The sequence below is a fragment of the Varanus komodoensis genome, unplaced genomic scaffold (assembly GCF_004798865.1).
Source record: "Varanus komodoensis strain SLA01 unplaced genomic scaffold, ASM479886v1 scaffold16, whole genome shotgun sequence".
NCBI classification, from domain to species: domain Eukaryota; kingdom Metazoa; phylum Chordata; class Lepidosauria; order Squamata; family Varanidae; genus Varanus; species Varanus komodoensis.
The window spans coordinates 1893114-1958822 of record NW_025335468.1 but is presented as its reverse complement, the minus strand read 5'-3'; the positions used below and the strand labels follow the sequence as shown (position 1 = coordinate 1958822).

The 65709-nt window shown below is 43.5% G+C and overlaps 2 protein-coding genes across 2 annotated transcripts in view; one reads left to right on the top strand and one right to left on the bottom strand.

The window, feature by feature from the left end:
* Positions 1-22088: 22088 nt before the first annotated feature.
* LOC123021260 (inner centromere protein) lies at positions 22089-46235 on the bottom strand. The gene is made up of 17 exons (XM_044425890.1): positions 46108-46235; positions 45210-45314; positions 42272-43011; positions 38770-38818; positions 38404-38437; positions 37693-37750; positions 35809-35860; positions 34769-34883; positions 34563-34685; positions 31476-31585; positions 31274-31394; positions 30288-30407; positions 29750-29922; positions 29418-29532; positions 25568-25660; positions 24503-24653; positions 22089-22329 (listed from the first exon to the last, which is right to left on the bottom strand). The coding sequence occupies exons 1-17, from the start codon at positions 46233-46235 to the stop codon at positions 22124-22126; spliced, it is 2493 nt and encodes an 830-aa protein (XP_044281825.1). The 3' UTR covers positions 22089-22123.
* A 6793-nt stretch (positions 46236-53028) lies between these two features.
* LOC123021341 (inner centromere protein-like) overlaps positions 53029-65709 on the top strand; it is a 23705-nt gene continuing 11024 nt past the window's right edge. The window contains 9 exon segments of the mRNA XM_044426041.1: positions 53029-53108; positions 53725-53865; positions 54438-54551; positions 56787-57508; positions 59566-59690; positions 62842-62950; positions 63431-63521; positions 64831-64966; positions 65053-65163. Coding sequence (XP_044281976.1) covers positions 53729-53865; positions 54438-54551; positions 56787-57508; positions 59566-59690; positions 62842-62950; positions 63431-63521; positions 64831-64966; positions 65053-65163 — 1545 coding nt within the window. The 5' untranslated portion in view covers positions 53029-53108; positions 53725-53728.

The following is a 65709-nucleotide window of genomic DNA, read 5'->3' as shown; positions in this document are numbered from 1 at the left end:
ACCGATCTATAGATTAACAAAAAAGACAGCTTTCTCAAGATATGCAGATGTTCACCTGCCATTAATTCCATAAGTAGGAAGCCCCTTTGCAAGATTCCTCTCAATAGTATTTAGGTGTTTCAGGTAGAGATAGGCATACTTTTTGAAAAGAAATTACAAAAATTTGTGAATGTCTTCATGAGTGGGACATAAGAAGCTTGGTATTTTCAAAAGTTAAATATGCAAGAATGTAGAAGTGACAGATTTGTCTTTTCTAGCCTAGGAGTTGATGTCCACAAGGTTGCCACCAAATATGGCATCACCACAGCACATCCCCCTCTATCAATCAGTTCAAGTTGTGATGTTATTATGCAGTTCCCCAAGCCTGCTTCCTTCCTGCTTCTGACAGGAGCAGGGAAAAACGCATTGTTTTGTTTAATTTTATTGTGAAGATTTCAGAGTGGGCCTTCAGTATAACTATCTCAGGGACTTGTCAGTGAGATAACAAAATACAAAATGCCATGTCGAAAGCAGGGGTCAACAGACATTGGCATGAAACAATGCATGAAGATGGAAAGTTAAATGGCCGGGGAAAATCAACAGTTCCTATGCCTCACAATCTCCATGAACATGTGCTTCTTATCCTCTCGTACAAATGTATCCCCGGACTGTTCAAACCACAGCTCAAAGGAAGCCCTGCATTGATGAGGCAACACAGCAGGAACCAGGTGCAGCAAGGGTCAGGCTGTTGTATGGTGAGATTTTACGGACGAGACCAGAGACTGGTTGGAATTATCGAGAGAGATTTATTTTTACCTGCCGGCAGGGACCATGCACTTGTGAGAGTGTGGTAGCAGGCAGAGGAGAGACATTTGATTTTTTATACTCTTTTACACTTATGCTTGAATGACAGCGAACAATAGGGGAACAACAGAGAAACAATAGGGGAGAGCACATTTTGCACATTTATCATGCAAAAGCAAGCAAGCGTGGGTACAAGGGCATAACGTCTGCGGTGATACTGGTAATGCTGGAGCGTAGCCTGCTTTGTCGTCAGCTTTGCATAGCGTGCACATCCGTGTTCGTGTACTTGTTCTCATGCGAACAGGACACCCTGATACTCGTGATGAGCTATGCCCTGGCTACGTGCTACTCGTGATGAGCCATGCCCTGGCTACGTGCTTGATTATGAGGGGGGTTACAACAAGGCAAGGCACAGAGCTGAACCATACCACAGCTAAGCAGGAAGTTTTGTGTGGCTGAGGTGTGGCAGGCTCTGGGTCAGGAAGACCTGATGCAACTTCCAAAGGGCTTGCTCTTATATCCCTCCCCCCCGCCCCCCCGGGGTTTCAAGCAGACACACATCAGGAGACTGAGAGCTCCAGCAGGGCCTGGGGCTGATGGTGTGAATACTGAGATGCGCTTCTGGTTCTGGCCACCAGAAGGAGCCCCAGAGCAGCTGAGATCCTGACAGAATTAGAACTTCATCACATTGCTGAAACTTTGTTTTGATACTAAAGTTATCACTTTTAGGGCAGGATATGAGAGGGCTAATGAATACCCCCACAAATATACACACAAGCACCTGCCATTCTTTTCAGACTTTTTTCTTACACTTGTCCACAATTATTCTGCGTTTATATACATGTGGTAAAGAAATAGAGGGCAGATGTCCAGCTATGCGATCCTATGCTTCCCATTTGTGCTGAAATCTTTTATGATCGTAAACTCTGGGAAACTGGGCTGTGCTTGGGGAGACAAGCTGGAGTTCCTGAGAGAGCACCTGCATTGTGTCCAAAAGATCCCAGCTTCTCTCCCAGGCCCTGCTAGGAAAAGACCCACTCCCACCATCTGAACCTGCGGAAGGGAGTCTTGACAGTCCAGGGCTGCCTAGACCAATAGTCCATCTGAGAACATGGCAACTTTCTTTCCTTCCTTGTGGAGAAGCAGAATCCTCTTGCTTTCCAGAGTGAAGTTTTAGCACACACACCAGCAACCTGTGGCATGCTGTGTCCCGCCCACATGTTCTCACCTGGAGAAGGAAGGCTCACTCTTTCCCCACTCTTCATGCCACCACTTATGGTTCTGTCAACAGTTGTGATGCAGATATCCCTTTTCCTCACCGCTGTTTTGCCCAGAAAGCCCAAGAAGTTGTCCACCTCTGCCTTAGTGCCTGCATGGAAATGTGGGCTGTGTGGACATAGAACGGCAGTGGTGTGCCATTGCTGACCTCCCCGCAGTTTCACTGGTGCCTTTGCTTGCCCAGTAGGTGGGTAAGGAATCAAGGAATGCTCCCTCAAGAGCATCTGGGGCTTTGAGGGTAGACCTCAGAGGGAGAGAGAAATAAGCCAGGCTTGATGGAGCAGAACAGTGCAGAGCAAGGAATGAGCTGGGGATGACTTCATAGCTGGCCTTTAGACAACAGGGGCTTTGTGCTGTTGGTGGAATGCTAACCTGCTAACACAAGGCGCAGTGCAGGAGGAAAATATCAAGGCAACAAGGAGCCAGTCAAACTGCGCTAAAGTTAGGGCTTCTCTGCATGAGGCATAGAACGCAGCATTTGACTGATGCATCTTCGATTTTCTTTGCAGAAAATTAAAGTGTCCTCCTCACAAGGTTTTTTCTTTTTCTTTTCTTTTTCCAGGTGTATTCCTCGAGGGTTGAGATGAACCCTTTTGGAATTGGTTCCTCTCGCTTTCACAGACTTCCTCTCATTCAAGGCCTGGTCTTGCAAGAGGAAGCCCACAAACACTTGTGGGCCCCTGGTTGCACAACCAGAAACTTTGTATTTCAGGTGCAGCCACCAAAGAGAGGCTGCAAGATACAGAAGAGGGACTCACTGTCCAAGATGCCACCCCAGTGACCAATTTCCTCCCTGCCCGGGTACTGTTTGTGCAGCATGTTGGGCTCTGTTCCCTGTGAGTGCCCCATGAATGCTGGAAGTGCTCAGCAGGCACTCGGAGTCCGGACCACTACAAAGCAGACCGCTGTCCAGGAAGCTGAGCCCAGGGAATCCAATGGCACAGGATTCCTTGCACATCCCTAGTTCCCTCTGCATCTCTGAAGGCTCCCTTGCACAATGCAGTGGCAATGTGGTATTGAGCAGAACTGTGAAATTATGCTATGCCTTTGTAGAGAATAATGACAGCATCTAGGAAATTACTGACTTTCCTCCTCCTCATAAAACCCTGCAAAAATGACTGGAAGCATTGGAAGAGAGGGGAGAGGTCCCCATAAGTGAAGGATTATGAATCCACAATAAATGCCCTGAAGCTGTTGCTAGGATGCAGTCTTCCTCAAAAGGTGGTTAGGCCTGTTCAAGTGTCCATTTTGTCTTCCATGGTCGGGTGGAGGTGGGAAGCATTTCTTTATTGAGAGAACAGCATGCTAATGGGGGAAAAGGACTTACATATTCCAGATCTTGAAGAAGAGGCTATCATTTAAAAAAGCAATAATACTTGAAGTAAAGGATCTGACATATTTCTTCAAGAATAAGATCATCAGAAAGGGAACCACAATCAATCAAAGCCTTAAATGATCAGACTGGATTTCTCATATCATCAGCATTGCAGAAGTTATGGTACCTCCTTGCAACTGGCCAGGATATTTTCCTGTAACAGAGATTACCAATAAACAAAGAAACTTGTATTATCTTATTAAACGTAAAAGTCTCAATAAAAGTATAAGCTGCATGCATAGGCCTTGCCTAGAAACACTGGAGGCTCCATGGACTCCAGTCTGCAACCACCCACACCTGCTGTGCCCAGAGGTCCAGGCAGGTCAAGAGTGCAGAGCACCCTTTACAATCTTTACAATTCTTACAGTTCAGAGATGGTCTTGGGGCCTGCTCCCAGTGCTGGGTGGGGCTGAAGGAACATGATCCCAAATGCCACCACATTGTAGCTGAAAGCATTTACTACCAGTAACTTAGAATGAGGAAAAGCTGCACAAAAGCTGAGCAAACACTCCCTGATTATTCGTCTGAGGAAAATGGGTGAGTCTGAGGACGACTGTGTGACCATGCAGAGAACATGAAGGACCAGGCTGGGAGTGGCAGGTGGGCCAAATTTGGCCCTGGCCACAGATCCACATAGGCTCAGGTCCATGGAGGTGAGTGAAAGGTGACTTTTCCTATCAGATTTTGTGTGTTAAACACTATTGGAAAAGTGCAGTTTTTGCAATCTGGCAGCCTTTCCTGGAGAAAGACAACTAAGGCTTACTTTGTTGGCTTTTACATACTTGATGGGTATGGTATTCTTCTGGGTTATTAATGGATTGAGACATGCAATTTGGAATCTTTTGCTATTCTAGCATATAAGTGGTTGCTTCAGAAAGTTGGAGGAGGGTTGCCTGAACCCAGTCACCAGGTCAGAACCATGTGGTACACCATGTGGTAACTGCATGAAAACCATGCAGCACATTTTAGCATTATATGTGCACACAGCCCTGGGCATTTGGTCGGTCATGGTGGTTTCAAGCCTGCTAGTTGAAAACGAATCTTATGAGGAACCCCTTTGCATCCTCTGAGGAACAGGCCTGCTGAGTTTCAGGAAACCAGAACAGACATGATGGTTGTCTCTAGCCACCTGACAGTTTACCAAGCTTCTGGCAGATCAAGCCTGTTCTCTGTTGCTGCCAAGGGCAGAACTAGAGCCAGTGGGTGGAAGGGGCAAGGAAGTGGATTTCAGTTAAACCCCACAGTAAGCTCCTAATGGTAAGGGCTCTACAACCCGGGAGAGAGCAGTCTCCCCCTTGATTGATTAGATGACCAATGAAGTCCCACCCCTTCCCAGTTTCTGTGATTCTATTATTCTAAATCCCCAAGTAGCGAAAAGAACATGTGAATTTACCCTGAGCTTGCCCTAGACTATGATTGACGCATGAGGGTATATGGTTTTGAAAAGAATTACCATCAGTTTGTGTTGTGCTTTTTGGTATGACTGTGGAAGTTCAAGCATGCATTTTTTCAGCATGGAAGTAGACTCACATCTCTGGAGTGGTTGCATATTCTGCAATCTCATCCATGTACTCATCAAATGGTGCAAAAACAAAGTCGGTCGCAAGCTTATCAACTTTATGGCAAATTGCTCTAGCAGTTGCTAGAATGCAATGGTTTGAAATAAGAGGTTAGCAGCTGCATATCCATATACATAAGTGCTGTGGCAAAATAGTGTTCATGTTCCTGAAATACTGAGTGAGAACAACCGAAATTACCATGAGCTGAATGGGATAGACCACCTTTTCTAAGCTCAATATACCCTGGCCCCAGACAGCTGTAAGGTACCTGATGGGTAAGGCTGAAGATGGTACAAACTGTGTACACACAACACACACACATGCATGCACATGCACACACACACACACACACACACACACACACACACACACGTGGAGAGAGAGAGAGAAACCTTATTGCAATCCCCACTGTTACCAGTAGGAGTCCTATCAAAACCTTCCTCTGAGTGTCTCCAGAACACTCTGCCCCCTTTCCTTGGACACTCATTCCTTGCAGATTTTCTAGCTTCGGCACTGGGAGTGGGAGCCCATTCTAAAAACTGTAATATGCTTCTTACACTTTAATTAGTGGCAATAAGGACTTCAAGCTAAAATATACTGGTATGTTTTAGTTATTTTGGCCTGGCCCTGTTACCTTGGGTGTCAACCCACTACTGCAATGCAGCCCTTGAAAGCTTCCTCAAATAGAATTTAGCCCTGAACTGACAGAGGTTGGACACACATGGGCGTATCCTAGAATGGTTTTGATGGTTGGAATGTGTTTAGAATGGGAAGAAACGTTGAGCTGTGCAGAAAAATCTACTCTAGGAAAGGTTTTTCAAAAATACATTACTTTCAAAGGTATTTTACAACTATATTAGGGTTAGGGGTCAGCACCAGGGTAGGGTTAGGGTTAGAAAAAGGGGGTGTCCTGGCATCATTTTGATGGTTGGAATGTGTTTAGAATGGGAAGAAACGTTGAGCTGTGCAGAAAAAGCTACTCTAGGATGGCTGTTTCCAAAATACATTACTTTCAATGGTATTTTGCAACTGTAGTAGGGTTAGGGGTCAGCGTCGGGGTACTTTTAGGGTTAGAAAAATCCGAATTCCGGGCATCGTTTTGAAGGTTAGAATGTGTTCAGAATGGACAGAAATGTTGAGCTGTGCAGAAAAATCTTAACAAAGGCTTTTCTTTAAATACATTATTTTCAATGGTATTTTAAAACTGTATTAGGGTTAGGAGTCAGCAACAAGGTAGGGTTAGTGTAAGAAAAAACATGTGTTCTGGAATAATTTTGATGGTTTGAATGTGCTTAGAAAGGGAAGAAACGTTGAGCTGTGCAGAAAAAGCTACTCTAGGAAGGCTGTTTCAAAATTAGATTACTTTCAATGGTATTTTACAGCTGTATTAGGGTTAGGGGTGTGCACCAGGGTAGGGTTAGGGTTAGAAAAAGGGGGTGCCCTGGCACGGTTTTGATGGTTGAAATATTTTTAGAATGGGAAGAAATGTTGAGCTGTGCAGAAAAAGCTACTCCAGGAAGGATTTCTCAAAAATAAATTACTTTCAAAGGTATTTTGCAACTGTATTAGGGTAAGGGGTGTGTACCAGGGTAGAGTTAAGGTTAGAAAAATCTGGATTCCGGGCATGGTTTTTTTGGGTGGAATGAGTTCAGAATGGACAGAAATGTTGAGCTTAGCAGAAAAATTTTCTCAAGGAAGGCTTTTCCAAAATTCCATTACTTTCAATGGTATTTTAAAACTGTATTAGGGTCTGGGGTCTGCACCAGGGTAGGGTTAGGGTCAGAAAAAGTGGGTGTCCTTGCATGGTTTTGATGGTTGGAATTTGTTTTGAATGGACAGAAATGTTGAGCTGTGCACAAAAACTACTCAGTTAAGTCTTTTTCCAAAATACGTTACTTTCAATGGTATTTTGCAATTGTATTAGGGTTCGGGCTGTGTACCAGGGTAGGGTTAGGGTTAGAAAAAGTGGGTGCCATGGCATGGTTTAAATGGTTGGAATGTTTTTAGAATCAGAAGAAACGTTGAGCTGTGCAGAAAAAGCTACTCTAGGAAGGCTTCTTCCAAAATACGTTACTTTCAATGGTATTTTACAGCTGTATCAGGGTTAGGGGTCAGCACCAGGATAGGGTTAGGGTTAGAAAAAGGGGGTGTCCTGGCATGGTTCTGAAGGTTGGAACTTGTTTAGAATCGACAGAAGTGCTGAGCTGTGCAGAAAAAGCTACTCTACGAAGGTTTTTCAAAAATACATTAATTTCAATATTAGTTTACAATTACATTAGGGTTAGGGGTCTGCACCCGCACATTGTTAGGGTTAGCAAAATATGGATTCCTGGCATGGTTTTGAAGGTTGGAATGTGTTCAGAATGGAGAGAAATGTTGAGCGGTGCAGAATAATCTTCTCAATGAAGGCTTTTTCATACACACTTTACTTTCAATGGTATTTAGAACTGCATTAGGTTTAGGGGTCAGCACCAGGGTAGGATTAGGGTTAGAAAACGGGGGTTCCCTGGCATGGTTTTAATGGTTGGAATGTGTTTGGAATGGACAGAAATGTTGAGCTGTGCAGAAAAATCTTCCCATGGAAGGCTTTTCTTTAAATACATTATTTTCAATGGTATTTTAAAACTGTATTAGGGTTAGGGGTCAGCAACAAGGTAGAGTTAGTGTCAGAAAAACCATGTGTTCTGGAATAATTTTGATGGTTGGAATGTGTTTAGAATGGGAAGAAATGTTGTGCTGTGCAGATAAAGCTACTCAAGGAATGCTTTTTCAAAATCCCCCCCTTTTAATGGTATTTTTCAACAGTATTAGGGTTAGGGATGTGCACCAGGGTAGGGATAGGGTTATTAAAATGAGGTGTCCCGGCATGGTTTTGATGGTTGGAATGTGTTTAGAGTGGGCAGTCATGTTGAGCTGTGCAGAAAGACCAACTCAAGGAAGGCTTTTGCAATATCGCCCCTTCCAGTGGTAGTTTAGCCCTATATTATGGTTCGGAGCGTGCTGCAGTGTAGAGCCAGGCTAGTGGTGGCGAACCTATGGCTCACGTCCCACAGCAGGAAGGCATAGTCCTCCTATTCGACATACGAACCAAGTTGCCCCTGCATTGCCCCAGTAGCTGAGTATCGGATAACAGCGCACAGAGGGCCCATGAACCTTCCCGGAAAGAGTAGTGGTTCAAGGCAATGATGTCATGAGCTGCGACTCAGTAACCGCGACTCGTCCGTGCTTTCATCTGGCCAGTCAGTGCGCTGCCAAGGAGATACACACACACTTGCTTGGACTGGCTGTGAGGTGTTTTTTCTAAACTAAACCTCAGTTTTCAGGTTTCATGGCAGTGTTGGCACTTTGTGGTCAATAAGTGGGTTTGGGGTTGCAGTTTGGGCACTCGGTCTCTAAAGGTTTGCCGTCAATGTTCTAGGTTTTAGTAACCACTAAAATCACTAGGGATCTGTGAGTAACCCTTTTTCCGGGTGGGAATCCACAGGTTTCCTTCACTAGGCTCCCTGGACCAGGGTGGATATCAAGATTTTTTAAAATTAAAAATCAGATTTTAAAAAATAAAATGCTGAGTAAAGAAAAATGTAAAGATAGTTTTGTATGTATGATACACTATACTCCAAAGGTTATTCATCATGGAATAAAGATTACTTTTTAATTATGTAGCATGATGCTGTGTATTCAGCAATGTTTACATTTTTTGGTAAATGAATTCCATTAATCCATTCACAATGGCATGTTCTTCCAGAGATGTTTATAGGATTATTGACCTATTTTTCTGTCTAGAAGATATTGTCATTGACGCTTGGTTTTACAGTACTCAAAACTATGAATTTGGGTCTGCAGAGATCACATGTCTCTTTTTTACTGCAAAAATGTTATAAATTAAACACACTTAATCCCATTGTTCCTTTGCAAATCTGTGTATGCAGAATCAACCCCTTACCTCTTAATCACCAAGTTTCAAAAAATTCTACAAATAAAAGAAGATTGTTTGGAGAGGAATAGAACTGCACAAGAAGCGAAGTGTGAAGAGGGATGGGCAAGCAGCAAAAATCAAAGCAAAACCTTTTTAGCTGAATATTTCACAAGTCTTTGGAACTTTTTGTGTATAGCCTGAAGTATATCATATTATTCTTTCCTTGGATGAGAAAACCTATAATGGCTGCAGGCCATAAAAGAGATCCAAGAGATTTTGGAATATTTTAATTAAGTTTCTCTACCTATGGGTAAAGCAGACATGTGTATAAATTATGTGGAAAACCATGATTCAAATCTAGTCTTACTGACTAGTGATTTAAATCATGTTTTAAACTGTGACTTGATTTAAATCAAATCCACCCTGCCCTGGACTCTGCTCTGTTTTGTCTCAGTCATGAGTTCAAGTCCATGGCAAGCACACCCAGCATTCATGCAGGCCAATGTGACCCTGGGCGAGCGGCATCCATCGTCCACATCACACGCAGCAGACTTTGAGCTGGTGCACATTGTGGGGGATAAACGGAAAGCTAGCTAGAGAACTGCATGGATTAAACAAAAAGGCTAATAAATGAACCTCAAAAAGTGTACAAGCATAGGGAAGAAAGCTTTAGAAGATTTCCCTATAAGGTATCTAGGTATCATGAACGCAAGGGACAGATTCTGTGAAGCCTCATCTCAACCCCAGTAACCACTTCTAGGTTTGATCTCTCACTTAACCCAAGCTGATATAACGCCCAGTGGTAACCAAATAACTAGAGAGCTGCTTGAAAAGAACAGCAAGAATGTCTTGCCTCTCTAGCCAAGCAAGTGGAACAATAGGTGCTTCAAAGTGCCTAAGCAGTTGGGAACAGTTGTCAGGGGCAATGTCCTGAAGTCTAACCAATGCTGGCAGTGTCCATGGACATCTTTCTTGGCATCCAACAAGCTACCCATTTCTCCAGTTTTCTTTGAAACTCAAAGGTTTCCAAGCATCCAATTTGACATGTGAAACACAGCAGCTTCTGAGCATTCACTGCAAGTGACAGGAGTCCACCATCCAGTTCAGATCCTGAGATTCCAAATCCTCGGTGCATGCATATGCATGTGTACCTAGACTCTTAGTGACTCTCAAAGAGGAACTGAAGCACTGGGCTGTGTGCATGAGAAGAAATACCAGCAATCCACTGAGTGCCTTTCGAAATGGCTCTGAGAGGGAAAATACACATTTCTTCACAGCAAGAGAACTTTTGGTGAATAGAGAGTGATTTTCTCCATATAGGTAGCACATTTGTCATCAAGAATGTGGTGAGTACTCTACAAAGAGGCCAAGCCTCAAGAGCAGGAACTGGAATACATCTGAAATAAGATGTCAGCAGCAGCATGCATAGATCCAGGCCTGCCTTTATCTAGTATCTTTTTTCTTTGCTGAGATTTTGAAAGTTAAAAGCTGCATTGTCACTAACAAGCTTTGTAGAGATTAAAATTACACAGCAAAACAGAATGTCACAAACTTTACACCTGCACCAGGTTCTCAAACCATTGCAGGTATCCTTGCATGCCCCTGTTCCTTGTCCCCTTCACTTCCTCCACGGGAAGAATGATGAGAAGCTTTCTGGTTAAAGTAGGGCTGAGAAAACTGTGGCCCTTGAGAAGTTGGACAACAACTCTCACAGTGCCAGCAAGCATGGTCAATTGAGAGTAATGATAGGAATTGCAGTCCAACAATATCTGGAGGCCAGGTTTTCTAGTTCTGGGATAAAGCCCCAGCAAGGCAATCCACTGCATGTTTACTCAGAAGTAAATTTCACTGAGAAACAAAAGGCTGAAATTGCAAAGAAAGAGAAATAACTTCTCAAGGCATCGGGAAAAGAAAGTCGAAGAAGAACTGAGGGAATGGATGGGAGTGCCTCCTACATATACTGAACACGTCAGTGGGGAGGGGTTTCCACCAAAACACTCTCAGCTATGAAATCATTCTGACAACAGGCCTCATGCAGGCACAAAGCCCATATGTGTGAATGCGCAAATGGCCATGACAAAGAAAGGTGGATTCCTTACCTGTGACTGTCGGTCTGTGTGCTGCCAGCCTCACTCCCCTCAGTGCTCCTGCAGTGTCCCCAGGACTGGCTAGAAGACTGAGGGGGGAAGAGATGAGGCAGTGCCTGAAGACCCCTGTCAGCTTTCAGCAAGATCCAAATCTGTGCAATGTGTGAAGCAAAGGTCTGCAGAGAACTACTAGAAGAAAAGTCCGCAGATTACATTTTACAACAGCAAGTACTGAGAGAAGAGGCAAGAGGCTGGTTTGTGCTGTGAGCTAGAAAATGGCTGCCTGAGTTCACAGCTCTGTTCTCCAACATACTCGTAGGAATGTATTTATATAACACAGTCTCTTGATAATTTTGAACCATTTCTACTCCCAGACTGAGGGAGTGAAATGTCTGCTCTAAATCAAAATCTGGAGATTTATCTACGTTTTTTTAGACCAAGATAACACTATTTATCTTAGGCCTGCCTGTAAGGAGAGGAAGTGAAACACTGAGTCAGGTATGACTTGTGCGGTTTCTACTCAAACAGCGGATACCATGGGAGAGGGTTTGCAGCTGCAGAAACATGGTGAGTCATGATCTCAATAAAACCAACATTAGGGGAGACTTTGAAAGATTTAATGAGTACCTTGGAAGGGAAGGTTGCTTCCCTGGTAACAAAACTAGATGAAGCCTCAAAGACTGCCTCTAAAGCTATGGACCTGGGCATTGTTCATGATAAAGCTATGACTAAACTTAGAGAAGAAAACATGGAAATTTAGAACAAGAAGGAGCAAATTGAGAACAGAATGAGCAGATCTAATTTGTGTATATGACAGGTAAAAAAAAAGCATGGAAGGCAGAGATATTTACTCCCTTTTAAGTGAATGGTTCAGATCCCTAATGCTGGGCTTAGTAATTGAAAGTGGATGATATTGAATATGCATATCAAGCTATATTGACAAAGTTTTGGGAACCAGCCCAGACTAGGGACATTATTCTCTGATTTGCCTGGTTTAGGAAAAAGGAGGAAGTTATTCAAGGGTTTTGCTGCTTAAGAATAATTAGCTATTATGAAAATCAGCTGGTTATAGTACTGATGGCCAATGGTCCATGTTCTGGTGTGTGTATACCCAAAAGACACAGCAGGGAAAGCTTTTCTTTTAAAAGATTTATTCTGGATAGTAATCGGCTGCCAATGAATCGTTCCACCCTGGACAAACCTCATTTATCAATAAAGGATTACATATAATACAGTTAACATTTTCTAATAGATTACAGAAGTAAAAAGTTACAATAGTGTGATCTTTCCTGCCTGCATACCAAAGCAGAAAGAAGATGCTCCAAAGGAGGGGTGGAAGGTGGAGTGGCATTCCTGGGAAGAGGAGGAGGATGGGATGGATTGGTGTGAATTGGCCTTGTTTGAGATCCTGTTATCTGTCAAGTGTCAGCTAGCTGTGTCTGGAATGGCACCTAGTTAGTGTCAGCTACACTTCAAGGATGTACAGATGCTGATTTCTAGAGAAAATGATTTTTTTCTGTCCCAGTTATACATTAATATTTGCATGATTATGCACGTGTAAGTTAGACCTATAGATTTGTGCATCAATGCTGCAAGATCTTTCCCCCAAGACTTTGCACAAAAAAAAAGAATTGTGCCCATATACCAGCAAATTGCAGGAAGCAGAAGTTTGATATTGATGGGCTTTCCATTTCAACTGAAAACAGTTTAATAAAAAATAAACCTAATTAAAAACAAAACAAACTACCATCATCTTTAACAGATGAGCAAATTAATTCAGTCTTAAAACTCATCAAAAGCCAGATGGAGCAATGCAGTTATTGAAGCCTGATTGAGGAAAGGCAATGATGGAGCCAATTGGAGAAGAATTCCACAGTTGGGTTGCTGACACAGAAAATATCCTGTTCAATGGACTGGCCAACCAAGCCTCTCTTTGTTAATGAGACATTCAAGAGCGTCCTTGAAGAAGATTGTTGCTTACAGTGAACTTGTCTGAGGAGATAAGAATCAGGACCAGAAAACAACTTAGAAGCCTTTGCAATGGGTACAACTGGAGTGGTATCATCTACAAAGCAGTCAGACAAAAAGCCACTTGGCTGCCCACATTTTGCACCAGCTGCAGCTTTCTAACACTCTTCAAGGGCAACCCCACATGGAGCACATTGCAGTGATCTAAATGGGAGATGGTTAACATTTGGCCAATTTGGTCAAATCCATCTTGGTCAGGAGGGTGCACAACAGGCACACCAGACAAAGTTATGACTGGCTGTAGCAGCAATTAACCTTCCAGGAGCAATGCTGGTTCCAGAAGCTCTGTACCTCATTTAGAGGGAGTACAACCCCACTGAGGACAGGCTATACAGGAATACATGGTGTATATCCACACCAGGTTTAACATTTGTGGACATGAATCAAAGAAGATATGTTTTTATGTGGGCTTACAATCTCCACAATCTCTTGTGGAATAAAGGGAGACAGCAGAGCATGGGCAGGGAAAATGAGGCAGGAGTAAGCAAGGAACCATTTGGTATCAGCACATGTCATGACATAATTATTTCATATTCTGGGCTAAAGCAGGAGGTTCGGGGGCTCAGTGCAGCAAAGCAGTTCACAAGAGAGCCCCTATCAGCAACTTACTTGCTCCAACAAGCTTTTGAGACCAGCTTAAGTCCAGAAGCCTTGCCTCAGATTCCATGACTTCCTGGAAAGTGAAGGCCCTAAAGCAGAGGTAGACAACTTTCAGGCAGTGGGACCCAATTCTCCACACGCAGAGCCTAGCAGGGGCCATGCACTTGCCATCCTTAAAACTCTGACAGACTGATATGGGACAATGTGTTCTTTTAGGTAGTCTTGTAGCAAGTTCCACAGGTCTAAGTAAAAACCAGAACTTTGGCTTGTTCCTGGAAACAGACCAATAAGTCAGTGAAATAGTTGTAACAAAGGAGTTTTGTGCTTCATGAAAGCAACCCTGGCCAACTGAAAAGTAAAAGAGTATAATGGGACATGCAGAGGCTGAATATATACTTATCAGACATGTATCAATTCTGGCATCCAAACTGCATGAATCTGAGTGGATTGATTTGATTTGATTTGATTTGATTTGTACCCAACCTTCTACCAAGAAAAAAATGACACAAGCAATCACAAACAAAACTTGGTAAAAACAGTAATAAACAAATACATTGAAACAAATCAAAATTACAACAGAGTGCTCACCACCCAAGCCATCTCTCCATGCCACATGTTAATCAAGACTTTCACAAAATAATTTGCCAAGGTGACAGGAGTAAACCCCCAGAGGTCACCAGAAAACCATCCAGCTTCCTGAATTGGGCCATCTCCATCAGCCCCTGACAGCTGTGGAGGCTTTGAGTTTCAACCCCACCAGGTCTATTCTATCCATGAGAAGAGAGCTACAGAGTTCCTCCACTATCACGCCACCCAACAGATATAAGGTGTGTGCTGCTCAGTGAGTGAGGCTGGATGCTCATCGGGGCAGACGCATGGTCGCTGTAGAGGTCCTGGAATCCCGAGCCATTCCCAACAGAGCAGGACAGACCCTGCATTACTTGTATATTGAAATACTCAGCACCAGAACAAGGCAAAAGGACTCCAAGCCACCTCAGCCAGCCAGCTCAGAGAGACTAATGGGCAGCAATGTAGGTGATGCACCAACAGAAGCCCCATTCTGTCCTGAGCAGCCATCTTCAGATACATACACTCAGAACAAAAGGATCACAGCATGGGACACCTGGTTAGGGGAATAAAATCATGATGGAGCACCACAGTTCTGCCTTCCCCACCCCCACCCAGGCCTTGCATGTAGCAACCCAGGCAGTCCAGGTGGGGAGAACCAAGAGAGTGGACTCTCCCTTCTCGTCCAAACAGGTCTTTGTGATGCAGGCTAGCTACAGATAAGTACAGTATAAGGATCAAGTTCAGCTGAGAACAGATTATTTGCTTTGCTTGCAAAACATTTTGTTATCTTACATTGGTACTTAAAAGGAACAAGTGGGCCTAAATTCTTTGGGCTGCTTCATTCTCCTGGGAAAGGGAACACAGTTATATTTACATTTTCCCATCTTGAGGACCACTCCTCAGGTAGATATGACTTGCACCACACTTCTGAGGGATTTATGCAATCTGGCATAGACTCAACTGGGTGGAGCAGAACCAGCAGCTTCATGTATATATTTAAGTTTGGTCTGTCAGGTTCCAAAGAAGTCTGTTGCCTGTTGTCTTCTGGCACTCAGTAGTCAATCACCTCCGCCATGAAACTGAGAAGTGGCCTTCTGCTGGTCATCCTCATGATGTGCTGCTATTCAGGTGAGCTGCGTGACACATTCTTCAAACAAAAGTTGCTTTCAGAACTCACGGAGCCATGTGGAGCATGTATACACTTTTCCTTATAAAAGGGTTCCACAACTTGGCAACTTATTAATAGACTTGATTTTTGTTACATGTCTAAGATATTTAAGTCTTTGGAATCTGCAGCACAGATTAGAATGAAATAATGTTATGAAGAATTAATTTCATGAGCTACTCCACTCCAGCCTGATGTATTGATATGCAGTTCCCAGCATCCCCTGCCAGCATAGCCATGAACTACACCAAGACAAAAATATCCTGCCAAAGTGACATTTGAAACTTCTCTCTGATTGCAGAGAGTTAAGCAAATGCTTAATTTTCCCATTTAAATCAATGTGCATACCTTTGTTGGATCATGATATGCCCATTGCTTCTGAAACATGGGCACTGAGCAAACTATATCAAATGATTTATCAATTAGGAGGGCTTTTAATTTGAGATAAGCATATATGAGTATTTAAATGGGATGTTGTTTTTAACTTGTGTTTCTACTGTTGCTTTTATTTATAAGAGGGTTCTTCAAAAAGCTTCCACACTTTTATATTTTATAAATATATTTTATGTTTTTTGCTGCTGGCATTAAAAAGTGCTGGAGAAAATGCATTGCAAAGGAAGGTGACTATGTAGAAAAGTGATGTAATTTGTTTTTGAAATTCTTAATAAATAGAATTTTTAAAAGTGTGGAAACTTTTTGAAGTCCCCTTGTAGTTGGCTTTTATGGAGTTGCCAGAAATGAAGTTTTGAAAAAATTGCATTTGCCTAGAGCTTGTTAAGCTAGACCAAGTATTAATTTTTCATCTAAAAGTGCACAAATCTATGCCCCCTGGATCTCACATCCATGTCTTTGGTTAGCATAGGGCGCTCCTTTTCTTGCATAGGAACCACAAGTACCTGGGGGCAGAGATGATTGGCACTGTCTTCTTGGGCAGCATAAGTCTCTGTCTGGGCCAAAGTTCCCTTTCCTTTTCCATGTGTAGCATCACATGGATGGGTTCCCAAGTGTTCATTTCTTTTTCCCTTTTATTTTGCTCCTTTCTTCTGTTCTTCATTGTTCTCTTTATTCTTGCAATTCTCTGTTTGTATTTACCATTCATAATTTCCCACTTCAAGTTTGTATACTTTTGCAGTGGAGCCTCTGCTTTTCCCACATGTTGTTTAACCTACTCAAAACCTGTTCACTCTCTAACTGCACGTCGGGTTCTCTTAACCCAAAACTCAGCACCAGACAAATTGGTTATGCCTGTGCGTGTGCAAGTGCCGATTTCTTATTCCAGACATTTATCTTTCAGTTGCTCCTGCTGATTCTTGCCGTCTTTCCTTCAGTATTTTTTCCGACTTGCTTTCTGCCTCACATGAACATGTCATGAATGTGACTGCTCCTTTTACAACCACCTCAAGTATGATACGAGCTATGTCCAGCCTGAAGCACTGTATAGATAATCATGCAGAAGACATTTCCCAAATCTATGTAAGTATTTGATTTGGTGAGGGAGGGTGAAGAGCATTTGCCCAATTGGAGGACAATTCCAAGTGAATTTGCCCACATAAACTCATTACAGCAAGACAGGACTGGTATGACTGAGCAGCTAGCACAGAAAAATCACCTCACACCAAAGGCATGTTTCATTGCTCCTCTGCAAACTGAGGGAGTATTCACACATGCGTGTTTATCACGTCATGATTTTAGCATCAAGCAGTGGCATGCAGGTGTGATTAAACAATCCAAAAGCAAAACCACAGATGAAACTTCCTTATCTTCTCATGCTGTCCCAGCAAAGAAGACTTGTACTGAAGGCAGTTCACACATTCAGCTGTGATTCCTTCAGAGTTCAGTAACTGAGTAAAAATGAGTGCAATTCATGCACATGTGAAATCACAGGGGGGATATCTTTTGCTGAATGATGTGCTGAAACTCCCACAAGATATACTTGAGGAAAGGGGTCACAAGGAGTGGCATATTATTTAAAGGATGCATGATGGAACCAAGGCTCCTCCCATCTTTGTTAAGGTTACAAAGTAGAGGCTGGCCTGTGACAAAGTGAACCTGCTCTCCCCCCATGCCAGTTTTTCATAACAAAGACATCCAGAACGTGTGGCTTCACTGTGGCAGGTATAATAGTTTCTGACAGAATAAAATCCATCATGTTATAAGACCAGACACTATCCTGCCCATACCCCCATGAGGACATACTTCAGAGGCAGCAAGATGGGTGCAGATTTAGAAGGCCACCTAGTCCAAGAACATTGAGGAGAAAGGTCATCTTCACCTGCATGAACCACATTGTGTGCGTGCGTTGGTAGCAGCAGTATAGGGTGAAACATCTCATGCACTGACAAGGAATAAGTACATCTGGTCCCAAGATGAGACCAATCTGGACTGGATTCATGCACAGAGTTTTTGCTGTGGCATATGATGGATTTTTTCTCAACTATGTTTTATCCAACCCTCCTATGTACAAGCACAGGACCACACATACTTATTTATTGGTAATCTCTTTTCCAGAATAATATCCAGGCAAAATGTGCAGAGGCGCTCCAACCAGTAGAGGGATTGTTGCCAGTAGAGGGATTGTTGCCGGCAGACGGATTGTTGCCGGCAGAGGGACTGTTGCCGGCAGAGGGACTGCTGCCTCTTCCAGGGAATCCATGATGAGCGTTGAAGCTGTTGATTGGTCATGAACGTGATTCCATTTTGCTGAGCTTCATTCTGCAGAAATTTATTAAATCATTCGCTTCAAGATTTATCCCTTTAAAATGATTCTCTTTAAAAAGATTATGAATTTCCAGTTTCTTCTTTTCAGTTCACTAAATGTTAATAAAGAATAGCAGGTCATGGGTTTTCATGTTTTATTTTTATTGAGAGGTATGTTGGCTGAATCAATGCATTCTATTCATATTTTACTCTCCTGCTAACCACCCGGAGTTACAGAAAACATCAGAACTAGATAAACTCTCTTTGTTTCTGTAAGGTTTTGTCCACACCAGCACACCACCACTCTGCTCAGTTATATTAGCATGATTCAGTTTGTCTCTTGTTCATAATAAAAATAAAAATTAATTGGATTACTGGGATAAATATAAATTAATGGTAAGGTGAGAAATGACTTCTGCTTTCCTTGAGACCAGCTCCTATGCAAGGCTGTAATCCTGTGTACTCTTGCTTGGAAGTAAGTCCCACTGAACAATGGGTCCAGATTTAGACCTATTGAAATAAATGGGGCTTAAGTTAGTCATGTCTTGCCCTGTTAATTTCAATGACAGGGTTTACATTACATGCTAAGCTACTGTGGCTTCAAAGGCACAGTGGTTTAGCATGTTGACTGAACCCAGCATGTTGTAGAGGTTTGTAATCATCCTTGGGTTTGATGTGCCATCTGAACCTGGACAAACAAAAAGTTCAGCTGTAGCCCAACACCCTACAGACCCACCTGACAAGACAGGCAGAAGGACTTACTACTCTGGCCAAGTGGCTCTGGGCAAGTGCCTCAGACAGCCTTGCCAAAGTGCCCAGGCAGTGCATGGCGTGGCTGTCAGAGGCTCCCTACGCCAGCGGAAAGGGTGCAGGACAAGCCGCGTTCTGATCGGCCTGCTCTAGGATGGCGTTTGAGCAGGCTGGTGCACAGCAGCACGGCCAGTTGCTGCCAGCCCTGGCAGAGAGGAGCTCTTTGCGAGGAGTACTCCACTGCCAGAACTGGGCTGCCAGGCAGCATGGCAGCAGAAGCCATGTCCTTCTTGGTCTCCTCTTTCTGCTGCCCACCAGGCCTACCCCAGCAGAGAGGATTGGCAAATGGGACTAGTGTGGGCAGTACATGGCAAATACCAGTGGCATTGTGCCATCTCTGCCAGCCAGGCCATGAGGGAATATCTGCTTGGCCTTGTCATGCATGCAGCAATGATGGACAGGAGCACTGTGAGTGGAGAGGAAGGCTCCTTAGAAGCTGGAGTGAAGGTGCCCTGCTCTTGTTCATCATCACCGCACACATGTGGCAATGACAAACTGGAACAGGGCCACTGGGGCTTTTCTGCTAGTGGTGGGACCTCAGCCCTCCCAGTGTCTCCTGGGATACCTACAGGAAGACCAAGGAGGTGGCGCTGAAGCCACAGTGTGCCCAGTCATCTGGCCCTGGAGCAAATAAGCCTCACTATGTGGTTTGTTCCGCAGTATGTGCACCCTCAGTGGAACTATTCTAACCATGACAAAGTTGGCATCCACCCAGATGAATTGTTTTGAGTAAATATGCCTAAGATCTGGCCATATAATAGAAAATGTTGGCTGGGTTTGCACAATACAATCTTTGAAGCCTGTGCAACTTAGTGTGCTGTGATGGTTTTGTCAGGCTGGTTTAAGTTTGGCTTATGAGCTATTTTGACAAGTCATGGCCTATTATTGGGTTTGGTTACCTCACAATGACTTACTGTGTCCCAAACCCAGATGAAGACATAACACATGCTGGGACAAGCCAAACTGCTAAAAAGCCACTTCTAAAGTGACCAAAGGAGGGGGGGGGGGTCATCTTGGCCACTCAATCAGTGGTTGTTGAATGTACATGCAAATTCAAGTAACAGCTAAAATAGAACATATTATGCAACAAAGCTTTCTCGTATTCTTGCATGAAATACAAGAACAACATACATGTTATGTCAGTCACTACTGAATTACTTGGTCAACCTAAGTAGTCACCCATTCTGTTATTATTTGTACAGAATGGTGTTATCATTCTTACTGGGGGGGGGCGGGGTAGGAATTGCAAAGTGTACCTTCGTACTTTCCAACATTTCATGTCAGAATACATGGATATTCCTTTATATTTCCAGAGGCAGAAGTGTTGATCTTTTACAGCAATAACAATAAAATATCTTCCAGTATTGCAAAGACCAATGGATTTATTCAAGTATAATTCTGTTGATTCATCTGATGACGTGTGCACATGTGTACAAAACCTTATAGTACAATAAATCAGTTAGTTTTTAGAACTGTGCATTGTTCTTGTACACCAAGGACCTTGCTCGGAAGAACGCTGGTTGAGCAGCTCTCAGGCGGCCATTACACACTAACAAAACATATATATAAATCCCTTCCTGCTCCTTGCATTCAGTTGCACAGACTGTAACAGGATATAACATTTGAGGCAGGGAACAGCAAAGCTGCTGGCTTTTTCTTTCTTCCCTTTTAAAGCAACAACTTTCAAACATTTCATCTCAGGGGTGAATCTGCAACTAACTTGTTAAAAGATTGTTGCAACTAGAGAAAATCCTCTTCCTCGCATTTCTCCCTGCTTTGGGGGTTCTGAATTACCTGGTCAGGACACGGAGCAGTATCAGTGCGTTAGTTAACTCTCAGTCTGAGAAAGCAAACCCTCCATATGCCCTCTTCTGCAACTTTGTTCTTGCTCATGGGAGTGCTGTAAACAGGGAGACTGGGAAAATCCCAGGAAGCTGCCGAAGGGTTTCAGCTTCTGATAAATCTTTTCCTTTTCATAGTTTGGATTTCTATGAACTGACCAGAGCATGCTGGATCTTTTTGCAACTCTCAAAAAGAATCAGCCTCTGTGAAAACTTGTATGCAATAATGAGGATTTGGAGGGGTACCTAGAAGCTGATGAATAGTACAGGATTCAAGAATGAAATGATACAATTTTAGAATACAAATATGGCTATAAATCTAATTTGGGAGAAAGTGATCTGGATTTTCCTATTTATGTTAATTCATTCTTTTGCTGTATGTTACAATGCTAACATTTTAATAAGTATGCCGTTTTGAACATTTGTTTGGATGGGTGGTGACTATGGACGAATACTCACTGCAGCATAAATGAAGTGATGAAACAAAAAATACTGTATTGATACTGGAGACTAGAGAACTTTTCTTTATAATTTGGATGTCTTTCCTGTTTTAAGCAGAAGCAAACACACTGAACCTCTATGACCAGTGAATATAAAAGCCCGATCATATTGTTCAAGTTAGAAAAATGCAATTACTTGTGACTTAATTACATTTTCTTTGTCACATTTCTAGATTTATGGTTCCAAATCCAGATTTCTTTCAGAAGGCAATGCAAGTCTAAATTAGAGTTTGTCTCCTCTGTCTCACCCTTACATATTTTATCTCTTCACGCCTTCCTAAAATAGCATTTAAAAGGCCCTGCACACAATATGTGAATTAAAGTCAGTCTTCTCGAGTAATGAACAGGATCTGACCTAGAGACGGACATTTTAGGAAAATGCCATGGAGGATCAATTATTAAAATAGTAGCATTCTGAATCTACGTAGCATTTGCATCACTGAACTGAACAGCATCTAACTTCTGCCTTACAGTGTACTCTAAAAAAGTTTTCCATGTATCTGTCGGCAGATCAGTGTGGTTTATAGTTACTTGACATGGTCTACTGCCACCTATTTTTATTCTGACAAGCAGTAAGCTCATTTAGGCTGTGAGTATGTAAGGAGCCCATTTTCACCCAGTAAGCTCCAAATCTTTTTACTCATAGTCTGACACTCTAAACAGTACAACAGATGGGGAAATTAGCTGGATGTAGGTTCTTCGTATTGTTAAAGATCACTTACCCTAGCAATACAAACAGGCAATTCAGATCCAAGGCTCCTTGCTGTCTTCCCCCACAATGAGACACAGAAATTGCACTAAGATCTCTAGCAGAGCATAACATTTATTAATAAAAGGAAAAGGTACACATATTTAAAATACATTTTCTTCTTGCACAAAAATACCAAACAATACCAAACTGTATCTAAAAGGTATCAGCATCTCTTGAAAGTAGATGGTACAGACTTGCCACCTGGGAATGGGGGTGAGTTCCACACTGCAGAACTAGTACGCTTGAAATATCGTGGCTTGCTCTTATAGAAGATTTCTTCCAATTTGGGACTCTTCACAACTCCAAAAAGCACTTTTGTGTCAGGGGGATGATAATATTGATGTATGATTGCTTGGCTTAGTTGATTTCCTAGGGGAAAGAAAAGAACAGATGTACTAACTGCAAGCAGGGGTTAGTTATCTGAGACAGATATAGCTTTTTAGAGGTTTTATTGTCAGCAGCAGGAATTCCCAAGGAAGAATAGGACAGTTTGGAGGATGGATTTCCTTTTTTCTCTCACGGTCACTTCAGCAGAGAAGGCTTCTGCAACAATCATGAAGACAGCTCCAGTTCTTTCAGAGAGACTGTGAATGTTTGACTGAGAATTTATTTGACTGCAGCCAGAATTGTCCTGGCTTATCACTGGAAAAATCCTTCTATCCCTACTGTTGGAAAATGGCAATTAAAGTGGTGGAGGCTGCTTGTACAGGTAGAACTTAATGGACTTTGTTCACAGGAGAAATTGGCCCTCTTTAATTATTCACTGGACTCAGTTTTATGGAGTGGAAAGGCTGTACATCAAATATATTAATGTCATTCTTTTATACAATGTATTTTATATAAATTTTAGTTTTCTGTATTAATAAAAAGTTATGCACACATTCCAAACAGGCACGAAACAAAAACACCCACTTTCTAGTACTTTCCTCAATTGTATTTAGGAAGTGTTCTTTCTTTTCCAAGTACAAGAGCAGATCTTAAACCCTTGCATTTAAAGGAAACTATATCAAAGGCCCTAGATGCATGAATATTTAATGTTTGTATTCTTAGTGAGTGAGGTCACAATCATCAGGATGAATACTGATACTGGGTTAGATCCAGAGTTGGCTGTTGGCATGGAATGTACTCTGGAGGCAGAATTCCCTTCCTCCGGGCAAACACCCACACATCCTCCAGAGCAAATATAAAGCACATGTTGGAGCTGTGCTAGAACAAGAGGAAACCCATTGTGCAAGCTGAAGTTTGCTGATGCAATGTTTATTATTTTATTTATATGCTGACCCTTATAGCCCAAAGGGCTCTCTGGGCAGCTTACAATAAAAACATGAGCAGACAATAAAACAGTAAAATGAGACAATAAAATCAAGAGTATAAGAATAAAATCCATTAAAAATATCAAGTTGATATTCATGGAAGAACATAGTGAATGAGCACCAATAAACAGAATAATAACCAAATTGGCTACTAAAAACGTGTTAAATAAGAAAGCATTTACTTGGTGCTGAAAGGCAAGCACTGATGGTGCCAAGCGCACTTCCTTAGGGAGGGTGTTCCATAAGTGGGGTGCAATTATGAAGAAGGCCCTTCTCCTAGCCATTTCCCCCTTCACTTCATCGGGGGTGCAGAAGGACCTCCAACAAAGATCTTAGTGGTCTAGCAGGAATATATGGAGACAGACATTCCCCAAGCTCTTTAGAGTTTTGCACGTTAATGTCTGCACTTTGAACTGGGCCTGATCTACAATAGGCAGCCAATGCGCATGGATAACTGTGGCAAGACTTCACCCATCTAAGTAGGAATGTAGCTGAGATCAGCCTGCGCTGACAGAAGGTGCTCCTGGCCACCGAGTTCACCTGTGAGAAAAATGAGAACTCAGGGTCCAGGAGCACCCCCAAGTTACAAACCTTTAAGGGGAGCCTGACCCTGTTCAGGACAGGTTGAAAATTTCCCTGTTGGACAGATGGTGTGTCCACCAGCAACACCCCCATTCTTGCCTGGATTGAACTTCATCTTACTGGCTCTCATCCAGTCCATTATCAAGCCCAAGCACTGGTTAAGAACAGTCACTACCTCACCTGGATTAGATGAAAATGAGAGGTAGAGCTAAGTGTCATCTGCATACTGATAACACATCACCCCAAGCATTCATATTACCTCTCCCAGCCATTTCGTGTAGAGGTTAAAAAGCATGTTAAAACCAGTTAAGACCCTCAGAATTAGATTTAATTTTAAGCAAACCTGGCTAGGAACTGCTGTGGGTCACACCTTGTTTTCCACTGTCAGAATAAGGTGCTTCCAGGAAGTTGTCAAGGACAACTACCCTCTCGCACTCTTGCCCGCAGAAACTGCTGCTCGATGGCATACTGCTTCTGAGCTACTATCAAACAGCAGTTGATAGATATATCCTTCATGAACATCTATTCCCTTTAAGAGCCATCGAAGATAACAGTCATCATAACATTTAATTAGAAACGTATTCCACACATATAAGGAATAGTGGGCCACCATGTAAATCAAAGTACTTAGATGGATTCAAACATACCAGTAGCCCAAGCAGGAATGGGTTTGCGGGGCTGGCTCTCATCATCAGTTGAATCATCACTGTTCAAATCCATCCCATAATTATTCAAATCAAGCTTGGGTTGTTTGGGGCCTTGTGGTGTCATCTGATATGAATTACAGGCAAGCGAGCTCTGGAAAGCAACGTAAGGGGAAATACACATCACTGGATTTGGAAGCAAATTAGATTAGAGAAGATGTAGCAATGTGTTATGTTATATTTTAGGGAAGATTCTATTATTTTTCAGAAGAGTAATTCAATTGTTCAGACAATAGGTACAAGCATCTATTTTCTCAGTTACAGAGGCATCTTTTCAATAACTGCAGTGAAATCTTTACAAATGTGCCTTCTATTAGAGACATCATTGTGGTAGTCTCTACCCACACTCCTTAGAGTAAGCACTTACTAGAAAGTAGAATTGACACAAGTCATGTGGCATAAGATTGCCCAAAGCAAAATTTTCTTATTTCAGTGCCACTGATACAATTAACTTATGTTTCCAAAAACCTACAGAAGTGCCAGCAGGTAGATATACAGCAGTTTCCCCCCAATTTTTTTATGCCTAAATGTTCCAACTGTATTAAAACAAAAGAAACCCCGTTTTTAGCACGTCTCCCCTTTTCTCTTTGAAATGTGCTTTCTGCTGCTACAACTAGTAAACTAGGAAATGCTGCATACCTTAGAGAAAAGCAGAGATGCTAGAATTTTTAAAACTCTGCTATACCCTTGTGAGGATAAAAAGTTACTAAGGATAAAATAAGTAAAAGCTATTAGGTAATAAAATATTCCCACTGGGTGTGGGTGTATTGCATTTTTCAGGACCAAAGAGCTGCTCTTATTTCACTTAATGCAGCAGGATTAAGCCAAGTGTGTGTGGCATTGCTGGCACTGGATGTCACTGTAAGAATTCAAAAGGCACAGCGGGCAATGTGGTTGGCTGCCTAAGCCTGTGGTCTGAAGGACTGTATCACATGCTCCCCTGCCGGTCAGAGTAGCCACGATTACTATTACTCTTCAGACCTCTGTCCTCTGTCATTCAGAGCTCACCTCAACATCCATAGTCACATTCAACCGTACAGGAGCTGTTACTGCTGTCGCTTCCAACTCTTTTAGCTGCTGCTCCACGTGCTTCCGTTGTTCCTGCTTAAGAAACAAAAGCTGTTACTGCTGCCGTTTCCAACTCTTTTAGCTGCTGCTCCACGTGCCCCACCTCCATCCGCGCCGCCCGGAACTCGCTGCTGCTCCGTCGCCCGCTGCTGCCGCTGCTGCGCCAAAACCAGGACCACCGGCCCAGGCCCCTGCTCCGGCCCACTTCCCCCGGCATGTGTGAGAGACGCACCGGGACAGGGTGGGCACGGGGAGGGGCCCTGCGGCCTATAAAGCACTGGTGGCATCTGGGGCAGGCAGCTGAAGGGCGACAGCCTAAGGGTGGTGATGCCGCCGTTTGGGGGCCGAGCGGAGGGCTGGGCTGGCCGGGGGCTTTGGTGGTTGGCTTTGGTTTCAGTTGTGGGCTAGCAGTGGATTAAGTAGGATGTTTTTAGTAATTTTAATTGTCAGATTTAGGTTGCTTTTAATTGGTGCATCTCGTGCTTTACTATGATGTCGCCTGGGAAGCGTGTGGGCCCCGCCATCGGGGTGGTGATGGGCTATGGATGTTATGGTGTTGGGGGTCTAACGGGTCTGCATAGAAGAAGGAGGGACAGATGGTTAACACCTGTCCCTCTTTCTGGTTATTCCCCCAGCCGGCGGGTTCCAGGTAGACTTGTCAGCTGCCCCCCGGGCCTGTCGGTGCTGCTGCTTAATGCCAGGTCAGTCCAAAATAAGGCAACACTCGAGAGGGCTGACCTGGCTTGTATCACAGAGACCTGGGCGGGTGAGTGGAGGGGATGTCGCCCTTTCACAACTGTGCCCGCCCGGGTACCTGGTCCAGCACCGACCACACCTGGAGGGGAGGGGACCACGCCTGCTCTGGTTTATCGAGCTTCTATTTCCCTTGTGGGGCTTTCTGTCCTCTCGAGGCCGGGGCTGGAGTGCCTCCACTTGGTGTTGGGCGACTGAGACAGACTGGGGATTCTGTTGGTGTACCGTGCACCCTTCTGCCCAACAGACTCCCTGCCTGAGCTGATGGAGATCGTCTCGGACCTGGTGTTGAAGACTCCCAGGATGTTGGTCCTGGGGGACTTCAATCTCCATGCCGAGATGGTTCTAACCGGGGCGGCTCAGGACTTCATGGCCTCCACGGCGGCCATGGGGCTGTCTCAACACATCAGTGGCCCGACCCATGAACGTGGACCTGGTTTTCTCGATGGGGCAGGAAGAGGGTGGTCTGAGGGTGAGGAATTTATGCTTGACTCCCCTGTCATGGTCAGATCACTTTCTGGTGAGGTTTGTGCTTGAGAGCGACCTCTCCCTCTGTAAGGTGAGGACCAGATTGTATTGGTCCGCCCCCAGAGTCGGATGGATCCTGATGGATTCCTGAAAGCTCTGGGGGATTTTCCAGATGACACGGCTGGTGATCCTGTCGATGCCCTGGTTGAATTGTGGAATGGGGAGATGACCACGGCTATTGACACGATCGCTCCCAAGCGTCCTCTCCCACCTGGCAGAGCCTGTTCATCTCCTTGGTATACACCTGAATTATGGGCAGTGAAGCAGGTTGGGAGACATCTAGAGCATAGGTGGAGGAGATCACGGGGTGAATCTGACCGAACACACTTAAGAGCCCATTATCAGGCCTATGCTGTGGCAGTGAGGATGGCGAAGAAGAAATTCTTCTCTGCTTCCACTGCCTCCTCACAATGCCGTCCGGCGGAGCTCTTTCAGGTGGTGCAAGGGCTGATACATCCAGGCCCAAAGAAAGATCTCATACCACCCTCAAAGGCCCGCTGTGACGACTTTGCCAGGCATTTCAGGGAGAAAATCGCTCAGACTCGTCACAAGCTTGACTCTACTATTGAACCAGATTCTACTGAGATGCCAATGGCGCCGTCGAGTCCACAATTAATGGATGAATTTCAGTTGTTGCGGCCTGATGATGTGGACAAGGTGCTTGGACAAGTACGCCCTACCACCTGCTTCCTAGACCCATGCCCATCTTGGCTACTTAAGAAAGCCAAGGACGGGATTGGGACCTGGATCCTAGAGGTGGTCAACGCCTTTTTAAGAGACGGTCGGGTACCTTCCTCTTTAAAAGAGACGGTGATCCGGCCAGTCCTAAAGAAGGCATCCCTGGATCCAGAGGTGGCCGCCAATTATAGACCAGTGGCCAACATCCCGTTCCTGGGCAAGCTGCTAGAGCAGGTGGTGGCGGGACAACTCCATGCATTCTTGGATGAAACTGTTTATCTGGACCCATTTCAGTCCAGCTTCAGACCTGGGTATGGCACTGAATCTGCCTTGGTCACCCTGTACGATGACCTGTGCAGGGAGAGAGACAGGGGGAGTGCGTCCCTGTTAGTTCTCCTGGACCTCTCAGCGGCTTTCGATACCATCAACCATAGTATCCTTCTGAATAGGCTAGCAGGATTGGGAGTTGGAGGCACCGCATGGCGGTGGTTCTGCTCCTATCTCAATGGCTGATTTCAGAAGGTGGTGCTGGGGGACTATGGCTCTGTGCCATGGCAGCTATGCCATGGAGTTTCGCAGAGGTCCATTTTGTCCCCCTTGCTATTCAACATCTACATGAAACCGCTGGGAGATGTCATCAGGAGGTGTGGGCTGCGGAATCATCACTACGCTGATGATACGCAGCTCTACCTCTCGTTTTCCACCAATCCAAGTGAGGCAGTGGCTGTGCTGAACCGGTGCCTGGCCGAGGTAATGGGCTGGATGAGGGCCAATAAACTGAAGCTCAATCCAGACAAGACGGAGGTCCTGTTGGTGGGTGGTCTAGGCCTCGGGATGGGGGACTTGGGCCTTGTCCTAAATGGGGTTGCACTCCCTCTGAGGGACAGGGTTTGCAGCTTAGGAGTGCTCCTCGACCCTCAGCTGTCTTTAGAAGCTCAGGTGATGGCGGTGGCAAGGAGCGCTTTCCTTCAGCTTCGGCTGATCCATCAGCTGCGTCCCTTCCTGGAGAACGACTGCCTGGCGACAGTGACACACGCGTTGTTAACTTCCCGATTAGATTTCTGCAACGCGCTCTACATGGGGCTACCCTTGAAGATGGTCCGGATACTTCAATTGGTGCAGAATAGAGTGGCCAGGCTGCTGATGGGGACTGGGTGTTGTTCTCAGATAACCCCAGTTCTCCCTCAGCTCCACTGGCTCCTGATTGAAGTCCGGGCCCAATTCAAGGTGTTGGTTATGACCTATAAAGCCCTTAACGGCTTGGGTCCTGGGTATCTAAAGGAACGCTTGTGTCCATATATACCCTCCCGCCCCTTGAGCTCAGCAACAAATGCCCTTCTCTGGGAACCCTCTGTGAATGATATTAGGAGGGTGAGTACCCGGAGGAGGGCCTTCTCTCCGGTGGCGCCCCACCTATGGAATGTGCTCCCCAGAGAGGTCCGCCTGGCGCCGTCGTTATTTGTATTTTGGCACCAGGCTAAGACCTTTTTAACTTATTTTAAGTGTTAATTTATTGGTTATTTGTAGGATTTTAAATTTTTTAAGCTGAGATGCACCGGGTTTTAATATTTTTATTGTATAATTTGGTTCTTGCTGTGAGCCACCCTGAGACTTTGTTGCGATGGGGGTGGCATAGAAATGTTTTAAATAAATAAATAATAAAAGAAGGCTGCACTGTGATGACTGAGGACAGAAGCTGCTCCAGGAAGCAGTACTCATGGACTAGGTATTCCACATTCCTCACAATGTTGGGCTTTAAGTTTGAAGGGGCAGGGGCTGCAAACATATGCCAGAAGAAATGCATCCCCGTGGAGGTGGATGAGCCCCTTACCAATATCCTCTCTTTCTCCTCCATCTCTTTTTTGAGCCGTTCCTTCTCCTTTGCTGCTGCTAAGAGCTCTCTCTGCAAACTAGCAGCTTTCTCTTTCTCTTGCCGTTCGTGCTCCCTGCAAGCAACAAAACCATGTCACCATCCAAATGGAGAAGGGAGCATTACCTGACTGCAGCACTGGTCCGAGAGAGGTACCCCTCAGCAGCCTTAGTCATACATTTTGGGGCCTGCTTGTAATTCACTCTTCACATCTTCACTCACTGTTTTTGTTTTGTCTTCAACGGACACAAAGCACCCAGGAATGGAAGCATTCTCAACCATGCTGTCCTTACCGCTGTGCTTGAAGCTTTTCCTGCTCTCTCTTCTTCTCTAGTTCTCTCTCAGCAGACAGCTGTTTCTCCCTTTCCAGATCTGCCTGATGCTGTTCAGCAATCTTCCTAGCTTTCTCTTGCTCCTCCTCTTTTTTCTTCTGCAGTAGCTCCTTGTGTTTATGCTCTTCTTCCTCCTAAGAAAGAAGATATTACTTTCCAGATAGAATTCCTACAGCACATGACTTAAGCCAGTGGGTCTTGAGGTGAATGCACAGGACAAATTATCACAGGCTGTATACAAGACCCCAAGACACTAACTGGAACAAGTAACCTGAAAGAGTCAATATTGCTATCCCCTGTTTACATCCTAAAAGAGGCAGATTTTTCCTGGGCCAACATAGGAGCAAGACTTGAAATGAAAACTACTTGCTGTAACTGTCACGAAGTTGAGAAGCCCTTGCAAAAATTTAAACACATAAAACCATATCTCAGTGCTTTCTGCCCTGGTCTCCTCTCTATTCCAGCAACGATGCTCCTATCCAGACACCGTCCACCTTACCAGCTGCAGAGCTCTCTGCTTCCGGGCTTCTTCTTGTTTGCGCCGTGCTTCAAGCTCTTCCAACTTCTTGGCAGCCACTTTCTTCTTCACTTTGTCTTCTGCCATCTTTTCCTCTCGCACCTAGAATAGGTCATAGGCATTTTATTATTTCAATTTACAGTAGCCCATACCCGGGCACTTTGTGTGACTTACAACAATTAAAACAGCAGAACATTCTAAAATCAATAACACCGAAGGATTAACATAGCCAAATATAAAAACATAATCCAACAAAATTAAAATATTACATGAACACTTTGAATAAAACAATTTAAACTCAAATCAACTATAAACCAGAAATAGGTTCAATTAAAATCCAGTTACCTGCTAAAACCAACTATTAAAATAGCCAGAGAAGAGAGATGTCTTCACCTGGCACTGAAATGGTAACAGCGATAGTACCAGACACACTTCTCTGGAGAGCCTATTCCAGAGTTGAGACACAACCACCATGACGGCTCTTCTTCTGGCTATCATCCCCCTCACTTCCCTGGGGGATGGATCCTTAAGAACCTCTTCACCTGATCTCAACCATCTGTAGGGTTTTTGCCATTACATGCAGCAAGTTCCCTCTTCTGTACATTGTATTAAACTCATCTCCCCCCCCTCCCCATGTGTTAAGATGTGCTTCCTTTATAACAGGCTGAACAGTCAAAGCCCTTGGCAATTTTAAATGGGAAGACTACTGACTAGGCAGACTCACTGTTCAAATCGTTGCCGTCCACTGCAAAGGAGGAGTGGCATGCTAAGACTACAACATGACACCCAGAAGATGAAATGTGTTACTATAAACTCTTCTTTTTTGTAAAGAGGATTTAAAAAGCACTGCCACAGACACCATCTTTAGGCATAGTTTGTCACTGCATTACCCCTATCCGGAAGGTTTTCCTTTCACGTTTTGGAGAGCCCATCCTTTCAAAAAGCTCTGTGGCGACATTCAACTGTACCTTCTCATTCTTCTCCACATGCTGAGCATGTTTTTGCTCAAGTTTCTTTTTTTTCTCCTCTTCCAACTGCTCTACCCGTTCCCGAGCCTGCAGCACCTTGCGAAGGCGCTCTTCACGCTTCCTGATAGCACAAAAGTGTCCAGTTAGTAAAAATAAATAAAGACAACCTAAAAAATGCCCGGCTGGGAAGACACGCACATACCGTTTCATCTCCTCCAACCGCCGTCTTTTTTCCTCCTCCAATTTCAGCCTTCTTTGTTGTTCGACTTCTTCTTTCTTCTTCAGATTCTCTAACCGTTGCCTTTCCTTCTCCTAGATAGAGAATAAGGCTTGTATTAACACACACTATTAAACAGAATGTCTATTCCTGCAGTTACTGTAATATGGTAACCCACAAGTGAAAGTTGAGCAACTGAACTGCAGTTTTAGTCAAGGAAAGAGAAATCTCTCTCTGTACTGAGGTAATGTACCCAAAAGTGACAGTTGCATTGGCAAGAGAATTTCCCATGGCTACAAGAAAGAATACTAGTGCCAATTTAGCCACCATTTTACTAAACCAGTTTGGCCAAGAACAAGATAAGCCATCTGGACATTTCAGCGGTTCTTGCTATGCCATGCATTTCATTCCCTCCTGCAGTTCAGCTACAGCTACTTCAAACAGTTAGTGAATGGCTTACACACACTCTAACAGTCAAACAGACCTTTCATTAGATTGGCAACAGGCAACATTCTCATTCCAGAATGGCTCTGATGCAAGGTTGCCTTACAGCAGGGAAATGAAATCACACTGATCAAGCAAAATTTTGGCTACAGTCTCAAAAGTATTGCTGTCAAAACTGTTGCCTCCCAATTCCCATGCATTTCAGAAGGAGCTGGAGCTCACCAAAACCTCTGAAAGATCATTAGGCTGGCAGAAAATAACCTGATTCAACACAGAATTTCTGGGCCTTTCGTGTGACACAGAAGCAGGTGCTATTAACATAATTACTGCAACACTTGTACTTTTAAAAAGCATGAAGAAAGGAGGAAGAAAATGAGATCAATGTTTCAAAAATGAATCCATTGTTTCCTCTTTTGAGACTATGTTTGAGACAATCAATCCATTGAGTCATAAGCAGGAGCAAGAGGGGGTGATGATTTTGAACCAGCTAACCAAATCACGATGAAGGAAGGAAGGAAGGAAGGAAGGAAGGAAGGAAGGAAGGAAGGAAGGAGTAAACCCTGGGCCAGGTCAGGCTTGGGTCACTGCAGGGAAGTTGCCCCCACTTGATGAGAGACTAGCATGTTGGTTGGCAGACGGCACATCCCTTCCTAAGAAGGCAACAGTTCTGTTTTCTCATGACCAGAAGGAATCTTAGCCTTGCTTTATTCAGGGATATGGCCTAGACTGAAATGGGTCCCCAGGCTCTAAATCTTCATACAGTGCTATTCTCAGCCCCAGTTTTATCCTTGAACACTCAAACTTTTCCCCACAGCAGTTATACCAGGTCTGTTAATGAAAAAAAGTAACTGTGCAACAGGCTATCTAAATATTAGCTTTGAAACTAAGTTAAATTACTTCCCTGCTAAATATTGAACACTTATCTCTGGGGCGTTCTCTCTTTCCAATTGACTGTATACGCTCTCAGTGTAATTGCTATATTTGGGTTGAACTTCTGCACACAGATACTAGGAGTAAATCTCAATAAATCCAGGGGAACTTCTAAGTAGACAACCACCATATTGAACCACTTAAATTTTTCCCCTCCTTCTTTATTTTGCAGATGAAAGGAGGTATGAAAAGCATGGACTTTTATTTTCATCAGATGAATCCAAGGCAGAACTTGGAGGACATATCATCCCAAAATTATTTTTTTATCTCATACCAGCCCAATTATTTTGGCTGCAGGGTACAAGATTTTTTAAAAGGAGGTTTCAGTCACATGTGGTATGATACTGACAGGAAGGAAGATACTATGAAAAAATTCTATATGTACCAATATAGTACTTAACTAAGATGAGCAATGAGTTAGTATTTACATTTATTTGCAACTAAAGGGACATTCCACAAGCCAATGTGCAATAGCCAGGTGTTCCACAGGGAGCTACAGCCAGTTGTAGCTCTCTGATAAACATATCTCTACAGTTTGTATTTTTTATATTCACATTCCATGTTTACATGTATAGTTTAACATCTTAAATATAATATGTAAAGTAACCAAAAGAACAGAAAGTTAACAATATTCTTGGAACTAGGTAATGATTTTTTATATTCTAGTTCCATTTTTGTAAATGTTTCTGAACTGAGCTTTCTAAACTGAAATACATTAAATATGAAAAGGTAAATACGTTGAAGGGAAGAAGTAGAAAATATGGATCATCATGCTTTGAAATGCTCAAGGTTCGCTTGTTACTAGGAACAGAGTACAGGATCTCATTTTTTAAAAAGCACTAAAGAAATGCTGGACTTGCCCCTTTAAAGGAAGAGGTGTTAGGTCACTATGCTGGTTAAGAATGCCATTGGACAATACACACACTGTGTTAATGATATACAAAAGCACCTACTGTGAGATCAATCTTGTTACTTACAACAAAACCCCTCTGTATAAAGAGAAGATTAAGACATAATTATTATCTTTGGACATTTGCACCTCAGTTTTATGGAATATTTAGTGCCAAAAATGTAACAGGACTAGAGCACTGGTTTATACAGGACCCTGCCTCAACAGTCCCAAACTTTGTTGATCTCAATTTCAGTTCAACTTTCATCCACACTAAATAAGAATGGTCTGCTGTGCTGAGTCTGATTAGAACAAGAAGCAGCAATAGGTTTAACTGCTTGCAGTGAAGTAGAAGAATGCTGACCTGCTAAACTGTGTAGTGTGGAACAGAATAATTCAGTTTGAAAATCAGGCACACACTGGAGCTAAAGATATAGTTTGAAGCAGTCTCATCCACCCCAATTCCCATTTTTCATTCTCTTATGCCCCTCTGCACACTGATTCTCTTCCATCCATCCCTCCTGATCTTAATCCCCTTCCACAGTTTCAGCATATTCTTCCAACTCATTGCTTCTTCTATCATGTTCGATCTGCTGCCTTTAATTGTACTTTTCTGCTTTCTTCAGCTACCCAACTGTTGGCCCTTAGTTACTTCTGCCTGGCCAGAGTCCCTAAACCTCATTTTTTAGGATTGTTTCCTCACCATTCTGTTGTCACACAGTACACAATTTTCCTTACAGTAGTCACCGCCTACTTTTTCACTGATAATTTTACTTGTTTTAATTTGTTAAAAAATGACTTCACTGTACCTTGGGAGTGTTCTGTCTGAGGAATGATTTTATGGTACTGTTACGGGTCACAGAGCCGGGGGTCATCATGAGCAGCTGGTTCTTATGCACTGTGTGCAAGAATGTCTTAAGAGGGCGAACAACCTGAAAAGTACAGGACACTATTGATCCATGGAAGGGCACTGATGCGACTTGGGGCACTCTGAGGAATGGGGTGCTTGTCTTACCTTGCTGGCAGGACACTGAGGAGATGGAGGCTTCTTCCTTGGGGGAGAGAGCTCATCCTCCATGGGCTGTCCATCATCAAGCTCGCTAACTGCTCTCTTATAGCTTGCCTTTCTCCTGCAGAATTTTAAAATTATATAAATGGTCAAGTGGTCATTACAGAGAACATCCAGGTGGAGAAATCTCCCATAAGCCAGGGCCTCTGGCAGGGCACCATTCTTTGTAATTTAAGCATTCACAAATAACCTGAAGGCAAGATAGCTACTGAGGTAAATCTTTAATGAAGTCTTCTCCTCAGAGCTAGTCCTGTACCTGTCGCCATGTGACAGGCTCCACTATTCATGGCCCTGTCTGAAAATTTTGTCTGTCTGAGCAGAGCTGTGAGGATACCTTCCTTATACAGGGTGCCCCAAAAAACTGACATCATTTCGTAGTCTAATAACATAGCCAATTCTCGCTCAAATGATCTCAAATTTTAACAAAATGTGTAAAAACTAACTAATATTAGTGATGCAATGTTACACAAGACATGTGTTTGCCAGGAGGTGGACTACTGACTTGATGTGTGTCGTGTCACAGGCGGTGCGCATATTGAACATTTGTGAGGCTTTGTGAAATCGGTTATAAAATCTACATCCCTTTGAATCTCGTCCGAATTTTGATAAATCTTTTATTGTTCAACATGAAGCCTATTTAATTTCATTTGCCTAAGACATGTAGTTACTCAGATATTCACATTTCAAATAACGTCACATTTTTGGGGCACCCTGTATTTCCCTTTCAATATTTCTCCTCCCTGCATCCCCATTTCTTCTTCTCCCTTCTATCTCCATCGCCTTCAGCTCTGACAGGCAAGCAGAGCAAGTGTTGCTTCTTCCTCCACCAGTGTGAGGAAAGTCTTCATTCTCGCCCCCAAACACAAGTAAGTGGCACAAAGAGCAGGTTCAAACATAGGCATTTTGTGTGCCAACGTATGCACAAGCTTGAAGATGGTAATTCATACAGACGGGGCATAGAGACAAAAGTCCCATAGAAAACATACCTGGCACTCTGCGGCTGCATTTGCATCTCCTTACACTTTTCAGAGGGGCCCTCTACACAGAGAGAGGAATAGTTACAGTTAGTGATGGCTGAGGTGTCCTACAGAGCAAAGGCCTGAAGCCCCAGTGGCCAATAGTCATCAGATGGAAGAGGAGCAGGCTTCCTTGCTGGTACAGATTGTCTTTGTGCCTGCAGCTTTGCTGATTAGATTTCACTTGTGCAGGCACAGAGGGCATGCCCACAAACAAAGCTATATAGAGATTTCTGGCAGCAGGCTTCTGCTCCTCGCTATCTATGGAGAGCTTGGAAAGCAAGTGAAGAAACCCATTTGAGCTGGTTTACTATTTTCCCAGGAAAATGTTATGTTAATAAAATCATGTTTTTAACTGTTTCCGCAAACCCAGGTCAGTGCCAACTTGTGTTCTCCTAAAAGAATTCCTTGACTAAGACACAGCATGCAGCTGCAGCCTACAGAACTTTAATTTAGTGATAAATTCCAATTCTGGAGTCCAGATTATATATATGAAGTGAGCAAACAGGGAAAAATGATTATTCCTACTTCTGCTGAATAAATAGTACAAACACATTTGCTATGGATGTTTTTACATTTTTATCCCAAGTGCTCAGATGGCATGCACTGTTCCCCAACAACTACCCTGAGGAATAGAATAGGATGAGAGAATAACTGGCTAAAATTCATACAGTGACCTTCGTGACCAAGACAGGAACTGAACCAGAATTCCTCAATCAAGGACTACCACACCACACTGCCAAACAGTGTTGCAAATAAATATTTAAATTATTAAATAAACAAATAATTATTTGATTTCTATTCTACTCAAGGGCTGTTAGCCTGGGGGAGCTGCAAGACCCAATCCTGCCCCCCATGCTTTCTACCATCTACATGAAACCACTGGGTGAAGTTTTCTGGAGGTCTGGGTTTCAGTCAAGTCCCATCAGTATGCACATAACACTCAGAAGTACCCACTTGTTTCCATGTATACATCCTAGGGAGGCCTGGGAATTCTTGGAGCACTGTCCGGAGGATGTTTTCGGTGCAACACCTGGGAACTGAACTTGTTCCACTTAATGCAGACAAAATGGAGGAGCTGTGTGCTGGGAAACCCTGGACAGAGGTTTGCAGCTTACTTTTAGGCAGGTTGCACTATGCCTAAAGTTACAAGTGTGCAGTCTGGGAGTCCTCCTGGATGCTGTGCCAGCTGGGGAAGTCCAGTGGCTCCAGCCCCAGTTCATTTTACTGGCTTAAGGCTAGTATGCCAGCTGTGGTCCTATCAGGGGAAGACAGATCCTGCCTCTGTTATCCATGCACCAGGCTGAACTACTGTAATGTGATGTATGTGGGGCTCCATTTCAAGATTACAGTGCTGGTGGAGACAAGGTAATGAGGTCAAAGCACACCTATACTATGCCAGCTGCACTGGCAACCAGTCTGCTTCTGAGCCCAATTTAAAATGTTACTTTTGACCTTCAGCACCTCAGACATTGTGGAACTGAATCACCTGACAGGCTGCCTTCACCCTTATTAGCCTCCCCACACTTTAAGATCATCCAGAGAAGTCCTGCACACTTGCCCACCCATGACAGCTGTTAAGTGGGCGAGGACATGGGAAGGGTTCCACTGCAGTGCCCCCACACTTCTGGAATATATTGCTGTCAGGGGTCTGTGAGGCCCCATCACTTTTACTGCTGTACACGACTTTGGGAGGGATTCTGCATGGAAAGCAAGCCTGGAAATATTGTAAATAAACAATGCAAACTTTTCTGGTTAATGATTCAGGTTTGCCCTTCTTTAGGAATGCCTCGTCTGCCTGATAGTTGGTCTCATCTCCTACTCAGCCAATGAATAGCACCTGAATATATTGACCTTTGCAGTCTCCTCCTTCCTGTTCTTCTCGAGGTGTGGCAGTTGCAGTCAGGCTGGCCTTGTGAGAAAGAAGGGACATCCTGCTGTTATCAATCTGCAGTAATGGCACATGTTCTCTGCATGGACCCCTTCATCCATAAAAGCACAGGTTAGCATTAGCTGACTAGGCAGGCTTCTGGAAGGTTAAACCTAGGGATGCACAATGTGTAGCCCTCCAGATGTTGTGGGACTGCAAAACAGCTGTCATCTTTGTCTATGCAGGCTAGGAGTGGCAGAAGCTGCAGTCCAACAACATCTAGAGCAGAGACTCCAACACCGCACCCCCCCAGCACATTCAAGGGTACCCCTCTCCCCTTAATTTTTTTAGCACACATGCAGTCCCTGAGTTAAGAACATCCGACTTACAAACAACCCAGCCTAAAGCACACCACCTCCATTGTGACAGTGAAGATCAGGCCGCTCTATGCCCTGATTCTGTATGATCCGGTATGGGGGTCTAAGGCAGGTTTGGGCACTGGATAGATTTACTCTGAGCACAGACTAGGTAGGTATCATCTACTTCTCTACCACACACTAAGAGTCTACCCTATGAGTAGCTTATAGCCTTACACAGATCTGTTGAGAAGTAAGTCTAATTCAGTCAAATCGGGTTAATTCCCCAGTAAGTGGATATAGGATTACCCTCTTTTTAAAGGCCTTCTAAGAACTTACCTCTTGAGAATGAGATGCAGGATCCAACTCTGGTCTAAGACACAAAGAAAAAATATAGATGGATACTGTACAGCAAAACTATATCAATGATTTTTAGGCTCCTGTCATGCAGAAAGATCATTTCCATGATATCATTAAATGTTGGTTAAATGAAGCTATAAAACCCATACAAGATCACAGAAGCCACACAATAGCTGCCATGCTTTCATGTAGCGCAAAGAGAAGCAACTTGGCCTACAACTCCCATCAGCCCTACTCCTAATGGCAAGGGATCATGGGAGCTGTAGGCCAAAACTTCTGGAGGGTACAGGTTGCCTCCACTACTTTTAATCTTAGAATATTAAGATTTTACTTAAATAAACTCACCCAGATTCAGAAATTTGTTCATCCACTAATTTCTCCATAGCAGTCTGGGCTGAAGGAGAAAAGACACAAATAGGATGACATCCCCAACATGCCACATGCATTCAGGATCAAAACCCAACACCAGCAAAGGCACCCTCTCTCTTACTGCCTGCCACATTCTACGTGCAGCAGCATCCTGGGCCTGCTGAATCACTGCAGATGGGCATGGATTCAAGTGCACATGCTCACACGGAAGCAGCGCTAGAAGAGCATCAGCTACAGTTTGGTGGATTCCATCTGGCAGGAAGGTTGGACATTCCTGTTGTCCTGGGACATTTCATTTATTTATCTTATCTACCACCCAATAGCTGAAGGCATCTAGGCAGTTTACAACAGTTCCTAAGCAGGACTGTGGGAAAATAGAACACCACATTTCTTCTAAAACGAAATTTAAAACCAGTTCAACATTTTAAAGCACTTAACAGCTAAAAGAGTGTGCAATGCAGAATAGATCTACTAAAAATGCAAACATGGATACCCCAGTCAAGCCATTAGGTAACTCTAGACAGCTTTAAGTGCCTTGGTACAGAGGGATGACTTAAGCTAGCACTGAAAGGATGTCAAAGTTGCCTCCAGGCAGACCTCAATGGGAAGATCATTCCACAGTCAAGAGCCACCACTGAGAAGGTTGCTGCAGTGCAAGACTCCCTTGGAGGTGACAACCAGAGGACGGCCTCAGGTGTTGTACAGGCAGATTGCATTTGGGAGAGGCATTCCACCCAGTGCTGCAGTCCCACGACATGCAATGCTTCATAGGATAAAACCAGCACTATGAATCAAACTCAGAAGCATATAGACATCCAGTGCAAATGGACCAGAAGTGGTGTTATACACTCAGAACTTCTGGTCCTAGTTATTAATCTTACTACCACATTTTGCACAAGTTGCAGCTTCCAAGCTGTCTTTAACATCAGCCCCATGTAGAACACATTGCAGTAATCTAACTTAGAGATTACCAGAGTGTAGGTTACTGAAACCAGGAGGTCTCTATTCAGATAGGAGTGTAGCCGGGCCATCAGCCCAAGAGGGTAAAAGGCACCTTGTGCCACTAACGCCATCAGAGCCTCAAGTGACCAGGATGACCCCCAAACCTGCTCCATAAAGGAGGGTGCAATGCCATCCAAACTGAAGACCCTTCAACCACCCACTAACAGCAACTCAGTCTTCTTGGATATCTCTTCAATTTGTTAGCCCTCACCCAATCCCTGCCACATTTCACTAGCATGTATGATCCAAGCTAGTTAACTGTTTTGTAGAATAAAACCCAGCAACTTCAGTAGAAGAAATTATGCCAGTGCACCAATTTATATCTTTTTAGGAAATTTTTTAACATTTAGCCTGTGTGTTGTGGCCCGTTTAATTGTTTTCATAGATGTTTAATTCATTATGCTTTAATTGGTTTTAATGTATTAGTATGTTTTATGCATTGTAAGCCACCTAGAAAGGCCTCAGCAATTATAGGCGGCCTATAAATACATGTAAATAAATGAATAAACCTCAGTATAAAGTCATGTCACTTTTGTGGTATTGGGAGAGGGTGAAAGAAGTCCAAAGCAAAACTATACCTAATACTGGCTAGTTTTACTATTTTTGCTGTCCATTCTTAGTAAGCATTTGCCACATGGCAATCATGAATGTTTTCACAAATTAACAGTTGGGACGACTGAATTGTTTTCTTATAGATCCTTATAGATCCAAAGCAGGCTAGGATCAGATCTTTCAAGTAATTAGTAGTAATGCTCTGTATCAAGTCATAATGCACTGTTCTTTCCCAGTATGATCTTCCCTGGGGATGGGAAAGCCTACACAACATAGCTGATGAAACAAATGACGAACAATGGTTGACAAATGAATTCATCCACCACCTGGCAAGCTGTGCAGTCAGAACTTGCACCAGGCAGTGAGGAGAGGAAGGGAGAGAGAAGGGAAGGGAAGGACAGAGGGGGAAAGTGGCACCAGTGAGCTGTGAAGTCCGAACTAAAAAGTTACTCCAGTGCTAACTACCTCCCTCCAGCAGCACAATCAAACCCTGACTCTCCAGCACTAGTCCCATCTCCATCATCATCTAGTTAATATTAGGCTTAAGGTTAGCTCAAGAAGTGTTAACCTTTAAAACTCTTTTTACTATTTTTTAATATTTCTATTATCTAAACTGTTTTGAGAACTGTACTGTATACCTACATTCTCTCTTTAGTACCTAGTTACTCTATTAGTACTGTAGTACTATCTTTATTTAAATGCTGTATTATATTTAAGATGTTTTAGTGTACATGGGAAGTGTTTCTTCAGTGTTTTGTATGTTTTTATATACATGATCCAAGACTTACATACAAATTCAATTTAAAGACATTCTTCAGAATGGAACTCGTCAGTAACCCAGGGACTACCTGTACTGAGTTGGACCCTTGGTCATCTAGCACAGTATTACAGAACCTGGTTGGTAGTGGTGCTTCAGGCATTCCTGCAGAATTTTTTTCCAGCTTCCCTACGAGAAGCCTGGGAGCTTCTGCAGGCAAAGCATGTTTTCTACCACAGACCTACGACCTCCTGGTCCATTACAGCTCTTCAGTTTCAGAATAATACTATTTGGTAATTTTTTCCCACTACCTAAATTTCCAGTGTGTTCTGCATCTAAAACACCTCTATGGAACACTTAGCATGTGAACCACTTATTCTCCACCTTAATCTCACTAGTACACAGTACAAGTTTAGAATTAAGGCACTCTGAGCAGAGTGGAACTTGCCACAAATTAAATTCTGTGGATTAGGCTCCTATGTTGTTTTCAACGTGTCACTAGGTTTGGCTGAGTGAACTAGATGCATCTGTTTCACTAATCATTAGCAAAAGGAGCTGCATTTCTGAACGCACTGAAACAGACTTCTTTGCTTTGTCTTTATGAACCCATCTGTTACAAGGTCTTTGGAAAAGGCCCTGGTACAGGTTTTAAGGAAATCTCAGATTTTGTGAAAGGGCTTTTTTGTTGCAAAGATGATGTGTTTGGACAGAGCTAAGCAGAGGGCCTGCTTGAGACCCCTCGCTATTCATTGCCAAGCAGAATATTTTCCTATTCTGATAGGTCTTTGGCTTGTCCAAGGTTTAAGTTGTTTCCTGAATTTACCTCCCCTCATGCAATCAATATACTTGCTTGCACCTTCATTGTTAAATTCTTATTTTAGTTTCTTTTTCAGTTTTATTTAGTGATTTTTTTTAATTTTTGGATTTGTTATGTGAGCTGCCTTGTGTGTCTAGTATTAAGACAGGAACATTTTGCATAGTAATAAATTTACCTTGCATGAAAAACACATGTTTCCCAAAAAGCACTTGCCATAAGTCACATCAAATTAATTCCATGGCGTTTTACTCAAGTACACAGACAGAAAAGGGGAAAAAGGAATGTAGAGAGGAACTAAGAAAAAAACTGGAGAGAGAATAATAGACTTGTCTCAAATCACAGACACTTACAGCTCATACGCCTACTGGCAGATGGGGACCGCTGGGTTGTTTTACGCTTAGAAAGAGTCCTACCAATCGATTTCTGGACCATTCTTTCCCTTTTGGCACTTAGTGAGCATCTCTCAACCAGAGAGGCTTGGCAGTTCTTGGGGTTCCTACCAATCAGGCTTCGCCGAACAGAGTGACGGTTTGCTTTTGGAGCTGTGGGCGTCTGTGGACTCTCACTTATGCTTTGTGTGGTTTCCAGTGTGAAATGCTGCTGGACACACGAGTTCTCCTCCTGAGCATTGGCTTCTTTATTCTCAGTGGTTCTGGCAATGGAAGCATTTGCTATTTTCAGCTTGCAGGCTTCCCGTCCCTCTTTCATTATTTTTGCTTCAGGGGTGTCTGGGACCACAAGCAAAGAAACTTTGGACAAAGCTTGTGATCTCCTTTTAGGGGACTTATCAGATGATAGTGTGAAGGTCAAAGCAGTCTTCTCGGGTGGTGTTTTGTTGAGTTGGAATTCTGCACTGTTTCTCTCATTAATGCTGATTTCAACTAGTGGGATCCGCCCTTTGGCTAAATGGATAGCTGAATTCTTAAGAGCAGCATCTGAGTGTCTGGCGGATTTAAGAGCCTGAGATCTAGTCACACGACGACAAGGAGAATTATAGTCTTCATCAGTCTTCGTAATTTCCAAGTCTTTTTTCTGTTGGGATTGTTGGGAAATTCGTTTAGAAGATTGGGTAGCTGTTCTTTTTGACAATCTGTTAACAAAATCAACTGTCAGAAATGCAATGGGCTCAAGTTTACTAGAGGACAAAGCTGGCAGAGATATTAAAACAAACAGTACACACTTTTATTTACCCTTTCCTCCAACAGAAGCAGTCAGGAGCCACTAAACCTTGTAAGAATAAACCACAGATAAGAACTTTTGCATCCAAACTGAGAAAAACTGATCCATCCTTTCCACTGAATGTTGCAATGGCCAATAGTGTAGCTGAATTGAAAAATCCTAGACAAATGATTTGAGCCATAAATATTAGAGACACAAACTACCACTAACAGATCAACTGGCAAAAGCTTTGGCTAATTAAATTAGCGGAGAGTCAATACTTACTTACTTTAAAGATATATACCAAGACTTTTAATCAAATTAACTCCAAGACAGTTTACAACAGGATGCAATAAAGGACACAACACAAAAATCCACACTCACCAGCTTTAGGCCTCTGGCTAAGGGAAAGGACAGCGTGTGCTAACCTTCCAGATCTGCAGTCCCAACTGGAGCAATATTTTTTCTAATGGGGTATGAGGGGGAAAACATCCTGCAACTGCTTTGTCTCTGGCCCATGACTGAGGCCCTGAGCTGTAATGTGCTTTCTGTGAGGCAGAGAATGTAGTATCTCAGTAGCCCTTGCTGCTCTGATCCATGGAACGGCCCAATGCAAACTTCCCTCCAGCTCTGCACTGGCCAGGGCAAACAGCTGATGGAGCAGAGTGACAATCTGAAGCCTATTTAGATCTTGTCCATCATTCTACCCAAGCAGATGCCAGCCAACCATTTGTAGGAAAGTCCACAAGCAGGACATGGCTCCAATGACACCATCCCACTTGTGTTTCTAAGTAACTGACACACACAGGCAGACTGCCTTTGATACAGGTGGAGGTAGCATATAGCCACTATGATGGGTAGCCATTGATGGTCTTATTCTCCATGAATTTGCCTAATCCCCTTTTAAAGCCATCCAAATTGATGACCATCACTATATTTTGGGATAGGAAATACCCTAATTAAACAATGTGCTTTGTTTAAGAAATTAATGTCCCAAAATTCCCTTGATCCAGCTTCATGGGATTACCCTGGGTTCTAGCATTATAAGAAGTAGAAATCTCCTTCTGTACCCATTTGTCTCACACCATGCACCAATTCCTCTCATGCTTCCTTCAGTATCTTAACAAGTGAGTTATTATGATTCTGGTGATATGAACATATCTGAAATTTTATTAATTTGTTAAAAGGCAGATGATTAAGGCTAAAAGAAAAAGCTCTGTTCACTTGACAATGACTATCCATCCATGGATCACAAATGTATTCCTTCTGCCTGGCCCAAAATGAGAAATAAATTGAAACTTTCACTCTTGCCTTCCTTTGCATACCTTAATGTATGGGCAATTTGTTTAGGACTCATTATAACCCAATACTTTGTTATTTAAGTTCAATTTAATTAAAGAGAAGACAAAAAAAAGATACGGTTGCAGTATCATTTTGTGTTGTCTAAGAATGGCCGGGGAATGCAGAGAGTTGTAGGACTTTGTCTGTCTAGAAGGAGATATGCATAGGATTGCACCCTTAGTCATAGCACTAAAGTGGGGGCATCCCAATCCCTAAAGCAGTCTGTTCCAAGCTTCCCAAAACCAGTATTTAAACAAGTTGATATACTATTTATTAGTCCCTTCTCAAACATTTTAACTAGCTGGCAGACCAATTCTACAATTATGAAACTCATTTCACATATTTCCACCTTGCTGCCTGCTGAGTTTCCCTGATATTCCCACCATGCACAAGACTAATCCTGACAGAGATGGTCATTAAAAGAAAGAATTTGTTTGTGGGAGAGGAAGCTAAGTGGCATAGCCAAAGTCCCAGGGGTTCATGTTGGCACTTGAAAAGTGAATGAGAACCTCCTCAGTGATGGCGCCTGCCTTCCGCCATTTTTGCACATGCCTGCATTAAATGTGTGTATGCAATCTGCCAAGCAATTAGGAGCACATTTTTTAAATCTTCAAAAGACTTTACAATGATCAAGTTACATTTTGCAACCACTATAATATTTTCCTCAAATACCAACAATATCAAATTCTACCATTAAGAAAAGATTGTACATTGATCCAAAATTATTCAGAAGCCCCCACACTGAAAAAAATACACTCACCCCAAAAACATTCATGGTATTAATCCTACCTCTTTTTAGAAAAACTATCTTTCTTAACAGAAGAAAAACGCTTCTTCCGGCGATTTTTCTGTGATGGAGTTTTTGGCATCATCTCCGGCTCTCCGTCAGAATTGCTGTTTGGATGTACAAGCAATAAAATCAAAGATCTTATCCCTTCCCTGCTAGGTGCTTTTATCTAAGCTTACTGACTGCTAATTTATCTGACAAATCTATTCAAACCAATCCAGACACTTAACATTGCAGGGTTAGAGTCACTCAGACATCCATTACTATGCACTTGCTCACTGGTAACTGAGAACAACAACATCTCCCTATGAAAGAGAGGACTGCTGACAGGCTAAGACTGTAGGCATCTCACCTTTATTCTCAAATGCCTTCAGCAGGGCCACTGTCCCATATTTGGATTTCCCATTCTGGGAAAGGCTAGGAAAAGACTGCAGTTAGAGACACTCTTGCACCAGTGTCATTCTGATTACTGACTGGGCATCACACTGAGACCTTCTTATAATTAGAAAGACTTTCTGTACATTACCTAAAGGATAAGAGGCTGAGCAGATATTATTCTGGCCTCAACCAGTTCAGACATCAGATGCAGGTAAAGATATTGTCCTACACATAACACTCCTCCTTCCAAAAGGTAAACATGGTCATCAGAAAGAGATGTCCCAAGACTTTGGCTTTAATCTTCTAATAAGTGATCCTGCTTATGGGTGTAGAAAGGGCCAAAAAGCAACCTGGCTATGCAATACAATTCTGAATTGCAAAAGGGCTGCAGGATCAAATACTTTGGATAACAACTCTACATACAGCTTTTAAACTGTTATGTTTCCAATATATAGACCCTGCCTCCCCCCCCCCCAAAAAAAAAAAAGAATTGGAGGTTTGGGGCACCATTTCCAGTCTTACTTTCTAAACATCTTGATAGCCTCTTCAAGAATCTCATCCAACCACAGAAAGTCTGTGTTTTGGACATTCTGCAGGAATTCTTCTAGTTTCTTCTTCGCCTGCTCTTCCAGTTGCATGGGATGTACCATCTTCAACAATGGCTTAGCCTGAAAAGCCAAAGAATTATTTCTTGCTTAATTCACAGAAAAGCCAGTGCCGGCCACCCCCCACTGCAGCTTAGGTGCTTCATTCTAAAGGACCAGGAATTCACAACATATGCATTGCTTTTCTTCCCCATTATCCTACATACTACAGATAATCACCTGAAAAGTATTAATCACAATTTCAAAACTGTCAAACTTGCCTAATACCTTCACTTTTACTAGACAGCCCCCAAAAGAAATAGTTTTCCATGGAAAATAAACCACTGAAAGTAATTTCCTCTCCACACCACTGGTCATGGCATCATCTAGCGTTCAGCCTCCAAGGCTGACCTTAGTGCTTTGGTGGTCCTTCAGATAATCTGGCACAAAACCAGCACCTTGAAACAAAAGGGTCAGCCAATATGGACAGAGCTAATACAGGTCAAGTGTCTCAATCTCACAAAGGTTCTAGCTGTCTCCCTTGGTACCAAGTCTAAATTACAGTGGTACCTTTGCTCACGAACTTAATCCATTCCATGACTCTAGTCGCCACCCAAATTGGTCGTGAGCCTAGTGAAATTTCCCCATAAGGTTCAGTGTAAATAAGGTCAATCCGTTCTGTAACAATTTTTTATCACAAAAATTTGAAACAAAGTGACAAACAACAACAAAGTAACAAAGAACAACAAAGATCACAGTCATCTCCCCCCCCCAGCACAATCGCAGCCATCTCTCCCTACCCCTGAGCACGACTGCGATCACACCTGTGCAGGGAAGGTGGGCGTGATTGCCACCCGATGCAGAGTTCATGACTGGAGGCAAACTTTTTCTGAAATTTCTGTTTGCAACCCAATTTGGTTGTGAACTGAGGCGTTCGTGAGCCAAGGTGCCACTGTATCTTCAAGAGCATCACAACAGTATGTTACAGTAACATAACCTGGAGGTAACTAGGGCATGTGTGCCCAAGGATAGCGCAGCGTTCTCCAAACAGGGCTGCAGCTGTCAAACCAGTTTAAGAGAACAAACCAACAGACAATACAATGGACTGAGGATCAATCATCCTATTTGAATTGGTGGTATTTAGGTGCCACCTGCAGACCAATAAATATATGTACATTTTGTCTGCCATTTCTGGAACATACATTTAACTGTTTCTATTGATAGCTATATCATCGTATAATTAATACATTTATGGACATACTTCTCATACACCCATTGTAATAGATTTATTTTGTGTAAGAGAGTTGTATATCTTTTCCCTTTTCTCTTTTTATGTTTCGTTCATATTAAAAGTAGTAATAAATGAAAAGGCAAATTAGTTCTAAGCTGCATTTGGTACTTACAAATGTTTCCTTGCTGGTGTTTCGTTCTCTTAAATTAGAATTGCATTTTCATTTTTTATTACTGATTTCACAAAGTGAATCACCACTTTCCACAAAAGTGTCAAAGCAGGGGTCCTCAAACTTTTTCAACAGGGGGCCAGTTGAAAGGTGCAGGTGGTGGGCATGAGCACAGCGGGGCGCGCACCGAGGCAGCGGCTTGCTCGCTCGGAGATCGTTTTCTCCAAGCAAGTCCAAAATGATCTCCGTGCGAGCAAGCCGCTCCCTCCGCACGTGCGCGGCGAGGCAGCAGTGGGCGCACCTCTTATGACCTAAGATAAACTCTGTGTAATTTGGGACAGGGTGATATGCAGATGATACCACTCTCATGGCAGAAAGTGAAGAGGAACTAAAGAGCCTCTTGATGCAGGTGAAGGAGGAGAGCGCAGAAGTTGGCTTGAAGCTCAACATTAAGAAAACTAAGATCATGGCATCCAGTCCTCTCACTTCCTGGCAAATAGATGGGGAAGAAATGGAGGTAGTGACAGATTTTATTTTCCTGGGCTCCAAGATCACTGCAGATGGGGACTGCAGCCAAGAAATTAAAAGACGCTTGCTCCTGGGGAGGAAAGCTATGGCAAATCTAGGCAGCATACTAAAAAGCAGAGACATCACCCTGCCAACAAAAGTGTGTATAGTCAAGGCTATGGTTTTCCCAGTTGCAATGTATGGCTGTGAAAGCTGGACCATAAGGAAGGCTGAGCGCCGAAGAATTGAGGCCTTTGAATTGTGGTGCTGGAGGAGACTCCTGCGAGTCCCTTGGACTGCAAGGCGATCAAACCGGTCAGTCCTAGAGGAGATCAACCCTGACTGCTCTTTGGAAGGCCTGATACTGAAGATGAAACTCAAATACTTTGGCCACCTAATGAGAAGGAAGGACTCCCTGGAGAAGAGCCTAATGCTGGGAACAATAGATGGCAAAAGAAGGAGGGGACGGCAGAGGATGAGGTGGCTAGATGGAGTCACTGAGGCAGTTGGTGTGAGCTTAAGTGGACTCCGGGGGATGGTGGAGGACAGGAAGGCCTGGAGGAATGTTGTCCATGGGGTCGCGATGGGTCAGACACGACTTCAACAACAACAAAAACAACAACATGTTAGTAGTGACACCTTAAATTTGGCCTAGTAGTTTACTGCCAGTCAGCTCAGTTCTTTTAGTAAAGGTGTAATCTGCTGTTGGAAAGAGATTCCAGTAGCACAAACTGCATTCTGTGCCAGCCACAGCTAACAGTCCAAGCCCAAGGTCAGACCCATTTAGACTGCATTGCATTAATCCAATTTTGTGGTTATAATAAAGATGAATCCAGGAGTTTGTCAATCTACACACCTGTTCTTTCAGGGGGATTGTAACTCAACCAGAATAGGCAAGTCACCAATTCCCTGGACTTACAGTGCTTCCATTGTGCTAGGTTTCAGTCTCAGCTTATTCACCTTCACACAACTCACAACTGCATCCAAGCACAGGTCCAGAGCCTGCATAGCTATACCAGTCTCAAACGTTATAGACAGACGGCTGTCATCCACATACAGTTGCCATCTCACCTGAAATTCCTGGATGACTGTGGCTTAATATAAGCAACTTCATATAAATAAAGCATTTAGGATAAATCAGTTTCTGCAGCAACAGAAATGTCAAAGGGACAAGGTGCACTTCCCCAATACCACTTGTTTTTGTAAACTAAGCTACCTTCTCAGAAGAGTTTGCCTTGAAAGATGGGTTTTTTAAATGAAATAAATTCAGAGGCTTACAAGAGCTAGCAGCTGTAATTCTAAACAAAACCAAACACAACCAAACTGTCCATATATGGTGGCAGTGGTGGTGGTGAGCCCTTCGAGAAGGTCTAAAGTGAAATTGTAGTTGTTCAATAAGAGCAACCCTGTGCATGTTTAGACAGATAAAAATCCTACAAATCCTATCATGCCCCAGGAAGCCACACTGGGAGTTGTAGGCCTTTGTCTTTCTGTCAAAGCATACATAGTATCCTGCTTTTAAATCCGCCTTTTGGAACACACAGACCCTGAACAAGGCATTTAGTTGTTGTTAACCTGCTATCAATTTGTCTCTGACTTATGGCAACTTTATGAACAAACTCCTTCCAAACTGTCCTCTCCTTGACAGTCCTGCTCAGCTCTTGTAAAGATTAAAACAACATTGAAACAAGAGTACGCAATAAATTCAGCCAACTTTAATAGTTTTTTTCTGCTGGATTTCAAGCACATAACCAGAACGTGAGCAACCGTTGGCACAAGTTTAAAGCACAGAACAAAACCTAGAGCAAGTACAGCCAAAAAAACCCCACAGTTTCACTCAAGTTCCTCAAAAGAAAGCTGGGAATAGGAAACAGAAAAATACGCGCTTGATAAAGGAGTGCCGTACAAAGCCAGACGAATGACTACACCTGAATATCCTTCCGACCGCAAGGATTTTGAATGCCTTGGCACCGCGCAGATTTAGTATCAACAAGGCCATCTACATCGCCCAAACATGGGTCCAAGACGCCGAGAAGCTATTTCTCGGCCTTTATTCCTGCAGGGCCACTTTTTTTTGTTCAAAGGTGAAACCTGGAGATATCTACTTTGCACAAAGCAGCTTGCAGCGCACGGGCTGCAGAGCGGCGAGGCGGGGAAACAGAACTAAGTTGCTCCGGGATATTATGTTTTGCTTAGTATTATCGGAATACTGCTTTGAAATCGTACTGGACTAATCAATATGTTACTGGATAAAAAAGGAGAAGGAAGGATCTTTAAGGCTGCAAAACTCCCCGCCTTCCCTTACCTCCTGATCAAGCGCCCAGCCCAGCCCTGCTCCGACCCTATCTTGATCTTCTTCCTCCTCTTCCTCCAACCGCCCGTCCCTGCGTCCCTCTGCAACTCACCCGCCAGGCTCCCTCTGAAAGGGACCGTCTGCTTTTCGGGAATCCGGGCACACTGGGGCGCTTCTCCAATTCCCGTTCGACAACCTGCAGCAGAAACGTACCTCCGGCGCCCGCTACAATTTTCAAATCGCGTCAGTCCAATCAAAAGCGGGCTTTGTCCGGAACGGCTTGGATGACGTCCCGAGCGGAGGAGGAAGAGCAGAGGAAGGACGGGAAACCCGGCGACGTTGCAATTACAAGTGTTACAAGGAAATTAGAAGTAAAAGCATAGACGACTGGGAGAAGCAGAAACACAGTTCCCAAAGAGCTGCGGGTTTCGCGATTCCTTAAAGGCTAAGGGCACAATCCTTAGTCTTTAAGCATTGAAAAGCCCCTCAATTTGCAGCATTCCCCAGCTAAACCTTTTCCTGTCTAGGATCGTACCATAACAGATTTAATATAGCATAAGCAGGCTTTCCCCAGCTCCCGAGATGTGTTGGGCTAGAACTCCTATCAGTCCCCCCCCCCCCCCCCAGCACGTTGTAGCAGACGGTGGTGGAAATTGTAGTTCAAGACATATGACGGCTCTCAGGTGAGAGAACGCTCGGCTAAACTTTTGTGGTTTACAGTCCAGCTCATCAGATGTGTTGACCAAATGGTCCGTGTCTTGCTGTGTGTTTGCACAAAATACACAACAGGGGAAGTTTTTCTTTTCAAAGATTTATTCTTGAGAATAAGCGGCTACCAAGCAATTGTTCCAGAGGGCGCACCTGAGCAGTCCTCGTTTTGCCCTTTTATACATTGCTCATTAAAGGGTTACATGTAACACAGTTAACACCTTCCAATAGGTTATAAAAGAGTTGCAATGGCATGACCTTTCCTGCTTGCATACCAAAGAAGATGCTCCGAAGGAGTGGGGAGGATGGGCCATTTTTCTAGGGAAGAAGAGGAGAAAGGTGTGGGTTGCTGTGAATTGCCCTTTGTCTGAGCTGGTGTTACCTGTCAAGTGCAACTAGCTGTCTCTGGAATGGCACCTGGTTAGTGTCGACTACGTTTCAAGGATGCACACATGCTGATTTCTAGAAAAAAGGGTTTTTCTCTGACTGTGTCAATGATTGCATGAATATACCTGTATAAGATATACCTATTGATTTGTACATCAGATGCGTCAAATACCTGAATTCACACTGTGTAGACTGTAAACCAGTGTGGTGTAGTAGTTAAGAGTGTGGGACTGGGACTCAGATGATCTGGGTTATAGTCCCCACTCAGCCATGGAGCCAACTGGGTGACTTTGGGCTAGTCACAGACTCTCAGCCCAACCTACCTCACAGGGTGGTTGTTGTGGGGATAAGATGGAGGAGGAGAATGATGTAAGCTGCCTTGAGCCCTTTACAGGAAAAAGGCAGGATATAAATCGAAAAATAAATAAGTAAATAAGTAAACAGTGGGAAAGGAAATGCAGCAAGAACTAGCAGTGATAATCATGTTACCAACGGTGGCCAATCATAAAATATAAAAAAGCACAGATAGCCATGCTGGTGTGTAATGGGCAAGAATCCACATTTGGACAATATTAGGACTGAGCAAGATTTCACAAAAATGTGCACAATGTCTATTCACCAGAACCCTTCATTAGGTCAGATGGTGTAAGAACTACCGACCTTGTGGCCACTGCATTTCGAACCTTTCTGCCTCCCCCCATCCCCTCTCAACTTATTTCATTTTTATACCACCCAATAATCAAATTCCAATACATCACTTCTAGGCAGGGAAGGAATAGAACTTGCTGAGAATGATCAACGTGATTGATGTCTGCCTGCCTACCCTCTGGGGGCTGGCACTATATCAGCCTTGCCCAACCTGGTGCCCTCCAGAAATGTTAGAGTAATAACCCAACTCCTGACCATTGTCCATGCTAGATGGAACTGAAGGGAATTAAAGTCCAAAACATCTGGAGGGCACCAGGTTGGGCAAGGATGTACTATCTGGAATGTTTCCCAGGAGCAACAGAAGCTTATCATGAACTCCTTTCTTCGGATAAAAGATGCTGCCTCCACGGCTGCCATAATATCCTGAATTTTTCCTTCATTGTCCCTCCCCCAGTGCTGTTGTTGCTTTTATTCTGCTTATAAGGACGAGAGAGAGAGAGAGAGAGAGAGAACATGACATCAAAAATAATTTGAAGCATATGGGAAGTCTTTAATGCCCTTCTAGTTATATTGAAAAACATTGCTTGAGCTGCTTAAACAGTTTTAAATTACGTATTTTGAAGTGATTTTTATTGTATTGTAGCTTTAGGATTTTTTAAATGAATTGTTGTGAACCATCCAGGCAGCTTTGACTATTGAACGGTACAGGGCTAGTAAACAAAGGAACGATCCAAAGGAGAAAAAATTTCCAAGTGTCTGAAATGAACCCGGTAAATTCAAGCAGCGCTTTCCCTTTCTGCCTCTTACACATCGCCAGGGCGCGACTATAGCACCGCCTCTAAGCTGCAACTTACAACGCTGGAGCCAATCAGCGTCGCGTATGCGTATGTCCCGCCCACACAGGTGTTAGCTGCCATGCGGCGCAGCTGCTGAAGGACTGAGGCGGGTGTTGGTTTGGAACTCCAGAGCGCGCCTGTCCGCACACTTGGGAACGAGGCACGTTGCGTGTTTGTATTTTAATAGTCTGAACAGGCGTTTGGGGTGGAAGGACTGAGGAATCCAGTTTTAGGTGTGTTTTTTGCCGTGGGGAAAAGTTTGGTGAAACTGGTCTGGAATTTGCCTCCTTTGGGCTACTGAGAGAGGAGGGGAAAAATTCGTTTCCTGGGTTTCAGTTAATAGGAGACCTTGAAAACTGTTGTCCTGAGGTTCTTGTTTGGTGAGGGAGAAAGGAGTTAGCCCTGCTACTTCTTCTCTCATCTAAGCAGAAAAGCCCCAGCTTTCTCTAAAAGCTTGGAAATTGTGATCACCCCCCACTTGCAGTGAAACTCGTGGGAGCATGTGCTTCCTGGTCTCCCTTGCCAAAGATCATGGCCTGTTTTGTTTTCTGTAACTTGCCCAAGGCTGCACGTTTGTGAATGCCTGTCGTTGTTGTGGGGGAGGGGGGCATGGTTGTGTTAGTCTGCTTGTACAGCTATAGTTGTAGACTTTGCAAGTATGCAGGTTGATAAGAAAACTGATCTGGTGTCTATTTGATGTATTGATGGGGAAGTATATCTGTAATCAAATGTAGAATTAAATGATCAACTTATTTTCTCTTTTCTGTTTCAATCAGCAATATGGCAGAGGCAAGGGGCCCTGCTCACCTTTTTGATGTCTGTAACCAAAAGTTCTCAGAATTCCTCTTCAATGCTGAACATAAATGCTTGGTGTGGCTGCGGGAAATTGAGGAGGAGGCCCTGAAGATGTTTAGTAGGTAGGCCTAGACTTTGGAAAGGGGTTCCTTGCATCCTTTGGAGCTATTCAAAACTGATAAATTCCCTCTGATCAACTGCTAGTGCTGTAATGTATCTTGTTTGCAGCTCATCTTCCTGTAACAAAGAGCAACATACCAAAAACATTGGAAATCAGTTTGCTCAGAGAGTAGCAAAGGGCACAGTTGCTGTCCTCTTCTTCTGGGGAAGAATCCAAGGCTGCCTGTGAGCCGTGCAATTCCCCTGCTGCTGACACACATTGAGACGTTCGGGATTGTCTACATCTGGGAGGGTTTATTGGTTTGAGCCAGTGCAGTGGTTAGAATGCTGGACTGGGGACCCAGGAGATCCTGGTTCTGATCCCCGCTTGATCAGGAAGCTCAGTCTGGTGACTCAAGGCCTGGCACGCACTCCGCACTCTCAGCCTAACCTACTTCACAGGATTGTTGTTGTAAAGATAAAATGGAGTGGAGGGGGGGCTATGTAAACTGTCTTGGATGATCAAGTTGTTACTGGGTTTTTTCAATTACAATTTTTGGAGGGATTTTTTTTTTTTTTTTTTTTTTTGGAGCAGTAACTTCAGTGCTGAGCCTGAGCTGATACCCAAAACACCTTCTCAGAAGAGGTGTCGAAAGAAGAAGCGATCCTTGTCTTTTAAGGATGAAAATAAGGAACAAATGCGAAAAAGGTAGAGCTGCCTACTAATATTTAAGTTTTGTATTCTGGTTCAGTTGAATTGCAAGCAAAGGTCACAGTCGTATATATATCTCTAGATTTTCCTATACAGTGACTTACTTTCAAAGCTTCCCAACAACTGTGTGTGTGTCCCCATATAGTGAGAGGCAGTAATATTCCAGGTGTGTGTGGGTGTGGTGCTTGCTCAGCACTGAATGTTGGCATGTTACTGCCTCCAGGTTTTGCCAGTATATTCTGTCTTCCTGCTGCTTGTGCTTGCCTGCCACCACACCACAGCAAAAACCCTTCTGTTGTTTAAATTATAGATCGCTGCATATAGAAACACAGAAACAGAATGAGTCAGAAGGGGCCTCCCAGGTCATCTAGTCTGATCCCCGGCTCCAGCCGGCTCTGCTCACAACATGCCCACCATGTGCATGTGCAACCTGTCTTTGAACACCTTCACCAGTGATGCCTCAACGACCTCCCGTGGAAGCCCATTCCACACCCTCGGGGTCCTTACTGTCAGGAAATGCTTCCTGGCATCCAAATGGAACCTTGGCTCCCTGAGCTTTGCTTCGTTGGAGTGCGTCCTGCCTTCCTCTGCAGGGGAGAACAGATCTCTACCCACCTCCATGTGACATCCCCTCACATGCCTGTATGTCACCAACAAATCCCCTCTGAGTCTCCTCCAGGCTGAAGAGACCCAATTCCCTCAGTCTTGCCTCATACGGCATCCCCTGCAAACCAGCCTCCAACCTTGTGGCCCTATGCTGGAAGTATATGATTTATACTTGGGCAAAAAAGAAGATCAGAACTGGAAAGAAACTAAGCTTGCTGCACTATATTCTGTGCCTGGCAAAATGTGCAAGACACGCTGGTCAAGGGAGGGTGTAAAAACTGATATTTTTAATATATTTAACATTTCTCCCATATCTCCAGCTATTCAAAGAGTTTGTATTACACAGCAACAATGACAGCTATAAGGGTTTAATCCCATAAAGAGAGATACCGGATTTCTTTGATTTCAGTGAATATATGCCCACCTATGATGGATCAGTTTGTAAATGTTCATCCCTACACATTTTTAATCTTTCTGGTTGCTACTTCATTTCTCTACTGCCCAACAGCAAAAACTCTCTGGGTAGTTCCCAACAATTCAACACTGTTAACATTGACTATGAAAAATTATGCCTGTAACAGTGCTGCTTAGCCTGTGCAAACCATTATTTCAAGGGCTGTCAGATCTGTAGGTTCAGTATAAGCTCCATCCAGCTATTGTCTGAATCCCCTGTTACTGCTGAGCAGACATCAGGAAACTCATAATAGAGGCAAGCAATGCATAGTTTGTGTTTTGGTTGTATGGACAAAACTGGAGGCCGTTGACAATATTTTGGCAATTTATTTCCGAGTGCAAGTGGTTCACTTTTGCTAAATGTCTTTCTGTCCTGGTTTCCGGATTGATATACACTTGCAACCAAAGAGGAACCCAACGATAGGGAACTTGGCTAGTTCAGCAGGTGAGAGATAGGATTAAATCTCACAGTGCAAATGTCTGTTAACTTGTGGGTTAGTATTCTTATTAGGAACTTATTTGTGCATATATATATTTCTATATCTACCCAACTGGGAGTGTTCAGTGCTGATGTCATAAGTAGAGTTTATGCAGTGGATTATACACTTAAAATGAAAACCTTGGTTGGCTTAAATAGTACTTGCTGGTCTGACAGATTTCCCAGGAACACCCATAGCAACAGCAAGGGGTACTGACACAGCTCCGGAAGTTATTTATTCTAGCACAGGATACTGTAACTCACATTACAGTGGTAGTGTTGCGTTGGATAGGGTCCATTCAGTTCATCCAAGAGGATCGAGGCACTTATTTAAGTGCAAGCAGCCCAATCTTATGCATGTTTACTTGTAATTTCCACTTTGTCCAATTTGGCTTGCTCCCAAATTAGCACGCTCATTCTACCATGTTGCAACCAGCACACATGCAGGTGAATGCTCACTTGACTATTCATATGGTGGACACAAAACGTGGCCATACCCAGTGCCAGGCACTGAAAATGCCACTAAATATGCTACAGAGAAACTTTTAGAGAAAATAAACAATTGGTGTGACTGCATTGGAAGTGAGCTTTAGGAAATAGCTCACTGGAACATTTTTGCAGACTCTGATACCACCTGGTGGCTTGAGGTGAAATGATCTGAGAGAATGAGATGATTCGTTGTTTGCTCCTTTTAGACTATCTAGAAGAAGAAGTAGTGTAAAGACAGCATCTTTTCAGAGATTTTCTGCAAGCAAAGAGGGACTGAAGAACTTTGATATGGGAATAGCAGTAACTACAGCTGATCTCATGATGAGCTCTGCTAAGGAACCTTCAGAAACACAGAACAACACAGTTATAACCCCAAGAGGAGAAGAAGCACTTGGAACTGACTGTAGCCAAGAAACTGAAATAAAAGGAAAGAGGAATGAGGGGGTGCTTGCGGGCCCTGAAACTGTCCCTATGTGTTCAGGTGGCCATTTGCTTGATGGACCTGGGGCTACAGAGATGGCAGGTGTAGCAAATGGTTCTCCAGTGATTCTCTCAGACACCCTTGATCCAGCAAAGACAGTAAAAGACTGGAGTGCCTCCAGAGTAATGCGTACTTCCACTCCAAAAGCACTGCTAAATGGGATGCCTACATGTCAAGGAGAAGAGATTCCTACACAAGAATTAGATAATAATTTGGTGCCAGAGGATTGGGTCTCAGAAGAATTAAAGGACAGCATTAGAATCTCTGTAGGTTCCCAATCAGGCTGTCGCCGTTCAAATAGACCCCCTAGGAACAGGAGTATATCACTTGTGGAGAAGTACTCATTGTCCAACAAGAGGAAGAGTGCCATTCGCAAATCCATCAGCAGGACAATTGCGAGGAAGAAAGCGGCTCATGACTCCTCATCTGCTTCTAGTCGAGTTAGCTGTAAGTAAAAGCAACTGAGTACTGTCCTAGGTACTGAGACAAGTCCTCTAGGCTGTCAGTTTATAATCTTAGTTTGTGACATGTGGGAAAGAAGTAGGCATTGGCAGTGTGCTGTTTCGAATTGAATTTCAATTAGTTAATGGCTGATAAATATCCCTTGTTTACTGTCTGCTTTTTTTATGTAGACCAGAAACTGTCCTGACAAGAACACTACTCCTTTTTATAGTGGCAACTCCCCGCTCGCATTTGCCCAGCTGCCTGCCACTACGATAAAACCAACTGTAAACTGTAGCTGCTTCTTGCACAGTGAAAGTGCTTGTTGAAGAAAAGTAGAAAATGAGTTTATAGCTGGTGCAGATTCGATGGAATTTGGTGATTCTGTGTAATTAGTACAGGATAAGTTCCAGTGACTGAAACAGAACTCACTCCTAAGTGTGTTTAAGGCTTAGATTGATAGTTGGTAGTGAAAAGGTGTTCTGCTGGTTATAACTGGAATGGGGGCGGGTGGGCCATGGCAGCATGGAAACTTTAACAACTAGGTGAGCTCATGAACTGGACCGCTTACTCTTACCTGGCTGAAATAAATTAATTCTTAAAAGAAGAATACTATGAATTTTGGGTACCTAGTACTTGCTTCCCAAATAATTTGTGTGGGGTATTGTTGAATATTTTTCACAGAAATGACAGGTAGCAGGTAACTCTTCAAGCCAAGGAGCAACACATCATCAGCAAATGTAAAGGACAGGTGGACCTCTCCCTACTGCAGCTCAAATCCTCTATTTGAAAGGGTTGCTGCCTTATATCAAACTGTCTACCTGCTGCCAAGTTAAAAATAAAACCTTGACTTTATCGACCAGTGTATTTCCTGTGTCAGAAAGCTTGATATAGTAAGTTTTGGTGGCTTGTGTTCCATATCAAGTAAATGGGGTTTGTACCTGTCACAGATCTCTTTTTAAAAATTTCCTTCCTGGAAAATTATATATCACCATCATATTGAAGCAGCACGAGTTTGGCTTGCTTGCTTGTACTGCAGACTTAAACAATTACAGGAGTCGGCATACTGAAAATTGTCACCAATAAGAAAGGAAATCTGCCTTTTGTGCCAAACTGGCTGAACAAAGGTACCAGAGTGAAAGACCAGCCCTGCCTGTGCATAGCAGCCATCATGACCAAACTTGGACTTTCAGTAACAACATAGTTCTGTATGGAAATTAGCTGATAGCAAGAGTTTTTGCATGGCTTTAAAGCACTGCATCTCAAAACCTACATATAGGTACAGCAAATTTCTAGATGTATATTCAGCAAGTCAGCTGCTTGAACAATAAATCAATTGAAACCCTGGCTTGACATTGTAGGCAAGTTCTGAGACCTATAAACTAAGGCAATTATGAAGCAGAGATGGTGTGTGCAAAAAAGTATAGCCACTGATCAAAAGGAAATCCAAATGATCGGGGGCTAGATAAGTTGAAGTGAATGTGTGGAAAAGTTCAGAGGGTCTCATGATTGCCTCATGATTTAGCTTATGTGATTGCATTTACAGGTGGATACTTAAAATGCTAGACTAAATGCAAATATCTTTGAACTGGAAATCATATGGGATTCACATCATATGAAGTTGGAGTATTGAGTTGCTTAACTACCCAGAAATTGCTGCTTTGTTTTGGTAGACATTTAGGATTCAGCTGGATGTTTCAAATGACATCTACCCTAAAGTTTACTGAGAGCTGCTGTCAGATACGGCTTTCTCACATCATGTTCTCTTTTCCACTGCCACCTTGTGGCGTGAAGTTACACGAGCTACCATTAAAAGCCTAGGGAACACACAATGTGTAGTAATACGTGCAGGTGTGGTGCATTCTCTGCCCCACTAGTGGCAGACAGTAATAGGGGATAGGGAGATGTACACCTCTTACTGTCACCACTGAAGGTACATCATGCTTTGTTAAAGAACTGAGAACTCTGCATGCAAATACAATTTTTGACAACAGCTGCATCACATTCCTGGTATGTAGTGCTATCTGTTCAACTGATGCTTTGCTTTAACTTTCATTCTCCAGGCCATAGTTCCGTTGAAGTATTTATGGATGATGAAACCAGCAAATTAGGGTGAGCAAGCTCTACGAAATATACAGAAATCCCAAACGTTCTTTCTGGCTGCAGCTTTGTGCATGTTTACGCAGTGGTAAGCCCCACTACAAATATAGTTGGACTGACTCATACATCAACATGCATAGGATTGTGTTATCAGCTGAGCTTTGAATTTGCAGCTTGTTACCCTCTTATTTAGCTTGTATCCTGTCTTTTCATCAGATAGCTAATAAAATTACCATTGCACAAAATTGTTCACAAAATTCAGTTGAGAGTCTGAACATATATCCTTTTAATGGAAGATGCAGTTTTCCAAATTAGCTCAGAGCTGGGGAGGACATTGTTCAAAACTTCATTTGAAGCTGTGGTTTGTAGACCACCACCAAAATGGAGTGTAGGTCCTTATTCTGAGAAAGGCTCAAAACCTCCAGTTTAAAGTTATGCTGTCAAAACCACCAGTGTAAAGTTATTCCCTGTGCAGCATAAACAACAGCACGTTTAGTGCTGAGGGTGTAATAGAGTCACTGTGGCATGGCGGTCAGCATGTTAGACTGGGGACCCAGGTTTTAGTCTCCACTCAGCCACTGGGTGACTTTGGGGGGGTCACTAACTCTTAGCATAATCTACCTCGCAGAGAGTAGTTATGAGGCCAAACTGGAACTGAGATGGACTGTGAAAGCCACCTTGGGTTCCTCATAAGAGAAGAATGTAAATGTCATGATGACGACGACGACAACAACAACATGATGCTCTTTTATCAGCTTTGCTATATTTCCTCAGTTGCTTTGGCTAGCCTATAAATTGCACTTCTGAAGTGCCTAAAGACCTTAATCAGATTGTAAGGCTGTTGCTTTGGTCTTGGTTTGGATGGGTAACAGTTTGTCAAATGCCTCTCTTTAGGCCTTTGTTGGCACAGAGTGCTGAATCTGGTGAGGTAAGCTCTGGCTGAGGTTTCCACTGGGTTACACTTGGTGAACAGCCTGCTGGCTGCCTTGCAGCTGCTTGAATTCTGTTCAAGATCCCTCAGCACTTCTAAGAATTTATCACTTGGCTCTATTTTACCAGTTACTTGCCATGTAACGATCACTGGTGATAGATTCTTCGCATTAAATATTGAATTTAACCTGGACCTGTGCAGAGCTAGATGTGCCAAAGCCCATTGAAACCAATCTGGTCAGCTGCATGGACTTGCACAGGGTCTTATGGGCAGAGAAGGGACCAGGCATGGGATACGGGGCTCTTGGATCTGGGTTCAACTCTGCTTCTTTGCATGATTTGGGTGTGTTGTTTGGGAAGTAGTTCTGTTTGACACCTCCTTTTCTGCTTGTCTTTGTCTTTTGTGTTGGATCTGTCTTGTAAAAGTAACCCATTGCAGGGGCTTTAGGACTATGTCAAGGTGACCCATCAGCCATTTTGCATCAGAACCGGCAGTGTCTGCCTTAGCTAATGCAAGTAATTCAGTCTATAACCACCATCATTGTTGTCACATGCTGTCAAGTCATCTCCAGCATAGGGCATCCCTATGAACAGATGCCCTCTAAAATGCTCCATCCTTGGCAGCCCTGCGCAGCTACTGAAAGCAACCACCAGCATTAGCAGAGCCAAATGAAAGCAAAAAAAAAACCTCTGCAAGGCTGACGGCCAAACTGAGCCAGTGATATCCATTTTTCGGGGCAGCTCCTATCTTCTAGCACCCAAAGTGGTGGCTGGAATGCCAATGGAGTCGCTTTGGGTAGGCACATGAGACCAGCTCTCTGATGTTGGATCAATTAACTTTGGTGCCTTTGTGTTTGTCTTAATATCCAGTCATGTGCCTGGGAGACTGGATATGGGGTCGGAGGCCCCAGTTAATGTGGGTACAGGTAGTGATGTCATTGGGATGAAGAATGCAGGGCCGTCTTAATGCGTGGGCCTGATGGGCACTTGCCCGTGGGCTCCATACTAATCTGTGTATGTTAACCCTTCATTTTTACATTTGTATTCCTGTGAGTAGTTGTCACAGGGCCATAGCACACTGCTTTGCCTGGGGCCCATAATGTTGTTAAGACGGCCCTAGAAGAATGGCCAGGTTAGGGAGCACAGCCCAGACAGTTGGCAACCGTGTCACGTTCTGGCACAGAACCCTGCCACCCAGATTCCTATTGACCACAGCAGCTGCCTCCCTCTAGCCCTCAAGTTTTGCCTGATGCTGAATCAAGCACCCCAGTGGGCACAGCTGGGGAAGGCTGCCTGCCCCCACCCCCACTCACTCATCCAGGTGTGCCCACTGGGTCACGTGTATTCATGAGCAGTGAGGGTGGCAAAGAAAAGCCATTCACTGCCTCTGTAGAATCCTTTTTATTGCAGTTCAGGGTTGTCCAGGCCCTACTGAATGCTGGCATAAAGCAAAATGCCTTTTTCAAAGCAAGCTGTGCCTCCATGTGAGAGCCAGTTTATATGGCTAGCCTGAATCCTTAGCCCTGATAGGGGAGTATTTGAATATGCAGTCCCATCAGCTGACATGAATGCATGAAGGCACATTCACAGGAAAACACCAGTCCATGACAGCATTACAGTCCAACTTTAGGCTGCAGTTCTACGTACTGTATGTGTATTTAGACAGAATGGCTGGCTGAGGAATGCTGTGAGTTATAGGACTTTATCTGTCTGAAAATGCATAGGCTCTCACCAGCATTTGATCTTTTGTTTGTATAATGTGAGCCTGAGACTCCTGTTTTGGGGATTCATCTAGTCCCAAGGGTGTGGCTGGATTCCATCACTAAGTTATATATTGTTACTCCGTACATAAGTAAATTGGAGACCACTTATGGCACTTGCTTTTCAATGAGAAATGCTCATTTTAGCATTCAAGTGGGTCGGACCACATATTATAAGTGAGTCACTTACATGCAAAGCCATAGCAAATATTTCAGTAGATGAATTGTAACTGTTCTTGCATTTGTTTTCTTAGATGGGTACTAATTGCTTCAAGTTTTTCTATCCAGGTAGCGTCTTGAAGCTTGCAGCCATCTTAATGTAGGAGTCTCAAAATTCAAAAATGCTAAGGTCATTTAGACCTCATTTTTCTCCAAGGTACTTAGGGTGGACATGAGTTATGATTCTTGAGTGTTTAGAATCTCTTAGTAAGCTTTTGGAAGGAGCTGTCAAATGCACTTCCTCTAACTAGTAAAAGTTAGCCATGCACCAAGCCTTAATATACCTAAGGTGCCACTGTAACTATGCTAAAACATTATTTTTTCCTGCAGACGCTACAAAAAATGCCTTCTACTTTGGGTGCACCTAATCTGACTGATAGCTGTGCTGTCCAAAGTCCAGATCAACTTCAGATGGAACAAGGAGAAGTGTGCAGTAAAGGTAAATAATTTAATACAATTAAAGCTGTACAGGCAGCAAAGACTTTTATGAAACAGACAAAGCCCACTCAGACATTGTCATCAGTCCTTGTCATTATTATGGATTTTAACTCATACTCAAGTCACGATTTTTTTCGTTAGAAATTTTATTTATTTGGCTCTTGTTCCTCAGTTTTGAATAAAAGAATTGTCTGGTGTTTTGTTTGTAGTAAGTTAAACTGCTGGTTCTATGGAGAGAGTTTAGTGAATTAGTCCAAAATTTGCATCAAATCCTGGTGCTAGACATGCTAGAATTCTGGTATCTTGCCATTCCAATGGAAAGATGCTTTCAAAAATTCAGCAATACCTGGAATACAGGGTGTGTCTGTGGTATATTTTTCACTTAGGCTTAGTTATCATCTGGGATATGGGGTTTTATGATGCTACAAAACCTCTGTTACTTCACATTTGTCTCATGGAACTAACTCTACCTTCTCTGCAGAGAGACTTGAAACTAAACCTGACTCCCACAGTAGTGATCCTGAAGACTCAGCCCAGAAGACCACTCCCCATGAACAGTCAAAAAATAGTCGGTATGATTTCTTTATTTCTTGGGAAAAGAGAATCTAGAGTGGGCCTCCTTACTTTTTAGGTTTGGTTTAATACACATCTGTTTCCAATCAGTGCATTACTAAAAAGATTTCTCTTGTGTTTAGGGACTTGGTGTACAGCACAGCTTAGGAAGGCTTATTTATTTTTTTATACATGTATTTATAGTCTGCCTATAACTGCCAAGGCCTTCCTTATCTTTATTCTGGCAGACAAGTTGGTACAGAATGTTTGTATTAAGGTGAGTAGGCTTAATTAAAAGGCTAACAAACATCTCCCTAAATGAAAGCATGACACACATGACATCCTGAGAGTGCATGGATGAAAGACCTGAGCAGGGAAGGCAGAGAGCCAAAACTGATCTGGTTGCATAGGCAGAATAGCCTACAGGTGGGATGAGCAAAATCAACATGATGAATAAAAAAGAAGGCAGTGCGGTTTGGGTTTAGAGATATTATGCAGGCTTTCGCTTTATCATTCAGAATGGAAGGAACCCACATAGGAAAAGAAAAAGCTCAAAAGGAACACCTAGGCATACAAGGATGGATAACTTGTGGCTCGAAGATGCTTTGGCCTATAATTCCCACGATCTTATGAAATAAAATCAGGAGAGGCAGGAAGCCTGGAGGGTGTCAAGAGAGGTGTCTGTTGGTCACATTAGTATTCATGGGCATCATGTTTTAACCTCAGACCTGGAGCCTCTGGATAAGCACATTCTTCCCAAAATGGGGATAGTTGAGCGATGATACCTGCACAGCCAGTGTTTGTACTTGAGGAACACTAGATTATGGAACTCCTTGGTTCAGGGAAATGGATGTGAGAAACAAAGCTTCCATATAGCCTGAAGTGCCTGATCCTGTCTAATTTTGGAAGTTAAGCAGGGTTGGACCTGGTTAGAATCTGGATGGGTGACCTGAGTGATTGATTCTATGATTATTGTTGTAAACTGACCAGAGAGCTTTGGCTATGAGCAGTACAGAAATGTAATAATAATAAAATAAATTAGTACAGTTGAAAGATAGATCCGATATCAATATAAAATGGTACCACCATTTGGCACATGGTTACACCAAACTATGCTTCCACAGGTCAGCTTTTTGTGTCTGGGGGCCTCAGTCAATTTTAGCTCTCTCAAGTGAGCTCTGGGGGCAGACAGTTTGAAAACCGCTGTTCTAAAGGACTAGCAGCCCACCCTTTCATTTAGGTTGAATAGTTGGAACCTTAAGATCTCTAGCAGCAAGGATAATTAGTGGAGCTGGGTTTACTATGTATATGCTTTCTGCTTGCCCTTAGGAACCAAAGTTATAAGCAAGCACTCAGTAAGCTGCCTTCTGCCCCAGAAACGCAAGATGAAAACTCCACTTCTAGTAACAAAACTCACAAAACTACATTCTCTCCTACAAAAACGGTATTGTCTTCCTCTTCCAAGGTAAGTAAATGCTAAGAGCAACACAGTGTGCTTTTCTGTGTTCATCCATGCTCCAGGCACTAAGAATCTCTCTTCTTTTCTGACAGATCATGCGGCCCTTCAGAAATTTCTTTCAGTCCATGCAGAAGAATCAGCTACTCAAATCCCCTGCCTCTCCAGGTCCCAAACGTAACACTCCCACTAAACCTGCAGCCAAGGTAAGGAGAGTTCCCCCACAACATGTGTGCTTAGGAACAATAGAAACAAACATGCCAGGAATGGTTCTCTACCTGAAGGATTCAAAGTCTGCTGGACAGTGAGCAGAGCAGCCGTAATCCTGTGGTAGAGCACGTACTTTGCTTGCCGTGAGTTCTGGGCCCTCTCTTTGGGTTCTAGGATGGATGTGTGAGGAATATATTTGTGGGGGCAGCCATCCCCATTCGCAAGGCACTCGCCTGGACTTGAGCCCAACATGCTGTGCAAGCAGCGCTGCTTTCCCCCTACATGGGCCGCCACTGCTGCCGGCAGCAGCCAGTGGGAAAGAAGGTTGGTCAACAGGAAAGGCACCTGGTGTGCCTGCCTGCAGCACCCTTTTCAGCATCCTGCAGCTGCTCCAGGCAGGGAAGTTTGTTGGTTGCAAACCGGGGCTTCCTCCTGGCTCAGCTCACATCGCAGGACCAGGCGGACCACGAAAGGAAGTCTGCAGATACCAGAGGGATGGATTCTGAAAGGGTTTGTCCCATCCCTAGTTCTGGGTTCCCTCC

What these genes read in the sequence shown, in the direction of transcription:
- LOC123021260 (XM_044425890.1), bottom strand. Translation starts at nt 46,235, where the DNA reads ATGGTACATCCCATGCAACTGGAAGAGCAGGCGAAGAAGAAACTAGAA. An exon ending in CGGTTGGAGGAGATGAAACG is followed by an intron (nt 31,395 to 31,475) that starts GTATGTGCGTGT and finishes TTGTGCTATCAG; the next exon opens with GAAGCGTGAAGAGCGCCTTC. An exon ending in ATGTGGAGAAGAATGAGAAG is followed by an intron (nt 30,408 to 31,273) that starts GTACAGTTGAAT and finishes GACCTATTCTAG; the next exon opens with GTGCGAGAGGAAAAGATGGC.